This window comes from Salmo salar, chromosome ssa06 (genome assembly GCF_905237065.1).
Source record: "Salmo salar chromosome ssa06, Ssal_v3.1, whole genome shotgun sequence".
Lineage (NCBI taxonomy): Eukaryota > Metazoa > Chordata > Actinopteri > Salmoniformes > Salmonidae > Salmo > Salmo salar.
Genome location: NC_059447.1, coordinates 17225372 through 17297460, shown reverse-complemented (window position 1 = coordinate 17297460; position 72089 = coordinate 17225372).

The window sequence follows — 72089 nt, the reverse complement described above, 5'->3', positions numbered from 1 at the left end:
ATGTGTGTGTTTGTGTGATATGTGTGTGTGATATGTGTGTGTGTGTTTGTGATATGTGTGTCTGTGATATGTGTGTGGGTGATATGTGTGTGTGATAAGTGTGTGTGTGTGTGTGTGTGTGATATGTGTGTGTGTGATATGTGTGTCTGTGATATGTGTGTGTTTGTGATATTTGTGTGTGTATATGTGTGTGTGTGTGTGTGCATGTGTGTGTGTGTGTGTGTGTGTGTGTGTGTGTGTGTGTGTGTGTGTGTGTGTGTGTGTGTGTGTGTGTGTGTGTGTGTGTGTGTGTGATATGTGTGTGTGTGATATGTGTGTGTGTGATATGTGTGTCTGTGATATGTGTGTGTGTGATATGTGTGTGTGATATGTGTGTGTATGTGTGTGTGTGTGTGTGATATGTGTGTGTTTGTGTGATACGTGTGTGTGTGATAGTGTGTGTGTGTGTGTGTGTGTGTGATATGTGTGTGTGTGATATGTGTGTCTGTGATATGTGTGTGTTTGTGATATTTGTGTGTGTATATGTGTGTGTGTGTGTGTGTGTGCATGTGTGTGTGTGTGTGTGTGTGTGTGTGTGTGTGTGTGTGTGTGTGTGTGTGTGTGTGTGTGTGTATGTGTGTGTGTGTTATGTGTGTGTGTGATATGTGTGTGTGTGATATGTGTGTCTGTGATATGTGTGTGTGTGATATGTGTGTGTGATATGTGTGTGTATGTGTGTGTGTGTGTGTGATATGTGTGTGTTTGTGTGATACGTGTGTGTGTGATATGTGTGTGTGTGTGTGTGTGTGTGTGTGATATGTGTGTCTGTGTGATATGTGTGTGTGTGATATGTGTGTCTGGGTGATATGTGTGTGTGATAAGTGTGTGTGTGTGTGTGTGATATGTGTGTGTGTGATATGTGTGTCTGTGATATGTGTGTGTTTGTGATATTTGTGTGTGTGATATGTGTGTGTGTGTGATATGTGTGTGTGATATGTGTGTGTCTGTGATATGTGTGTGTGTGTGATATGTGTGTGTGTGTGTGTGATATGTGTGTGTGTGATATGTGTGTGTGTGCGTGTGATATGTGTGTGTGATATGTGTGTGTTTGTGTGATATGTGTGTGTGATATGTGTGTGTGTGTGATATGTGTGTCTGTGTGATATGTATGTGTGTCAGTGATATGTGTGTGTGATTTGTCTGTGTGTGTGTGTGTGTGATATGTGTATATGATATGTTTGTTTGTGTGCGATATGTGTGTGTGTGTGTGATATGTGTGTGTGTGTGATATGTGTGTGTATATGTGTGTTTGTGTGTGTGTATATGTGTGTGTGTGTGTGTGTGTGTGTGTGTGTGTGTGTGTGTGTGTGTGTGCTATGTGTGTCTGTGATATGTGTGTGTGTGATATGTGTGTGTGATATGTGTGTGTATATGTGTGTGTGTGTGTGTGATATGTGTGCGTGTGTGTGATATGTGTGTGTGTGATATGTTTGTGTGATATGTGTGTGTATATGTGTGTGTGTGTGTGTGCTATGTGTGTGTGTGTGTGTGATATGTGTGTGTGTGAGTGTGTAATGTGTGTGTGTGATATGTGTGTGTGTGTGATATGTGTGTGTGATATGTGTGTATGTGATATGTGTGTGTTTGTGTGATATGTGTGTGTGTGTGTGTGATATGTGTGTGTGTGTGTGTGATATGTGTGTGTGTGTGTGTAATGTGTGTGTGTGATATGTGTGTGTGTGTGATATGTGTGTGTGTGTGATATGTGTGTGTGTGTGATATGTGTGTGTGAAATGTGTGTCTGTGATATGTGTGTGTTTGTGTGATATGTGTGTGTGTGTGATATGTGTGTGTGTGATATGTGTGTGTGTGATATGTGTGTGTGTGTGTGTGATATGTGTGTGTGTGATATGTGTGTGTTTGTGTGATATGTGTGTGTGATATGTGTGTGTGTGATATGTGTGTCTGTGTGATATGTGTGTGTGTGATATGTGTGTCTGTGATATGTGTGTGGGTGATATGTGTGTGTGATAAGTGTGTGTGTGTGTGATATGTGTGTGTGTGATATGTGTGTCTGTGATATGTGTGTGTTTGTGATATTTGTGTGTGTGATATGTGTGTGTGTGTGATATGTGTGTGTGATATGTGTGTTATATGTGTGTGTGTGTGATATGTGTGTCTGTGTGATATGTATGTGTGTCAGTGATATGTGTGTGTGATATGTCTGTGTGTGTGTGTGAAATGTGTATATGATATGTTTGTGTGTGTGCGATATGTGTGTGTGTGTGTGTGTGTGATATGTGTGTGTGTCTGATATGTGTGTGTATATGTGTGTGTGTGTGTGATGTGTATGTGTGTGTGTGTGTGTGTGTAATATGTGTGTGTGATATGTGTGTGTGATATGTGTGTCTTTGATATGTGTGTGTGTGTGATATGTGTGTGTGTGATGTGTGTGTGTGTGATGTGTGTGTGTGTGATATGTTTGTGTGTGTGTGTGTGTGATAGGTGTGTGTGTTTCTGTGTGATATGTGTGTGTGTGTGTGTGTGTGTGTGTGATATGTGTGTGTGTGTGATATGTGTGTGTATATGTGTGTGTGTGTGTGTGTGATGTGTATGTGTGTGTGTGTGTGTGTGTGTAATATGTGTGTGTGATATGTGTGTGTGATATGTGTGTCTGTGATATGTGTGTGTGTGTGATATGTGTGTGTGTGATGTGTGTGTGTGATATGTGTGTGTGTGTGTGTGTGTGTGTGTGTGTGTGTGTGATAGGTGTGTGTGTTTCTGTGTGATATGTGTGTGTGTGTGTGTGTGATAGGTGTGTGTGTCTGTGAGATGTGTGTGTGTGATATGTTTGTGTGTGATATCTGTGTGTGTGTGTGTGATATTTCATTTGGTAAGCAAGGTCTTAAGCTTCAAGAAAAAGAGTGTGTGTGTGATATGTGTTTGTGTCTGTGATATTTGTGTGTCTGTGATATTTGTGTCTGTGATATGTGTGTGTGTGTGATATGTGTGTTTGTGTGTCTGTGATATGCGTGTGTGTGATATGTGTGTGTGTGTGATATGTGTGTGTGTGTGTGTGTCTGTGACATGTGTGTGTGTGTGTGTGTCTGTGACTTGTGTGTGTGTGATGTGTGTGTGTGTGTGTGTGTGTGTGTTTCTGTGATATGTGTGTGTGTAATGTGTGTCTGTGACATGTGTGTCTCTGATATGTGTGTGTGTGTGTATTTGTGTGTGCAGGTGCTCGTGTGTGTATGTGTGTGTCTGTGATAGGTGTGTGTGATATGTGTGTGTGTGTGTGTGTGTGTGATATCTGTTTGTGTGTGTGTGATTGTGTGTGTGTGTGTGTGTGTGTGTGTGTGTGTGTGTGTGTGTGTGTGTGTGTGTGTGTGTGTGTGTGTTTGATATCTGTGTGTGTGTGATATCTGTGTGTGTGTGGATATGTGTGTGTGTGTGTGTGTGTGTGTGTGTGTGTGTGTGTGTGTGTGTGTGTGTGTGTGTGTGTGTGTGTGTGTGTGTGTGTGTGTGTGTGTGTGTGTGTGTGTGTGATATCTGTTTGTGTGTGTGAGATATGTGTGTGTGATGTGTATGTGTGTGTGTGTGTGTGTGTGTGTGTGTGTGTGTGTGTGTGTGTGTGTGTGTGTGTGTGTGTGTGTGTGTGTGTGTGTGTGTGTGTGTGTGTATGTTTGATATCTGTGTGTGTGATATGTGTGTGTGTGTGTGTGTGTGTGTGTGTGTGTGTGTGTGTGTGTGTGTGTGTGTGTGTGTGTGTGTGTGTGTGTGTGTGTGCTCTACCATACCCAGACTCCTTCACTACTATAAGAGGAAGTATCAGTTTCCTATGGGGTCTGCCCCTCTCCTTCTACCTCTGGAAAGTCAGACCAGTGAAGGAGGGAAAATAAGAAAAAAGAACCCTGCAATGTGTTTCCATTCTACCCTGGTAACACTGGGAGTCTCATATTGGGGATCCAATTTTATTAAATCAGCTGCCATGCAGTTTCCACAACACGAGCAGGTAGACACACACCAAACCATTTAGTTAGTCACACACGCACACACACACACGCACACACGCACGCACGCACGCACGCACGCACACACACACACACACACACACACACACACACACACACACACACACACACACACACACACACACACACACACACACACACAGACAAAGCAGTCTTTGTATGGGCTGAAACACTCTGGGAGTCTTTATGGAGTTGTATGGGCTGAGAAATACTTACTATTACCATTATTGCAGTCAACACATGGTGGAGCTAGGCTCTGATAGCTGTGCTGAAGCTACCTGGAAGGCTGTGTGATAGTGTGTGTGTGACTAACTAAACGGTTTGGCTTCTGTCTGGTTCAATTGCTCTGCTGGCGAGCTGAGGCAGCAGACTCTGTCGGTGCAGAAATGTTCTGATACAACCTCACCACAGGGATTTCATTCTGAAGGGACCAGTCCATTTAATAAAGTTTAAAACATGAAACAGGCGTGTGTGTGTGTGTGTGTGTGTGTGTGTGTGTGTGTGTGTGTGTGTGTGTGTGTGTGTGTGTGTGTGTGTGTGTGTGTGTGTGTGTGTGCATGCGTGCGTGTGTGCGTGAGTGCGTGCGTGCGTGCGTGAGAGAGAGAGAGGGAATTAGTGAGTGTATAAATATGTAAACTAAGTGTGCGTGTGTGCGTGTGTTTGTGTGTGTGCAGGGTTGAGTAGTTCACTTTGTAAATGTAATCCGCTACACTTACTAGTTACCTGTCCAAAATTGTAATCAGTAACATAACCTTTGGATTACACAAACTCAATAACGTAATCTGATAACTTTCAGTAACTTGTAGATTATTTTCCCCATAAGAGGCATTAGTAGACGTGAAAATGAACAATACTTTCTACTTCAATACAGGTAATAATATATTAGGCTATATCTTTACATTAAAAACCAAAGTCTGTCAGATTTCCAGTCATTCCAATAAATTGAATACCCCTTGATCTTCAAAAATAGGACTTGGAAATAGAGATTAGCCAAATTGTTTTACATGAGCACAACCCAAAAACGAAGGACCTATTTACCTACTTTGTTGTTTCTGATTATGTTGTTGTGGAGAACTGATTGGGCTCATTGCTTCGCGTTGAAAAAGAAATGCTTCTTTCAGAATGGCATGCTTTGAGCACTACTGAAAACTGCTATTTGCTTGTGAGAAATGAATTCCATATGCTGCATTTGCTATAGGCCTATTGTTTACATTTTTGTTGGTGACACTTTGATATCTCGATAATTTGCAGCTGTGTGTGAGTTTGAGCATGTTAGGATTATGGGCATTTTTTTATTATCAGCACGCATTAGATTGAGGAATAAAAGCTCCACTCGTGCATGGTCTTCTTAAATTAAACTTATTTTTGAAAGTATGGCGCACAATACCACGGGGACCCATCTTAAGAAGGGAGGAACTCAAACTTTTACTCCATAGGCTAGGATCCGCTCTATGCAGCTGTTGCAAGAGTGCAATTTTCACTGGCTGTCCACTGACATGTAAACATTTCTTAAAACGGAAGCAAACGGAACGAAATGGGAAGGGACCTACAGTGGGGGAAAAAAGTATTTGATCCCCTGCTGATTTTGTACGTTTGCCCACTGACAACGAAATGATCAGTCTATAATTTTAATGGTAGGTTTATTTGAACAGTGAGAGACAGAATAACAACAAAAAAATCCAGAAAAACGCATGTCAAAAATGTTATAAATTGATTTGCATTTTAATGAGGGAAATAAGTATTTGACCCCTCTGCAAAACATGACTTAGTACTTGGTGGCAAAACCCTTGATGGCAATCACAGAGGTCAGATGTTTCTTGTAGTGGGCCACCAGGTTTGCACACATCTCAGGAGGGATTTTGTCCCACTCCTCTTTGTAGATCTTCTCCAAGTCATTAAGATTTCAAGGCTGACGTTTGGCAACTCGAACCTTCAGCTCCCTCCACAGATTTTCTATGGGATTAAGGTCTGGAGACTGGCTAGGCCACTCCTTGTGCTCCATGACCTTAATGTGCTTCTTCTTGAGCCACTCCTTTGTTGCCTTGGCGGTGTGTTTTGGGTCATTGTCATGCTGGAATACCCATCCATGACCCATTTTCAATGCCCTGGCTGAGGGAAGGAGGTTCTCACCCAAGATTTGACAGTACATGGCCCCGTCAAATGATGCGGTGAAGTTGTTCTGTCCCCTTAGCAGAAAAACACCCCGAAAACATAATGTTTCCACCTCACCAGTTGTCCTCTGAATCATTCAGATGTTCATTGGCAAACTTCAGATGGGCATGTATATGTATTCTTGAGCAGGGGGACCTTGCGGGCGCTGCAGGATTTCAGTCCTTCATGGCGTAGTGTGTTACCAATTGTTTTCTTGGTGACAATGGTCCCAGCTGCCTTGAGATCATTGACAAGATCCTCCCGTGTAGTTCTGGGCTGATTCCTCACCGTTCTCATGATCATTGCAACCCCACGAGGTGAGATCTTGCATGGAGCCCCAGGCCGAGGGAGATTGACAGTTCTTTTGTGTTTCTTCCATTTGCGAATAATCGCACCAAATGTTGTCATCTTCTCACCAAGCTGCTTGGCGATGGTCTTGTAGCCCATTCCAGCCTTGTGTATGTCTACAATCTTGTCCCTGACATCCTTGGAGAGCCCTTTGGTCTTGGCCATGGTGGAGAGTTTGGAATCTGATTGATTGATTGCTTCTGTGGACAGGTGTCTTTTTTACAGATAAGCTGCGGTTAGGAGCACTAGCTTTAAGAGTGTGCTCCTAATCTCAGCTCGTTACCTGTACAAAAGACACCTGGGAGCCAGAAATCTTTCTGATTGAGAGGGTGTCAAATACTTATTTCCCTCATTAAAATGCAAATCAATTTATAACATTTTTGACATGCGTTTTTCTGGATTTTTTTGTTGTTATTCTGTCTCTCACTGTTCAAATAAACCTACCATTAAAATTATAGACTGATCATTTCGTTGTCAGTGGGCAAACGTACAAAATCAGCAGGGGATCAAATACTTTTTCCCCCCACTGTAGTGAGAGAGAGAGAGAGAGAGAGAGAGAGAGAGAGAGAGAGAGAGAGAGAGAGAGAGAGAGAGAGAGAGAGAGACCAATAACTTCCAGACATCACACACGGTGACAAGGAGAAGAGTGATGAACTGGCTTTGGGATGTAGGGCATCACAATATATAAAAAAAGGGAGACATGGAAGAATGATAAACGGACAAAAGGCAGAATCTGGTGTCTAATCTTCTTCACACTCCCCTCGTCACGTTCACACACTCCTTCTATAAAACAGGAGGCCTGCCTGGGAGAGAATGAGAGAACTGCTCTTATTTTGTCGGGATTCCAATCTCCATCACCTCCTTCCCTTCAGACCTGGGTTCAGATAATATTTGAAACTGTTGAAATAGTTTGAGCATTTGTTTCAGCCTGTCTGGAGTGCCAGGTGGGGAAGTTTTGCACTTTTGGGACTTTCCCATTGTGCCTGGAAATATCAAGCACAGCTAAAGTATTTAACATATTTAAAATACCAGTCGAACCCAGGTCTGTTGCCTTCTCATTCTGCTGTCCGTCTGCCAGCTCAACTGAACGGTGGATGGGATGGGTGTCAATGTCCGTGTATATGAGTTGAGAAATAGAGTCAGTCGCAGGACACCAAACTGAGTAAAACATACGTTATTTTACTCTATGAAAAGTTCATAATACAAAATCCACGCAGGGATAAAACAATAACTATACATACAAGGAACACGACCAACAGAAAAACAATAACGCACAAAACATACTGAATATCAGAGGGTTTAAATAGGGAAGTAATCATAACGAAATGGGAACCAGGTGTGAACAATCAAGACATAACAAATGGACAAAGAAACATGGATCGGTGGCAGCTAGAAAGCCGGTGACGATGACCGCCGAACGCCGCCCGAACAAGGAGAGGCACCAACTTCGGCGGAAGTCGTGACAATGGGATGGGATGGCGGCCATCTTGGAAGCAGCTGTCTTTTTCCTTACATACTTATTAACGGCTGATTTTCCCTCGACTCGGGTCACCAGAAACAAGGTGTGCTCGCTCTCTCACTCTCACTGGGGCGGCCCCGCGCAATCTGGTGCCAATTTGAGGATGGAATCGGGAATAACGGTTGTCAAACTGTAAAATACAAATACATTAAAAAAGAAGTGCTGGCTGGAATACACTGTCATGTCACAGACAGATATCATTATGATAATCTGTATTAATGTGACTGCAAGTACATAAATATAGATTAAGACTAACCCTTTTTGGCACATGTAGGCCTACGTACATTAGGCTGTGGAACAAGCATCTGGAGTTACCTACAGATAACAGCAATGTAATGATATGGTTTAAGTGGAAGACAATAGGAGAACAAATGGGTCTATATCTACTCATCATGCTGCCGTGGTGTCAGTCTTATCACATTTACAACCACAACAACATAAACAAGAGTAGTTGCCATGACCATATTTAAGTGTATGTACACACTCAGACATGAACGCACATACGCACGCATGCACGTACGCCCATGCGCACACACACACACGCACGCAAACACGCTGTGAAGTTACAGTGGGGCTTCAGTGTAGCCAGGAAGTTCATGTGCCCCCAGGGAGACAGCAGCCCACTCCCCAGAGGCACAACAATAGGTCTCATTCTGTTTCATCCTCACTCTCCCCCTTCTCCTCCCGCGTCTCCCCGTCCTCCTCCCCCTGACCATGACTAATGACTAGAGAAGACACCAACACAACAACACCACAGGACCCATCAGAAACATCCCACAAAAGGACAACTCATTCAGACTTAACAAATATCCACAGTCCTACGTCACAATATTGAATTTCCTTCATTCCATATGTAAACAGACAGACACTGATGACTGAAACTCAGAGTGTATTGAGGTGTACTGTTGCCTCTTGTTTTTCACAGTGCACTTTCTCAGCCCAGGGTGATCTTTAAAGGGGCATATCACTCTAAAATATAAGTTTGGCAGCTGTTTTCAGATCTCAGAAGTATAATAACGTTATAGATTCAGACCTTCAAAGTGGTCATCTGCTGAGATAAATCCTTGTCCAGATTTGCGGTGCTTATCGCCTCCATTCGTTTGAGGTTGAGGCATAGAGCTGGACCTACACAACTGATGTTGTAGAATGACTTAGGCTACCTTTAAAGGGACAGTCTGTGATTGGTACATAGATTTTTGGGATTATTCAATTAATGTTAGATACCCATTTATTCTTGGAGAATGTAACTTGTAAAAGCTTCATGAGTTAGTGCAACTGTCGTACCCCATCAGAACCCCAAATATAAGCTGGTTTTGCTCCATTGTTTGTAAACAATGTAATTGTAAAAAAACACTGTATAGCCTCAAAATATGGTTAAATCAATCATTTGGATCTCATAGATGGTCAGTCCTTGCATCCGCAGCTCTGGTTAGGAATTTGAGAGTGGTTACATCTCTCCAGCCCCATCCCCTGAGCTGTTGACCAAAACAGTGGCAAGGTGTCCACTTTGTTGTTAATCGAACTGCAGATTGGTTTTTGGTGTAATGTCCCTTTAATTGAAGACTAAGACTGTCCCAGGCCTAGCTTATGGAAGCTCTTAGGCCTAGACGAAGCTGAAAATGTGCAGTGTTCCTATAGAAAAGAAAGACGGACAGAACTTTTAACATGTTCAATAGGAACTTGAGCTACAGAACAGAACACATTCCTATTTCCAACAAATGTCCTGTAATCCACGGGACTGCACTTGGCTGCTTCCTGTGGCCTACTGTACGTGGCCAAAAACACATCTGTAACATTTGTCCCCATGAAACGTCTTTCGGCGATACGGCCATTAGAGTAAGCCAGCCATGTCTCACTCTGGCAGAAAAACAAGATGTATCATATCATATTGCATTGCCTCAGTATACTACATATAGCAGTAGATATTGACTGGATACACTAAAGGAAATGGAACTCCATGACTTTAGGTTTATACTGTATAACAGTGTTCAGCTGGAGGACTGGGCAGTCAGGGGAGCGAGGTGTGATGCTATAAGCCCAGCTGAAGAGGAAGTGTGTGGGGTGAGGGGACCAGAGCAGAAGCCTTGGCAGGAGCTGACAGATGTGGAGGCACTGACAGATGTGTCAGCGACAGATGCCTGCTTGGCCCAGGCTTAAGCAGCTGTGTGTGTGTGTGTGTGTGTGTGTGTGTGTGTGTGTGTGTGTGTGTGTGTGTGTGTGTGTGTGTGTGTGTGTGTGTGTGTGTGTGTGTGTGTGTGTGTGTGTGTGTGTGTGTGTGTGTGTGTGTGTGTATATTCACATGTGCTATGGAGTGGGACAGGTCGCCTGTGTATTGCAGTCATTTCCTCCATTATAACCCTATCAGAAGTGGATATGATGTCACCACCTGTATGCATGACTGGGACTTCACATGGACATTAAACAGTAGCTGATGAGAATGGGACACGAGCATGTACATCTAGCACTGTGTGTGTGTCAGTGTGTGTGTCAGTGTGTGTGTCAGTGTGTGTGTGTTTGTGCGTGTGTGTCAGTGTGTGTGCTTGTGTGTGTATGTGTGTCAATGTGTGTGTCCATTGTTGGCCCAGTTACAGATGGGAGTCAAGTCACAGAGAGTCTCAGTATCAATGCTTTGGCACCAAGAAGAGTGTTGTTGTTGTCAGGGGGAAGGATGACATGGTGCAGAGGGACCAGAAGGTCTGAGAGTGTTGTTGTTGTCAGGGGGCAGGTTGACATAGTGCAGAGAAACTATAAGATCTGAGAGCGTTGTTGTCAGTGGTTCAGGTTTACATGGTGCAGAGAGACTATAAGATCTGAGAGGGCTGTTGTCAGGGGGCAGGTTTATGTGGTGCAGAGGGACTATAAGGTCTGAGTGTTGTTGTCAGTGGGCAGGTTTACCTGGTGCAGAGGGACTATAAGGTCTGAGTGTTGTTGCAGGTTTACATGGTGCAGAGAGACTATAAGGTCTGAGTGTTGTTGTCAGTGGGCAGGTTTACATGGTGCAGAGAGACTATAAGGTCTGAGTGTTGTTGTTAGTGGGCAGGTTTACATGGTGCAGAGGGACTATAAGGTCTGAGTGTTGTTGTCAGTGGGCAGGTTTACATGGTGCAGAGGGACTATAAGGTCTGAGTGTTGTTGCAGGTTTACATGGTGCAGAGAGACTATAAGGTCTGAGTGTTGTTGTCAGTGGGCAGGTTTACATGGTGCAGAGAGACTATAAGGTCTGAGTGTTGTTGTTAGTGGGCAGGTTTACATGGTGCAGAGGGACTATAAGGTCTGAGTGTTGTTGTCAGTGGGCAGGTTTACATGGTGCAGAGGGACTATAAGGTCTGAGAGTGTTGTTGTCAGTGGGCAGGTTTACATGGTGCAGAGAGACTATAAGGTCTGAGAGTGTTGTTGTCAGGGGGCAGGTTTACATGGTGCAGAGAGACTATAAGGTCTGAGAGTGTTGTTGTCAGGGGGCAGGTTTACATGGTGCAGAGAGACTATAAGGTCTGAGAGTGTTGTTGTCAGTGGGCAGGTTTACATGGTGCAGAGAGACTATAAGGTCTGAGAGTGTTGTTGTCAGGGGGCAGGTTTACATGGTGCAGAGAGACTATAAGGTCTGAGAGTGTTGTTGTCAGGGGGCAGGTTTACATGGTGCAGAGGGACTATAAGGTCTGAGAGTGTTGTTGTCAGGGGGCAGGTTTACATGGTGCAGAGGGACTATAAGGTCTGAGAGTGTTGTTGGGGGGCAGGTTTACATGGTGCAGAGGGACTATAAGGTCTGAGAGTGTTGTTGTCAGGGGGCAGGTTTACATGGTGCAGAGGGACTATAAGGTCTGAGAGTGTTGTTGTCAGGGGGCAGGTTTACATGGTGCAGAGGGACTATAAGGTCTGAGTGTTGTTGTCAGGGGGCAGGTTTACATGGTGCAGAGGGACTATAAGGTCTGAGTGTTGTTGTCAGGGGGCAGGTTTACATGGTGCAGAGAGACTATAAGGTCTGAGGCTGGATCTGATTTATCTCTAGAGAAACTGTGCAATGTGCACATTGAGCTCACAGAATAAAAAAAAATTGAATTCAAATAATTGAACCAACATGGGTCAATTAGTTGTTTAAAAAAATGAAAAATAACCAACATGTCAACACTACTGCCCATGTATGGTGGTAGGTAAATTCCTCTCACCTTTCTCGGTAGAAGCTGGTGCACTGCTCTGCTGGCTCCTAATTGGCCTGCACAGCTCAGCTGCCTGATTGCAAACAGACCCAGGTGTGTGTGAGAGTGTGACAGCAACCCTCCTTTCCTCTCTCTCTCCCCTCCTCCCTCTGTTTAAGGAGAGCAGTGCCCAGCTCAGTATAGTTAATGACTGTTAAACCTCTGTTCCGTACACACACAAACCCGCACGGACACGCACATACACACACACACACGCACACGCACACACACACACACACAGCGCTAATGATTACACTTTGCTGGTCAGCCTGATTAAGGAAGTGGATATTAGAGCTGTAGAGCTGAGCAGCAGAGCAGCAGAACCCACACTAACACTCCCCCATTGGCCCTGTCTCATTAGCCTCCTTCACAAAGACCTTTAGAAGCCCACAAGGTAGAGAGTCACAGGGGAATAGCCTGTGTTTCATAATGCCTTTAATGGTCATTCATAATATATGGAGGCGTGTGTGCATGTGCGTGTCTGTGCGTGAGTGTGTGTGTGTGTGTATGGACTTTACAACAGTGCTGGTAACAGAGAACCACAATTCCATGTAATATCACTCACTGGGTGTAGTAAAAAAAACACGTTGTGGAGCTTGGAGACTTTTGGAGGCTTTTCCTATGTCAGACAGGAAACTAAGCTGGTTGGTTTTTACAGGGCAGGGGCACCCACAATTAATGACCTAGCATCAGTTGAAGTCTGTAGTAATGCATAAAACAGGATTACACAAGCAAAGTGGGCTCATAAACACAATGGTAACACACTACACCTGAGTTTTCACCATGACTGCCTTGCCGGGGCCTATGGAGTTACCTCATAGATGAACAATCCAATATGATTCAGTTACACAGACAGAGACATGACTGCCACAGGGAAACATCAGCCTGTGGGTCTTCTCAAGCAATCTCACGCGTCGTTTTCAACAAACTAAAGAGATCTGAGGACATGATAAGGAGGAAGATCTGAGGACATGATAAGGAGGACGATATGGTGAGAGACAGAAAGAGAGAGAGAGAGAGAGAGAGAGAGAGAGAGAGAGAGAGAGAAAGAGAGAGGGGGGGACAGAAATAGAAAGAGGGGGGAGAAGCACAGATAGAGAGAGAGGATGGGGTGGGAGAGAGAGAAAGAGAGAGAGAGTAGAGAAAGGGAAAGAAAGCAAGAGCGAGACTGATAGACAGAAAGATATATAGAGAAAGAACGCTAGAGAGCAGGAATAAACAGGAGGAGGGAGGTGGGAGGGAGGCCATGTGGTGGTGGGGCCCTGTGCTGTGCTGAGAGGTTCCCTTCAGCCAACACAAATGTTCCCTTCCTTGGCCCCCCAGGGTTAGGGTTAGGCCCCCCCAGGGCCAATAAAACAAACAGTGTGTTGACTCCACAACACACTGCCTGAGCCCCCTGATAATCCCCACAGCATCTTCAGGACATGTTCTGTTCTCTGCTCTCCCTTTTCCTCCCCCTCCTCCCCTCCCCCCTCTCCGTCCCTCCTCTGGAAACAATAAATATAAATAGAGAGTCATAAGAAAGAAAAGAAAAAGCAGAAGAGAGGATGACTTTCCACTCGCTAAGAAAACATCATCGCAACACCTCTCTATCCCAGCATTCCTCTTTTTTCTCTCTTCCTTTTCTACTCCCTCCTTCCATCTCTGGCCAGGTTCCCAGCTCCTGTCATGTAGGCGTATGGCTGGAACACAGCAGTCCACTCTGCACCTCTAGTTACCAGGCCCATGCAGCCCCAACTGCAGCCCCATTCCCAGCCTCCAGCCCCAGCTTCCCAACCCCAGCCCCAGCCCCAGCTCTCCTTAGCCCCAGCCCCAGCCCCAGCCCCAACCCCTGTCCCCCACCCCATCCACAGCACTGAGATTAACAAAAACCTGACTCATTACTCTCGTGTCCAAACCAAGCACTTTTACAGCACATGTAACACACCAGCTAATCTCACTGACACCTCTGGCCAAATAAACACTCTTAATGCCACTCTAAACATACACCACTTCTCAGCGTGTCCCAATGGACCAACACATGGCTCTACACACCAGGCACAGGGCACCAGACACCAGACACCAGGCAGCAATCCCTGACTGGTGGTGTGCTCAGGGTTCTTACAGGAGGGAAATACACTGCCTGCACAATTATTAGGCAAATTGTATTCCTCGGGATTCATTTTATTGTTGAACAAACACAATGCTCTCAGTCAATCCAAAATGTTATTGAACCTCAAACCTGAATGTTTAACAAAGGAACAGTGAGTTTTGTCTTTCTCAGGGAAATATATAAGTGTGCACAATTATTAGGCAACTAAATTACAAAAATTATTTCTCTCAACTCACTTGTTTATTCTCAATTTTTAGAGTAAGTGTAACAGATAAGTAACACAAAATGACAATTATATAACATTTTTGGGCTTTCAAAAATATTCAGTGACCAATATAGCCACCCTTATTTTCAATAACTGCCATGAGCCTTCTATCCATGGAGTCTGTCAGTTTCTTGATCTGGTCACGATCAATTTTCGCTGAAGCAGCAACCACAGCCTTCCAAATGCTGTTCAAAAAGGTGTATTGTCTTCCATCACTGTAAATCTCACGTTTGAGAAGGGCCCACAAGTTCTCAATAGGATTTAAGTCAGGTGAGGAACCCCTTCCTCACTTAAAGCCAGGTCATTATTCAGGCATCTTTGAGGCCCTTGCTGGCTAGCCAAGCAGTGGAGTACTTGGATGCATGTGATGGAGCATTGTCCTGCATAAAGATCATGGCCTTCTAGAATGCTGAGGACTTCTTCCTGTACCACTGTTTGACGAAAGAATCTTCCAGAAACTGGCAGTAGGTTTGGGAGTTGAGTTTCAGTCCATCTTCAACCCGAAAAGGTCCATCTACCTCATCCTCAATGATAGCAGCCCATACCAGTACCCCTCCTTCACCTTGCTGGCACCTGACTCAAAGTGGTGCCCTGTGTCCATTACTGATCCAGCCACGGGCCCATCCATTTGCTCCATCAAGAGTCACTTTCATTTCATCTGTCCATAAAACCTTTGAAAAATCTGTCTTCAGGTATTTCTTTGCCCAATCTTGATGCTTCAACTTGTGAATCTTTTTCAGTGGTGGTCTTGTTTCAGTCTTCTTGACGTTGGCCATGTCTCTGAGCACTTGACACCTTGTACTTCTGAACACTCCAGGTAGGTTGCAGTTCTGGAATACGGTGGCACTGGAGGATAATGGGTTCCTGGTAGTTTGATGTTTAATTCTTCTCAAGTCTTTTGCAGTTAATTTGCGCCTTTTCTTCCCCATGCATTTTTTTGCGCCCTAGTTGACTATTCGCAACAAAACGTTTGATTGTCCGGTGGTCACGCCTCAATAGTTTAGCTATTTAAAGAGTGTCGCATCCGTCTGGAAGGCATTTTACATTTTGTCTTTTCAGTGTCAGTTACATTTCTTTTTTGGCCCATTTTACCTGAGGTAATGAGGCTGCCTAATAATTATGCACACCTTGATATAAGGTGTTATTCACTTTCGCCACACCCTCCCTCATTACACAAATACATATCACCTGAAAATGATTAAATCCAATAAGCATTCAAGTTTATATGGTTTGGAGTTCGAAAATGTGAATAGAAACAATGATAAGATCAGAATACTCACTTGCCTAATAATTGTGCACGCAGTGTATAATAGAGTTGATAGACTACAGTCTAAACAAGGCAAATACGTAGGTAACACTTTTGCAAGTAAACTTGCAGCTGGAGTCACCTTGCAAGAGAGTTTGTCACATTACAGGGATCGTTCATTACAAAAGGACTTATTCGTTTCCTTACCTTGCTGCCTTGCCTTGTCCATAAACCACTTACATGGTAAGGAAACCAATATGTCAATACGTAATTTGGATGAACTATCTCTTTAATCCCTTAGAGTCGATTGACGCACCTGTGCGTATAGGACAGAAACTTCGAAACAGTTTCTGAATCAAAGTTTGTGTGTTGACCTCAGCTATCTAAAAGGTTGTATTTTTAATGGTAGTGGAAGATGTTTACATGATTACAGGCTAGAACTGAAACTGAATGGAAGCTGAAGCAGGAAAGAAAGTAGGATAGATAAGAAAGTGATGTTTGGTCTCTCTGCTCTTATACATCAGGCCTGCAGCTGTTTAATAATAATAATAATAATAATAAAAGTAATCATTTATTACATTTCTATAGTGGTTTTCTGTTCTTCTCAAAGCTCTTTAAGAGCAAAGAAATTAAAGAAGCAATATACAATGACATGGTTAACCAAAAGAGGTTCAGAAGAAAAGAGATGAGAAGATATGTAACTGGTCACCACCAGGTCATCACCAGGTCATCACCAGGACGTCACCTGGTCACCACTAGGTCATCACCAAGACATCACCTGGTCACGACTAGGTCATCACCAGGACATCACCTGGTCACCACCTGGTCACCACCAGGTCATCACCAGGTCATCACCAGGTCACCACCAGGACATCACCAGGTCATCACCAGGACATCATCTGGTCACCACCAGGTCATCACCAGGTCACCACCAGGTCATCACCAGGTCATCACCAGGTCACCACCAGGATATCACCAGGTCATCACCAGGTCATCACCAGGACATCACCTGGTCACCACCAGGTCATCACCAGGACATCACCTGGTCACCACCAGGACATCACCTGGTCACCACCAGGTCATCACCAGGACATCATCTGGTCACCACCAGGTCACCACCAGGTCATCACCAGGTCATCACCAGGTCACCACCAGGATATCACCAGATCATCACCAGGTGACATCACCAGGTCACCACCAGGTCATCACCAGGACATCACCTGGTCATCACCTGGTCACCACCTGGTCACCACCAGGTCACCACCAGGTCATCACCAGGACATCACCAGGTCACCACCAGGACATCACCAGGTCACCACCAGGACATCACCAGGTCACCACCAGGTCATCACCAGGTCACCACCAGGTCATCACCAGGTCATCACCAGGTCATCACCAGGACATCACCTGGTCACCACTAGGTCATCATCAGGACATCACCTGGTCACCACCAGGTCATCACCAGGTCATCACCAGGACATCACCTGGTCACCACTAGGTCATCACCAGGACATCACCTGGTCACCACCAGGTCACCACCAGGTCATCACCAGGTCACCACCAGGTCACCACCAGGTCACCAGCATAACACCATCGAGGTGTAAGATAAGTAAGAGTGAACCGATATAAAGGCAGTGGCTTGAATGTATCACAACTACAGTACCACTGAAGCAGAGACAAAGTGTGTGGAACCAATGAACAGATACCCTCTAACAGAATTGATTGGGTCACAATGCTGAGCATTCTACTGGCTGTTCTCATCAGAACCAACCATGCAGACAAGGAATCAGAAGTAATTAAAGAAGGAGGTGAAGCGTACTCTTTTTATCCAAGAGGAGCTGAATACGGGTTGATCTTCAGATCGGAAGCTGAAGAGAGCCTGCTGCTGTGGGACAGAGAAGTCCACACTAGAGGCAGATTTAAGGAATTGACTAAAAGTAGAGTTGAATTTGAGTTGACTACGGATCTACAATGTTACTCAGTCAGAGTCAGGGCAGTGCTTTGAAGAGTGCTGGGCAGCTGGCAGGGTTTAATACCAGTCAAAAGCTGACCTCTCAGTCCTCCGTACTGTAAAGGACGGTTAATCACAGCTACAGTCTAGTCGTTCAGGAAAGACCGAACGGGGTCGTGACAACGTAACAGTCAAATGGCTTCAGATGGACAATGGCTATATTCCTTTCACGAAGGACTTGGGCATCTACAGTTGCCTGGTACGGGACGGACAACGTTGTGTTTACAGTGAGTCCGTACGGGTGAGAAATTGGACAAAGAATATTCAGCTCTCAGTGGGAGAGGAGGCTGTACTGCCCTAGATTCAGAATCTCTAAACCCGGCTGAGGTTGAGGTGACCCTCACTAACCAGGTGGAGCAGGTGTATGTGACAGATGGAGGAATATCAGGGAATTACTCTGATTACTCCCTGGTCATCCCATCACGTACACCGAACCACACAGGGTCTTGTGATTGTGACAACCCTCCCACTCTGTCTGCCATATTCTCTCTCTTTGCTCTTGTTTCCTTATTAGGATGCTGGTGGGCGGAGCCGGGAGGGTCGTCAGCTACATGGGAAACACCTGGGCCCGGCTGTGTCCCTGGATAAATAGACCTCTTCCACAGTCATTGAGGAGACTCTCTCCATGTAGACACACTATTGTTTATTTGTATATAGGTTATCTTAGTTAATAAATATATTTTGTTATTCCTTATCTCCACATTGTTTCCCTTTTTGCTACGGGCTTCGAGCCGGTTCGTAACAAGTGGGGGCTCATCCGGGATAATAAGGTTGGTTGCTAGACATTTTGGCGTGTAGCACTTTGTTACATTGTGAAGGACTAATGCTCGTGTCGTTTGGCTTACTAGTATGTGTTGTGTTTGGGGGAAACCGTGGAGTTAATGTTAAACTCTGTAGGTGCTTTGTTTGCATCTTTTTTACAGTTTGAGTTTGGTGCCCAGTATTGGTTGCCTTTTTGTTTGGTAAACTTGCCACTGCGGTGGATAGTTGGTGCTGCGTTGGAGAGAGTACATTGGTTAGTTTCCAGGCCCTGCCCAGCCTTGAAACTCTTGTTCTACTCGCTGTTGGGACATCGGTCTGAGGAGGTGAGTACAATCAAATATATATAGCCCTTCGTACATCAGCTGATATCTCAAAGTGCTGTACAGAAACCCAGCCTAAAACCCCAAACAGCAAGCAATGCATGTGAAAGAAGCACGGTGGCTAGGAAAAACTCCCTAGGAAAAACTCCCTAGAAAGGCCAAAAACCTAGGAAGAAACCTAGAGAGGAACCAGGCTGAGGGGTGGCCAGTCCTCTTCTGGCTGTGCCGGGTGGATATTATAACAGAACATGGTCAAGATGTTAAAATGTTCATAAATGACCAGCATGGTCAAATAATAATAATCATAGTAGTTGTCGAGGGTGCAACAAGCACGTCTGGTGAACAGGTCAGGGTTCCATAGCCGCAGGCAGAACAGTTGAAACTGGAGCAGCAGCACGGCCAGGTGGACTGGGAACAGCAAGGAGTCATCATGCCAGGTAGTCCTGAGGCATGGTCCTAGGGCTCAGGTCCTCCGAGAGAATTAGAGAGAGCATATTTAAATTCACACAGGACACCGGATAAGACAAGAGAAATACTCCAGATATAACAGACTGACCCTAGCCCCCCGACACATAAACTACTGCAGCATAAATACTGGAGGCTGAGACAGGAGGGATCAGAAGACACTGTGGCCCCATCCGATGATACCCCCGGACAGGGCCAAACAGGCAGGATATAACCCCACCCACTTTGCCAAAGCACAGCCCCCACACCACTAGAGGGATGTCTCCAACCACCAACTTACCGTCCTAAGACAAGGCCGAGTATAGCCCACAAAGATGTCCGCCACGGCACAACCCAAGGGGGGTGGGCCAACCCAGACAGGAAGACCACGTCAGTGACTCAAACCACTCAAGTGACGCACCCCTCCCATGGACGGCATGGAAGAACACCAGTAAGCCAGTGACTCAGCCCCTGTAAAAGGGTTAGAGGCAGAGAATCAGCTGTGTACCTCGGTGGGAGATTTGGGTAGGGTAGTGAAACTTACTACCCAGAGCTATAGCCTTTCTTTTTGCCCTGTTAGGCTTAGCGACGCGTTTCATTTTGGAATATGTTGGGCATGGTTAATGTTTGTTATTTTTGTGTGGTGTCTGTGGACTGAGCAGTTGTCTCGGGGGCTCATCCATGTCTTGGGGGAATCTGCCAGCGTGCTGGGGGGTTACTTCCTTGCCAGTGGGCTACAGTGCATAATTACCCACCACGAATCCACACGAAGACTAGGGTTGAGTTATTGTAGGTTTTGGGGAAGCTCCATATCTCATCTCTTTTCTGTGGTACCCAGTGTGATTGTCATTTCTCTTGTTGTGGTCTGGTGTGCTCAGCAGAGGGGTTGAGTGAGAATATTTTTTGTATTTACTTCTGACTATGGCGTCTAATGTAAATGTGCTCGTACGCTTTCCAGAGGAACTGTAAGAATGATGTACTGAAGAACAGCTGTTGATCGTGAGACATTATGATTGATATTAGTGAAATTCTGTTACGTTGATGTTGCAAAAATTAAATGAGTAGGAAGGACCCTGAGATGTTCTTTTCGTGGGAGCTTGTAGTTGACGGTCTCTTGTGTGCCCTGTTCCTGAATGTTTACGTGACTGACCATTGTTTAGTATTGTCAGGTTCTATCTCTCCTCTGTTCCCTCCTGGTCTCGTTTTCTTCTTTCCTCTTAAACGTTGCTTCCTGTGCGCAAATGTTGCTGAGGTCTGGGGAGGTTGGCTGCGGTAAGTGGAGGTGTGAACATGTAACCCCTCATCAATTTGGGACGCAGAGGCTGTGCCAATTTGGGACGCAGAGGCAGTGCCAATTTGGGACGCAGAGGCTGGTACGTTGTTCCGGGGTCCTTGTTGGTCCCCGGTTTTATGGGGGGTGTGACGACCCTCCCACTCTGTCTGCCGTATTCTCTCTCTTTGCTCTTGTTTCCTTATTAGGATGCCGGTGGGCGGAGTTGGGAGGGTCGTCAGCTACATGGGAAACACCTGGGCCCGGGTGTGTCCCTGGATAAATAGACCTCTTCCACAGTCATTGGGAGACTCTCTCCACGTAGACACACTATTGTTTATTCGTATATAGGTTACCTTAGTTAATAAATATATTTTGTTATTCCTTGTCTCCACGTTGTCTCCCTCTTTGTTACGGGCTTTGAGCCAGTTCGTGATAATTGTTATGAGGGCATGTTGAGATACAAATCCTGTCAAATTTTAGTGTGCCCCAGGTCTGAGCTGCTCACACAGTTCTACTCAAAGGGAAAGGAGGTTGATCTCAGCTGGGACTCTGATTTCACTGGGTCTGACAGGGTGGTATGATACAGACGGACTGTCCAAGTGGACAATGCTATTTGGGACTCATTTAATGGCCGTATGTCGGTTTGAATACCTGCGGGTTTGGCTGGGCGACTCAATGTGTCTCGCCCTCACTCCTCTCTGGTCCTATCTAACCTCTCAATACAGGACAGTGGGGAGTACAGGTGTGCTGTCCTACACGCTACAACATACCCTACAGGTGTGTCTCAGTAACTAAGACATTCTTGCTGGAGTAGGACCCCTTTGGCATCGACTCCACATTCTAGAGGGTACTCTTCACTGATGGGCTGTGCTCTGCTGGGGATGGTCTGTGCTGTGATCACTTACTCTTGAGGTGCTGACTTGTTGCACCCTCGACAACTACTGTGATTATTATTTCACCATGCTGGTCATTTATGAACATTTGAACATCTTGGCCATGTTCTGTTATCTCCACCTGGCACAGCCAGAAGAGGACTGGCCACCCCTCATAGCCTGGTTCCTCTCTAGGTTTCTTCCTAGGTTTTGTCCTTTCTAGGGAGTTTTTCCTAGCCACCGTGCTTCTACACCTGCATTGCTTGCTGTTTGGGGTTTTAGGCTGGGTTTCTGTACAGCACTTTGAGATCAGCTGATGTAAGAAGGGCTATATAAATAAATGTGATTTGATCACTGTGAACCAGGAGAAGAGACCAGGCTTCCCTGAAGACCCAGAGGACTGCAGCCCAGGGACAGCGGCGCAGCAGAGTGGAAGAGTGAAGAGGGACTAAGTGAAGCAAATCTATCCGTCTCTGCTCCCAGCTATATTTACCTGTCAACAGAGATTCTCTACATACAGTAGCGTTGTATATTTTATATTGTCCAATTGGATTCCAAAACCACTTCTCCACACTCTATCTAGAACCTCAAAGGGTTATGCGGAACACTTTGGAGAAACCTTTTTGGTTCCAGGTAGAACCTTTTTGGTTCCAGGTAGAACCAAAAAGTGTTCTCCTATGGGAACAGCTGAAGAACCCTTTTGGAACTCTTTTTTTCTAAGAGTGCAGGGCTCTGAAAGTGAACTGAAAAGTAGAGGTTGAGTGTATTTTAGTTGGTTAGTTTTATATTTTAGAATTCAGGCTGTAACACAAGATATGGAATAAGACTAGGGGAGTCAATACTTTATGGTATGATCAGACAGTATGTTTTTCTTGTGCGTTTTCATATGAAGAAATCAAACTTTAAAAAAATATGAATGTGTTCATATGATGTAAAACATGAATGAGTTACATACTAAAAATAACTAGTTGTAAAGAATACTCAGGGAGAAAAGGGTGTAGATTCACGAGCAGAGTGCGGCAGGTGTTTATTTCGCCTTCGCAGAAGGCAGGAATCATGGTCACAGGCAGACAAGTCATACACAGGTAGGGAAACAGGCAGGTGAATCAAAACTAGGACTGAAGGCTATAACTGGTTCTCACAAATGAGCTAGGAAACGGCTTAGTAGAGTCAAAACGAACAACACCTCACAAAGGCACAAACAGAATGAACTGAACTAAATTAGGAGCTGATGAGACCAGGTGAGTAACTAACACAGGTGAAATCAATGAACAAAAATGAGACAGGGCTACGTTCAAGAACACAAAGAAACAGGGCTACGTTCAAGAACACAAAGAAACAGGGCTACGTTCAAGAACACAAAGAAACAGGGCTACGTTCAAGAACACAAAGAAACAGGGCTACGTTCAAGAACACAAAGAAACAGGGCTACGTTCAAGAACACAAAGAAACAGGGCTTCGTTCAAGAACACAAAGAAACATAACACAAGGTTGAATAAGAAAATAAATACAGAACCTTATACTAGTATATTCTGGTTCCTTTTTATTTCCATTTGCTCTGATAATGGCTTCAACATGTTGATGACACATTGGCTATTTCATACAGTACATATCCTTATAAGCTTTCGCTCTCTTCTGAGAACCAACGCTACATAATTTTCTCACAAAGAGTTACTTTGATTATGACATTTGTACTGACATAAAGGTCAAATGAAGTGTTAGCGGCAGGTGAAAGGTAAAAGAGATTGGGAGTCAGAAGGTAAGTAGCCAAGACAATACATTTGTCCCGGGGTCAACAGCACTATCCACTAGACCCCACAGGCCACTGGACAAACAAAGTTAATACACAGAGATATCTGTATGTTACATTTGCATGACCACAATCAACTGGATGTGGATATGAAGACTAACCTTGGACTTTCCAAGGGGATACAGAAGAATAACCTTTGACATTCAAAGGGGATACAGAACAGTAACCTTTGACCTTCCAAGGAGATACAAAATAATAACCTTGAAAGGGATACAGAATAATAACCTTTGACCTTCCAAGGGGATAAAGAAGACAGGATATACATGTAAGGGCCAATAGTCTCCCTCTAACACACACACACACACACACACACACACACACACACACACACACACACACACACACACACACACACACACACACACACACACACACACACACACACACACACACACACACACAAAGAAGCCAGTATGTGTATTGGCAGAGTGTGCAACCCTTCCAATATTCCACTTCCTGTAATTAAGAAAAGGGGCCTCCTGCATTTTGGGTTATTGGATTTATTTTGACTCATTGTCCCTGGCATTGACCGATGGATAGTATAGATGTGTGTGTGGGGGGGGGGGTCTGGACACACTGCTAGGACTAATTGCAGTGACTGTGATTAAACTGTATTTAACTGTATTAGTAGAATAGCATGGAAACGTCTGGGACAGGGAGTAGCTGTACTGATGCTGGAGGAGATATAGGTAGTGTTCCAAATAGCCCAGTATTCTCCTAGGGGAAATGGTAAAAATGTAATGCACTACATAGGGAATAGGGTGCCATTTGGGACTGAACCATATTTAATTGAATAATTTGTGATTAAGCAGAAGGGAGGAAGAGGGTCGGTGAAACCAAGGAACTAAACCTCGGCACATTTCTCAACAATTCTTTCCCATCATCTTCTCATTACTGCTTATCAATGAGAGCTTTCTCATTCCTCCGTATGGGGCCGACCAGGGCCCTGGTGCCGCTGACTAGAACGAGAGGACAGTAACGATGCGTTTCCTAGGGAAAACAGAGGGGAAAAGGTCACATTGGAGGCAGGGAAGTCCCTTTGTGTGAGAGCTAGTGCGTGTGTGTGTGTGTTTGTGTCTGTGTCTGTGTGTGTGTGCATGTGTGTGTGTGTGTGTTTGTCTGTGTCTGTGTGTGTGTGTGTGATCACCACCTTATGTATCTATCTCCATTAGCAATGGAACAGATGTTACTGAACATGAACAGTGAGTAGTAATTGACTCTGTACCGGTACCCCCTGTATATAGCCTCCACATTGACTCGGTACCGGTACGCCCTGTATATAGCCTCCACATTGACTCGGTACCGGTACCCCCTGTATATAGCCTCCACATTGACTCGGTACCGGTACGCCCTGTATATAGCCTCCACATTGACTCGGTACCGGTACCCCCTATATATAGCCTCCACATTGACTCTGTACCGGTACCCCCTGTATATAGCCTCCACATTGACTCTGTACCGGTACCCCCTGTATATAGCCTCCACATTGACTCTGTTCCGGTACCCCTGTATATAGCCTCCACATTGACTCTGTACCGGTACCCCTGTATATAGCCTCCACATTGACTCTGTACCGGTACCCCCTGTAAATAGCCTCCACATTGACTCTGTACCGGTACCCCCTGTATATAGCCTCCACATTGACTCGGTACCGGTACCCCCTGTATATAGCCTCCATATTGACTCTGTACCAGTACCCCCTGTATATAGCCTCCACATTGACTCTGTACCGGTACCCCCTGTATATAGCCTCCACATTGACTCGGTAGCGTTACCCCCTGTATATAGCCTCCACATTGATTCTGTACCGGTACCCCCTGTATATAGCCTCGTTACTGCTTTATTGTGTTACTTTTTATTTCATTTTTTATTATTTAGTAAATATTTTCTTAACTCTATTTATTGAACAGCATTGTTGGTTAAAGGGCTTGTAAGTAAGCATTTCACAGAAAGGTCTACACCTGTTGTATTTGGTGCATGTGACACATACAATTAAAATGTTTTGATAATTCATAATGGTAGATGCCTTTGTTTGTGAGAGCTAGGCTTTCCCCAGATTTTAATTTGAGGTTTATACAGGTTAGTCAATATTTTACAAGAGAGACCTGTTCTGAAGATGAGAAAAGGGGCTTGGGAAAATTAGACAGTAAAGTAACCAAGACCCTATTATGTAAAATAACCCCTAACATGGGTCACCCATTCAAAATGCAGAGGCAACTGTGAGGTTATAACCCTAAAACCCAGCATAAAAGAGTGATGGTCAACCTCAGGGAATCTAAAAAGGATTTCATTTCAGCTTCAGCTGTATATGATGAAAAAACTTGACTTAAAGCATTCAGGTATAATGCATTGTTAGTTGTTATAAGCATGTAAGAGCGGGCTCTCTTAGTTGAACCACTTGGGGTCAACAACCCTGGAGCACTTTGAGTATCTTTACAGCTGTCTGTCTCCCTCTCAGCTCCTCTCTCCTTGTGTTCATCTCCATGGAGATCTAATGAAGCCAATATCTAAGGAAAGAAAATAAACTTAGTCTCATTAGGAAAACAAAACCATATTTTCATTCATGTTCCTAGGTAAAATGAATGTATAAAATTGTGGTGTTTTCTTAGGTCTTTATAGTGAGATATAAGTAATATGTCAGTTTAGGCGCCATGTTTAACTACAATGGGTAAATGTCACTATATTAACCTATTTTAATGTTGTTCCTAGAGTCTTTCTCAGACCCCCCAAAACCCCTCATCTCTCCTTCACATCACTGTATCTGTAGTAGTCCTCTGACACTGATCATGAGCAGCAGCCCCATATCCTACAACCAACAGCAGAGAGCCAGAGACAGACAGCCTGCAGCCTCTATCCTCCTCTCTTCTGCCCCAGTGATCACTTCCACCATCTTCTTCCACACAAGCTCCCTCACTTCCTCTCTCTCCCTACTCCTGAACTCAGCTACTCGGGTGGGAAGTGTTCTGAGGCTGTCCGTAGAATCACCGGTTGTCTGGTGCAAATCACTAGCATCTCTGTATTTCTGGTGAATATTGTTTCTGGTGTGTGTGTGTGTGTGTGTGTGTGTGTGTGTGTGTGTGTGTGTGTGTGTGTGTGTGTGTGTGTGTGTGTGTGTGTGTGTGTGTGTGTGTGTGTGTGTGTGTGTGTGTGTGTGTGTGTGTGTGTGTGTGGCGTCACCCCTGTATGTATTCATCTCCAGTAGAAAAGGATCAGCTGGTACAGATCAGGAGTAGTAATTCAGAATGCCAGATCATCATAATACAGAGTATGGTGTTACTGATTACCACGATAATATACTCTGTCACTGTCATCCAAAATAAAAGGCTGGAAATGATTGTTAATGCTGATGTTAACAGCGTTGATGATGATGATGGTGATGATTGCGATGCTGATGATACTGATGATGATGAATATAGTGATGGTGATTGTGATGATGATAGTGATGATGATGATGATGATAGTGATGATAGTGATAACAACAACAACCCTGGTAACCACTACCAGATAGAGGATTTCTCAGTGGTCGAGCCTGAGGCCCAGGGGGCGGAAGTGAGGAGGATCATCTAGCAGAGCAGGACATGTGGCCAGGGTCAGGGGTCAGCTAGCTTCAACTGCTGCTCCCCCGCACTGCAGCACACAGGAAGTCAGAACACACACACACACACACACACACACACACACACACACACACACACACACACACACACACACACACACACACACACACACCATACGCCAAGAAACACTCGCTGTCACTGCCCCGGCAACAAGACAACATTCCCCCAGAAACAGCAGTGTCCTCTGCACACTGATGACCCAAAGCACTAGAACTGGTAAACACAGCCCACCCAGAGAGAGAGAGAGAGAGAGAGAGTGTGCGTGTGGTTCTGGGCTACAGTCTGCTGTTCTATAGCTAAGGGTCATCTCCTGCTGCTTGACCTCCATGATCTTAGACTGGAACAACATGCATACATAGGCTAGTAGTCACACACCACGTGGGTTGGGAATATGAGTGGTGGCCTAGAGTTATACTGTATCCTGCAACTGATATCAAAACATACGTTGAAGAACATTTCTAAGTGTCAAAATTAAGATAACAAAACATAACAAAACAGAAGATAGTACTTCATTCATCCCACAGTTTGGTTCCACTGGTTTCTATCTGTATTGGCAGGAAAACAAAACATATGTCGAAGACCACGGTGTTCTATAAGTGTTGAAATACTACTGGTTTCTACTTGTCGCCAGAGGGAAAACAAACAGTAAAGTATCTTAATTTCCCTTGCAACAGACAGGAGAATGCTGTAGCTTCAAGTCGAAAAGAAAGATTAATGAAATACAGTGCATTCGGAAAGTATTCAGATCCCTTGAATTGTTCCACATTTTGTTAGGTTACAAATTCTAAAATTGATTAAATTATTATTTCCCCTCATCAATCTACATACAATACCCCATAATGACAGAGCAAAAAAGGGGATTTTCGAAAGGTTCGCAAATGTATTAAAATAAAAAAGGAAATAATACATTTTCATAAGTATTCAGACCCTTTACTCAGTACTTTGTTTAAGCACCTTTGGCAGCGATTACAGCCTTGAGTCCTATTGGGTATGACGCTACATGCTTGGCACACCTGTATTTGGGGAGTTTCTCTCATTCTTCTCTGCAGATCCTTTCAAGATCTGTCAGGTTGGATTGGGAGCGTCGCTGCACAGCTATTTTCAAATCTCTCTAGACATGTTCGATCAGGTTCAAGTCCAGGCTCTGACTGGACGTTCAGAGACTTGTCCCGAAGCCACTCCTGCATTGTCTTGGTTGTGTGCTTAGGGTCATTGTCTTGTTGGAAGGATCTCTCTGTACTTTGCTCCATTCATCTTTCCCTCGATCCTGTCTAGTCTCCCAGTCCCTGTTGCTGAAAAACATCCCTACACATGATGCTGCCACAACCATGCTTCCCCATAGGGATGGTGCCAAGCTTCCTCCAGACATGATGCTTGGAATTCAGGGAAAAGAGTTCAATCTTGGTTTCATAAGATGAGAAAATCTTGTTTCTCATGGTCTGAGAGTCTTTTAGGTGCCCTTTGGCAAACTCCAAGCGGGCTGTCATGTACCTTTTACTGAGGAGTGGCTTCTATCTGGCCTGATAGGTGGAGTGCTGCAGAGATGGTTGTCCCTCTGGAAAGTTCTCCCATCTCCACAGAGGAACTCTGGAGCTCTGTCAGAGTGACCTCCCCGACCAAGGCCCTTCTCCCCAGATTGCTCAGTTTGGCTTGGTGGCCAGCTTAAGGAAGAGTCTTGGTGGTTCCAAACTTCTTCCATTTAAGAATGATGGAGTCAAAATAAAACACAATAAAAAGTCAGTTTGAATGACACTGAGGGGCTAATGTCGGTTTGCCTGAGGCTGATGTCATGCAGGTGTTTGTACACATGCATATACACACACTCTCATTCAAATAAATGCATACAAGAACACACACATACATGTAATAGTGCATGCACACAAACATATACAGTTGGCATTGCTGTTATGATTTTAGTTGTCCTTGATGTCGTTTGTTTTAAATGTATTATTATTTCTATACTTTTTTTGCATTGTTGTTTGCTCTTTTCTTCTTTCTGTTTATTTTTTCTCTTAAGTTCATTCTCTTGGTTGTTGGTGCATTGGGGGGTTCTTGGGGGTGGGGAATGGAATTAATTGTATTTCTCTTTTTAAAGATATTCTGGGGGGGCTGTGGGAGGGGTCTCGAATGGTTTATTTTTTTAAAATATATTTTCTATAATATCTATAAACCTGTTTCTGCTTTGTCATTGTGGGGTATTGTGTGTAGATTTGTCCGTTGATCGTGTTAGCTTTACTTCAGATGATATGCAAATAAGGCAGCTACTGTAGGCCAGGCAGTTAGAGAGGGAAGTAATTAGGGTGCCAGTAAACCTGCCCTTCCTAGTGTCTCACTCCACATCACACCTGGGTTCAAATTGTACTTGTTTTCTTTCAAATACTTTTAAGGCAGATTTCCTGGACACAGACTTGGTTGAAGATGACAGGGGTTAAGACAAGAGGATTCTAATATCCCACAACTCTTTGCATGAGTGCGGAAGAATTCTAAACAATGAGACCAGCAATGCGAGCGTAAATGACTGGGAAGGAATGTTAGCAGTACAGAAAACATGCGATCAAAGTGTAAAATAAACACAATCGTAGTGAATTTCAGCCTACTACTCAGCAAACACAAAGTATAACTGCTTTACTGTCATTCTATTAATTCAAACGTTTTTAAAATAATCTACAGACACTTTATTCGTTGATTTCCCGACCGCTAGTCACGTTTTCAATGCTAATCCTGTAGAATCCAGTAAAGGCGCTGGTCCCATTCATTTGTTAATTTTCGAATGCTTCTGCATGGAAATATTATGTAGGCCAAGACAAGGCTTAAAGGGGAAGTTCAGGATTTTACAACTTGATGTTAGATGGTTCCTCACCCTGAAGGTAGTCTACGGGCCAGCAGAAACTGAAATCCATGGTGAAATTTTCTTTAAACAGCCACTGCAAACTTCAGCTAAATTTAGCCAGCAAAAGCTAGCAATCAAAGGAGGTAATAGTGAGCATGTATTTTAAATGGCCAAATCACCTGAAATGAACTAAATTCAACTCCATATTTGGTTTGATGTTATTCTGAACTATTTGAATACTATTTGAACCCAGCTCACCAGGGTACCGACTGGACGATGGCAGTGGATCCAGAGTGGTGATCTTACAGCATGGTCACATGCCAGAGGCCTAATGTTATCTGAGCTATGAGATGATTCACTTACATACAGCAGACTGGGAGGCTCCTGAAAGGTTGTTTTCCATGCCCAGTGTTTGTCTTCTTTATAGGGCCCTGAGTTTTTTCATGACCATGCAGCATGCCCATGGAAAACTCTGGATCCCACACAGCAAGAATGGATCCCTTGGTGTTCTGGGAGTGTTGGTTTTAGGTTTTCTGGAAGGTTCTGTGAAAATGTCACTCATTGTTCTGGGAATTTTAGTTTTAGGCTACACATAGCGCCCATAGATATTCTTGGTAATTTCACCTGGTCAGGAAAAACTCCTGTCCCCAGACTGTGTCCATACGGCAAGCGGTACCGGAGCGCCAAGCGCCAAGTCTAGGTCCAAATAGCTACCCAGACTATTTGCATTCCCCCCCTTTACGCTGCTGCTACTCTCTGTTATTATCTATGCATAAGTCACTTTAATAACTCTACCTACATGTATATATTACCTCAATTGACTCTGTACCGGTACCCCCTGTATATAGCCTCACTATTGTTATTTTACTGCTGCTCTTGAATTATTTGTTACGTTTAGTTCTTATTTTTCTTTAGGTATTTTTCTTAAAACTGCATTGTTGGTTAAGGGCTTGTATTTGGCACTTGTGACAAATAATATTTGATTTGATTTAATTACTGCATTCACCAGCAAGCTGAACATCTGAAGTAAAGACAACCGCCAGCCGTCGAGATTGAACCTCTGCATTGTGTGAATCCTCATATGAATCACAAATGTTCTTTTAGCTTATGAATATGTCTCTCAATGCTTCCTTTCAAACAAACCCAAACGCTCATCCAGAATTAGCTTGAAGAAGCCATAAAGGAACAGAGCATTGATTATTATCGGAGATGAGTCTTCGATCTGAATAACGGCCTCAGCCTGCAGTGTTAAATAATAATAACAGTGAGATGACTGTTCTGTTCTGACACGCGGGCACACACACACACACACACACACACACACACACACACACACACACACACACACACACACACACACACACACACACACACACACACACACACACACACACACACAGTATACACAGACACACAGACACACACACACACACACACACACACACACACACACACACACACACACACACACACACACACACACACACACACACACACACACACACACACACACACACACACACACACACACACACACACACACACACACACACACAGTTCCATTAACACAGACACACAGACACACACACACACACACACACACACACACACACACACACACACACACACACACACACACACACACACACACACACACACACACACACACAGTTCCATTAACACAGACACACAGACACACACACACACACACACACACACACACACACACACACACAGTTCCATTAACACACACACACACACACACACACACACACAGTTCCATTAACACAGATACACAGACACACACACACACACAGTTCCATTAACACAGACACACACACACACACAGTTCCATTAACACAAACACACAATTCCATTAACACACACACACACACACACACACACACACACACACACACACACACACACACACACACACACACACACACACACACACACACACACACACACACACACACACACACACACACACACACACAGTTCCATTAACGACCACTACTCTGCTCTCCCAGTCTGGTGCAGAAAAAAACGATGATCCTCTGAAGAACCCTGTGGTGGAACTATTTACACGTTGACATTGAACTGGGCTGGTCATGCTGTCACGCGTCTGTACCCTGGGGAGGAACTATTTACATGTTCATTTGCAAGGAAAATCTGCAGCCTTTTCTCTGTGTGCCCTCCGCACTCCAAAAAAGCACAACTTTTCCCACGACATGCTGAAGATTCAGCCAGACATGAATTTACACCACTTAAAAAAAAGTGTGACTTACAAAATATATCCACTACTTTATGTTGCTTTCACTGATACAAAAGACAACAATTTTTATCAGGACTATAGTCAAGTGACGCCAAATTGAAGACAGATGAATGGCTAGTTCAGACAGATAAATTGAAGACGGATGAATGGCTAGTTCAGACAGATAAATTGAAGACGGATGAATGGCTAGTTCAGACAGATAAATTGAAGACGGATGAATGGCTAGTTCAGACAGATAAATTGAAGACGGATGAATGGCTAGTTCAGACAGATAAATTGAAGACGGATGAATGGCTAGTTCAGACAGATAAATTGAAGACGGATGAATGGCTAGTTCAGACAGATAAATTGAAGACGGATGAATGGCTAGTTCAGACAGATAAATTGAAGACGGATGAATGGCTAGTTCAGACAGATCAATTGGAAATCAAATGAACAGAAATAGATGGACGTCTTTCCTCTCAACTACCACCAGATAGAGAGACAGTGTGCCAAGGGGGAAAATATAACTGGAAATAAAACTCGATGGGATCTGCTAGGAAGAAGCCTTGCAGCTGCTCTGGCGAACAGCATCCCAAGCCACATCACATAACTCAATTTATATCAATACCCAGAAGCGAAGAAAAAGGAAGCTATTTTCTTTCCCCTAGCTGATAGATGGATATATTTTCAGCGAGACCCCATATAATCACACTGACCTCCTAGGACCTGCTGGAAATGTCTAGGGTGAAGTGACCCGTAGACGCTGACCTGGGGCCAGTTTTGCAAATCCCACACTCATGGTTAGGGTTAGGATTGGTGGTGGGGAAGCCGATCCTAGATCTGTACCTAGGGGAAACTTCAGCCCGTAGCAGGTAGCAGAAACAACCATTTAAGCAAAGAAGTGGAGTGGGGGGGTCAAAGAAGAACAGAAAAGAAGACAAAAGATATGTGATGAATAAATATCTCTGAACTCCGACAGAGAAAAGATGAATGAATAGGGGTTAATACAGGATGGTAGAGGAGGATGAATGAATAGAGGTTAATACAGGATGGAAGAGGAGGATAAATGAATAGGGGTTAATACAGGATGGAAGAGGAGGATAAATGAATAGGGGTTAATACAGGATGGTGGAGGAGGATGAATGAATAGGGGTTAATACAGGATGGAAGAGGAGGATGAATGAATAGGGGTTAATACAGGATGGTAGAGGAGGATGAATGAATAGGGGTTAATACAGGATGGAAGAGGAGGATGAATGAATAGGGGTTAATACAGGATGGAAGAGGAGGATAAATGAATAGGGGTTAATACAGGATGGAAGAGGAGGATGAATGAATAGGGGTTAATACAGGATGGTAGAGGAGGATGAATGAATAGGGGTTAATACAGGATGGTGGAGGAGGATGAATGAATAGGGGTTAATACAGGATGGTGGAGGAGGATGAATGAATAGGGGTTAATACAGGATGGTGGAGGAGGATGAATGAATAGGGGTTAATACAGGATGGTGGAGGAGGATGAATGAATAGGGGTTAATACAGGATGGAAGAGGAGGATGAATGAATAGGGGTTAATACAGGATGGTGGAGGAGGATGAATGAATAGGGGTTAATACAGGATGGTGGAGGAGGATGAATGAATAGGGGTTAATACAGGATGGTGGAGGAGGATGAATGAATAGGGGTTAATACAGGATGGAAGAGGAGGATGAATGAATAGGGGTTAATACAGGATGGAAGAGGAGGATGAATTAATAGGGGGAAGTGGTCAGGAGAAATGGTGTCATCGTGATTACAATTGATTCTGATCCTGAATTCTTGGAAATACACAGAGGGAAGGCGGATACCAGTTATGATAATCACCTTCCTACAGTATGTCAAGGTCTCGTTTTAAAATGCAGATGACAGATTATATTCACCTCCTCTCCCCCGTCCCTTATTTTTCCTCTTTTATTTATTTGTTCATTCATTTTTTATGTTGGCGAGCTGGACACACAATGGTGTCATTCATGCCTCTGATTCTGCCTACCCAAGAGCCCCAGACCCTCCGAGCCACCGAGGGCCTCTCATCCACCCACACCAACCTCAGCCCAGCACCCAGGGGAGGCCAGCCAGGCCAGGGATGTTGCCTGGGGGGAAGAGACATGAACAGTTTGTCCTGGGAAAGAATGCACCAGACTACCTATTAACAGACATACATGAGACAGGCCTGTACTATAGGATGTGAACAGGCAGGGAGGGACAGCAATACAACGTTCACCGAGACCCACATACTCCACAGACACAATCCCATGGATATGGCCATCTGATACGTGTGTTTCTTAAACAGTTCTTGAACAGTCGTGAGTGTGATGGAATCGATGCTCTGACCATTACTCATCCCTACATGATAACTTGAGTTATAAAGTGACACTTTTGATTAACAATAACATATCTGCTAGAATTGAACCAGTATATAGAGTTGAAAGCTATCCAAAAGTACATAGCCAGATTGCAGTCTAAATGTGAGAGCAGGTGCAGGAGTGTGGGAGTGTTAGCAGCAGCTGAGCATTATCTCCCTATTGTCATATAAACATGTATAAGACCAGAAATGAGCATTTTCATCCAAATACTGTATATCAGAATAATGAAGAAGTTAAGTAAAGTTACTAACAATAAACCCAATCCAAGGTTAGGTGAAAGTGTTTGCCCTATTCGTGGAAGAATAACACTTTTGCTGGTTTCAAACTCCTTTTGGTCAACATTATTCAACAGATATGTGTTGAGATGAAGAAACATCTCCAGACCTCACTGCGTAGTTGGGCATCCTAGCTCAGAAAGAAAGCTTTATTTTTTGCCAGACCTTCACTAATGCAATATAACAAATGAGTATAATTATGCTCCATATTGGAGATTGACGAAACAATGTGGCCCGTGGGGCAGGTGGAGGCAGGGTAGGAAGCAGGCAGTGTGGGTATTTGCTGACGGGAATAACTAATTCATTGGCTACTTTCGCTATTTCTCAGAGGACATTCTTGTATCTATGACATTACGGCTAATCAAATAAGCCCACTGGAATGCCAGTTTTTCCTCTCAAAATGTGATTCTCCTCCTAATGTGAAAATTATCCACCATCACCAACCATCACCCACCCACCAACCTCCACTGGGTCATGTTCATTAGGGCACGCAACGGAATACTTTTTAAAACCTTTTGCAATGGAATGAAAATGAAAATGAAATGTCTTAGTCCAGGTAGTCCCTTCCTGTTTCAGTACTTTTCTTTCCGTTTGGTGCCTAATGAACATGACCCAGTAAACTGGAATCCCTCCACTTCTCCCCTTGTCTTTGCTGGAGCACAGTGGAGCTCCTTCCTCCTCCTCTTCCTCACCTCGTCCGGACCTCACCTTGTGGAGAACAGAGGTGAGTGGTGGAGGGGAGAGGCGTTGGGTGGAGAATACCATTTGATCTCTAGCTTGGGCCAACGACAAAAGAATTTGGCCCAGATCCGATTGAGTTGTCTGGCTGTGCCATCGGGCTGAATGCTAATGCTAATTTAGCGCTATTGTTTTCACTGAACACAACAGGCTCCAGCTGTAGATACACTGAAACACATGGAGTGCACTGGGGAGGACAGATCCATCACCCAGTCCACACTGAGACAGATGTCCTCCATTTTGACACATTTATGGAGGAAATATGTTAAAAAGGAACAGCACAAAACAAATCCATGTCAATAATATATTTCCGCGCTTGACGTTTTGGCTTTGGAACATCTGAGAAAAACTAGAAGAAGCAGAAAAGGGGGGTTCTTTCCAAGCCCCAAACCACGACTATGCATTTTTGACCGCAGTTTGCCTGAACATGTTTTCAGGGCTGTGATCCACTATTATATATGCGATGGTGACAGTAATGAAAGAGTTCTGTACTACTGGGGTCAAAACGAGGTGCGGAGTGATAAAGAGAAATAAAAAATGGCTGTGGACAAGAGAGCCATAATTCTATCGACAAATCAGCAAAACAAGGAGAGGAAACATACAAAGAGGATACATTCAAGGTGAGTTTGAGCAACATGTAACACTAACATGACGTAACAGTATCCATGTGAGTCAGAGAAGGACTCACACCGCAGGTGTGAATATATTAACTGGGTCATGTTCATTAGGGCACGCTGCGGAATACTTTTTAAAACCTTTTGGAATGGAATGAAAATGAAAATGAGATTTTTTTAGTCCAAGTAGTCCCTTCCTGTTTCAATACTTTTCTTTCCGTTTGGTGCCTAATGAACATGACCCAGTAAACTGGAATCCCCCCACGTCTCCCCTTGTCTCAGAGGTTTGCTGGAGCACAGTGGAGCTCCTTCCTCCTCCTCCTTCCTCCTCCTCCTCCTCTTCCTCACCTCGTCCGGACCCCACCCCGTGGAGAGCAGAGGGAGCGGTGGAGGGAAGCAGCGGGAGGTGGAAGAGGACCATTTGATCTGTAGCTCCTCCAGGGAGCACCAGGGCCTACTCATCATCTATATCCTGTTTGGGAAGGCTGACGTTTGAAACCCATCTGTTGCCGGGTCCCAGTAGTACAATCACATCAGAGAGATGGAAAGAGAGTTAGAGAAATGGAGGGGGAGGAAGGGGGAGAGAGAAAAGGAGAGGGACGGATGGAGGGAGAGAGAGATAGAATCACTCAGGACACCACCAATACTTTCTAATTCTCTCTATGACTATTAACAGGCAGAAAAGTATTTTAACATGGAAACCGTGACTGTTTAGTTATAACATGTGCGGTGATCGTCGAAAATAAATGCAATTTTCCTGAACATGTACGAGTGCAGCCAAAGAGAATTTGGACATATGAACACATGCTTAAGATCTCAAACACTTCCAACACGTGTCTTTCCACCCACACACAGTCTGATAGCATGTTCATGTTGTAGAGGAGAATCTGGTCCATCTCTTTTCACTAAAAGCAATGCCAGGAGTCACTTTATAAATCAAAACAATTGTGTAGCATTTATAAGATGACAGGCAAGTATGAGGAAGTTTTAAGTGAAGGAAAAATGATTGCTGCAAATTCAATTACGGCAATAACGTACTAAATTCCTTATACTGATAACAGTGGAGGCTGATAAGGGGAGAACTGCTCATAATAATGGCCGGAACAGAGACAATGGAATGGCATCAAACACCTGGTGTTTGATGTATTTGATACCACTCCACTGATTCCGGTCCAGTCATTACCCCGAGCCTGTTTTCCCCAATGAGGTGCCACCAACCTCCTGTGATTGATAATAAATCATGTTTTTTTTGGCAGAGACAGATGTTTCAAAACCAAAATAAAACAACTTTATGGTCATTGGATCTCAAGGAGGGATCACATCAACTAACAGCAATGACGCAAAATAAAAATCCCCAAAACCTAAATCTGTTTGACCATTTTTATTTTTAGCACAAACCAGATTAGGCGTAAATTGAGTTGACATACCTGTGGTCCGCATTGGCCTGTGTCGTGGCTGCAATACGCGACACCAGGACGTCAATATTCTGCCATCTGTTAGTCAGAGCTAGAGGAATGTGAGATCAGTATGTTAGGTTGGTAGGCTGGATTCTGTTTATTGGTAGTAAAGTGGTGACAATGTCCTTCTCCCAGCTGCCAAGGCTGGAAAAAAACCATCACAAATCATACCATCTATGAAGAGGGAGAAAAAGGTGAAAAGGGCTCTAATGGCCTGATGTAATGTCATACTCTGATAATGGTCTGATCTGATGTCTTACTCTGATAATGGCCTGATGTGATGTCTTACTCTGATAATGGCCTGATGTAATGTCTTACTCTGATAATGGCCTGATGTACTGTCTTACTCTGAAAATGGCCTGCTGTAATGTCTTACTGTGATAATGGTCTGCTGTAATGTCCTACTCTGATAATGGCCTGATGTAATGTCCTACTCTGATAATGGCCTGATGTAATGTCGTACTCTGATAATGGCCTGCTGTAATGTCCTACTCTGATAATGGCATGCTGTAATGTCCTACTCTGATAATGGCCTGATGTAGTCCTACTCTGATAATGGCCTGACGTAATGTCCTACTCTGATAATGGCCTGCTGTAATGTCCTAGTCTGATAATGGCCTGATGTAATGTCGTACTCTGATAATGGCCTGATGTAATGTCCTACTCTGATAATGGCCTGCTGTAATGTCCTACTCTGATAATGGCCTGCTGTAATGTTGTACTCTGATATTGGCCTGATGTAATGTCCTACTCTGATAATGGCCTGATGTAATGTCCTACTCTGATAATGGCCTGATGTAATGTCGTACTCTGATAATGGCCTGCTGTAATGTCCTACTCTGATAATGGCATGCTGTAATGTCCTACTCTGATAATGGCCTGATGTAAAGTCCTACTCTGATAATGGCCTGACGTAATGTCCTACTCTGATAATGGCCTGCTGTAATGTCCTAGTCTGATAATGGCCTGATGTAATGTCGTACTCTGATAATGGCCTGATGTAATGTCCTACTCTGATAATGGCCTGCTGTAATGCCCTACTCTGATAATGGCCTGCTGTAATGTCCTACTCTGATAATGGCCTGCTGTAATGTCCTACTCTGATAATGGCCTGATGTAATGTCGTACTCTGATAATGGCCTGATGTAATGTCTTACTCTGATAATGGCCTGCTGTAATGTCCTACTCTGATAATGGCCTGATGTGATGTCTTACTCTGATAATGGCCTGATGTAATGTCCTACTCTGATAATGGCCTGCTGTAATGTCCTAGTCTGATAATGGCCTGATGTAATGTCGTACTCTGATAATGGCCTGATGTAATGTCCTACTCTGATAATGGCCTGCTGTAATGTCCTACTCTGATAATGGCCTGCTGTAATGTCCTACTCTGATAATGGCCTGATGTAATGTCGTACTCTGATAATGGCCTGATGTAATGTCTTACTCTGATAATGGCCTGCTGTAATGACCTACTCTGATAATGGCCTGATGTGATGTCTTACTCTGATAATGGCCTGATGTAATGTCCTACTCTGATAATGGCCTGCTGTAATGTCCTAGTCTGATAATGGCCTGATGTAATGTCGTACTCTGATAATGGCCTGATGTAATGTCCTACTCTGATAATGGCCTGCTGTAATGTCCTACTCTGATAATGGCCTGCTGTAATGTCGTACTCTGATAATGGCCTGATGTAATGTCCTACTCTGATAATGGCCTGATGTAATGTCCTACTCTGATAATGGCCTGATGTAATGTCCTACTCTGATAATGGCCTGATGAAATGTCCTACTCTGATAATGGCCTGCTGTAATGTCCTACTCTGATAATGGCCTGATGTAATGTCCTACTCTGATAATGGCCTGCTGTAATGTCCTACTCTGATAATGGCCTGATGTAATGTCCTTCTCTGATAATGGCCTGATGTAATGTCCTACTCTGATAATGGCCTGCTGTAATGTCTTACTCTGATAATGGCCTGATGTACTGTCCTACTCTGATAATGGCCTGCTGTAATGTCCTACTCTGATAATGGCCTGCTGTAATGTCCTACTCTGATAATGACCTGCTGTAATGTCCTACTCTGATAATGGCCTGATGTGATGTCTTACTCTGATAATGTCCTGATGTAATGTCCTACTCTGATAATGGCCTGATGTAATGTCCTACTCTGATAATGGCCTGATGAAATGTCCTACTCTGATAATGGCCTGCTGTAATGTCCTACTCTGATAATGGCCTGATGTAATGTCCTACTCTGATAATGGCCTGATGTGATGTCCTAATCTGATAATGGCCTAATGTAATGTCCTACTCTGATAATGTCCTGCTGTAATGTCCTACTCTGATAATGGCCTGCTGTAATGTCCTACTCTGATAATGGCCTGATGTAATGTCCTACTCTGATAATGGCCTGATGTGATGTCCTAATCTGATAATGGCCTGAAGTAATGTCCTACTCTGATAATGTCCTGCTTTAATGTCCTACTCTGATAATGGCCTGCTGTAATGTCCTACTCTGATAATGGCCTGATGTAATGTCCTACTCTGATAATGTCCTGATGTAATGTCCTACTCTGATAATGGCCTGATGTAATGTCTTACTCTGATAATGGCCTGCTGTAATGTCCTACTCTGATAATGGCCTGATGTGATGTCTTACTCTGATAATGGCCTGATGTAATGTCCTACTCTGATAATGGCCTGCTGTAATGTCCTAGTCTGATAATGGCCTGATGTAATGTCGTACTCTGATAATGGCCTGATGTAATGTCCTACTCTGATAATGGCCTGCTGTAATGTCCTACTCTGATAATGGCCTGCTGTAATGTCCTACTCTGATAATGGCCTGATGTAATGTCGTACTCTGATAATGGCCTGATGTAATGTCTTACTCTGATAATGGCCTGCTGTAATGACCTACTCTGATAATGGCCTGATGTGATGTCTTACTCTGATAATGGCCTGATGTAATGTCCTACTCTGATAATGGCCTGCTGTAATGTCCTAGTCTGATAATGGCCTGATGTAATGTCGTACTCTGATAATGGCCTGATGTAATGTCCTACTCTGATAATGGCCTGCTGTAATGTCCTACTCTGATAATGGCCTGCTGTAATGTTGTACTCTGATATTGGCCTGATGTAATGTCCTACTCTGATAATGGCCTGATGTAATGTCCTACTCTGATAATGGCCTGATGTAATGTCCTACTCTGATTATGGCCTGATGAAATGTCCTACTCTGATAATGGCCTGCTGTAATGTCCTACTCTGATAATGGCCTGATGTAATGTCCTACTCTGATAATGGCCTGCTGTAATGTCCTACTCTGATAATGGCCTGATGTAATGTCCTTCTCTGATAATGGCCTGATGTAATGTCCTACTCTGATAATGGCCTGCTGTAATGTCTTACTCTGATAATGGCCTGATGTACTGTCCTACTCTGATAATGGCCTGCTGTAATGTCCTACTCTGATAATGGCCTGCTGTAATGTCCTACTCTGATAATGACCTGCTGTAATGTCCTACTCTGATAATGGCCTGATGTGATGTCTTACTCTGATAATGTCCTGATGTAATGTCCTACTCTGATAATGGCCTGATGTAATGTCCTACTCTGATAATGGCCTGATGAAATGTCCTACTCTGATAATGGCCTGCTGTAATGTCCTACTCTGATAATGGCCTGATGTAATGTCCTACTCTGATAATGGCCTGATGTGATGTCCTAATCTGATAATGGCCTAATGTAATGTCCTACTCTGATAATGTCCTGCTGTAATGTCCTACTCTGATAATGGCCTGCTGTAATGTCCTACTCTGATAATGGCCTGATGTAATGTCCTACTCTGATAATGGCCTGATGTGATGTCCTAATCTGATAATGGCCTGAAGTAATGTCCTACTCTGATAATGTCCTGCTTTAATGTCCTACTCTGATAATGGCCTGCTGTAATGTCCTACTCTGATAATGGCCTGATGTAATGTCCTACTCTGATAATGTCCTGATGTAATGTCCTACTCTGATAATGGCCTGATGTAATGTCCTACTCTGATAATGGCCTGATGTAATGTCCTACTCTGATAATGGCCTGATGAAATGTCCTACTCTGATAATGGCCTGCTGTAATGTCCTACTCTGATAATGGCCTGATGTAATGTCCTACTCTGATAATGGCCTGATGTAATGTCCTTTTCTGATAATGGCCTGATGTAATGTTTTACTCTTATAATGGCCTGATGTAATGTCCTACTCTGATAATGGCCTGCTGTAATGTCCTACTCTGATAATGGCATGCTGTAATGTCCTACTCTGATAATGGCCTGATGTAATGTCCTACTCTGATAATGGCCTGATGTAAAGTCCTACTCTGATAATGGCCTGATGTAATGTCCTACTCTGATAATGGCCTGATGTAATGTCTTACTGTGATAATGGCATGATGTACTGTTGTACTCTGATAATGGCCTGCTGTAATGTCCTACTATGATAATGGCCTGATGTAATGTCCTACTCTGATAATGGCCTGCTGTAATGTCCTACTCTGATAATGGCCTGATGTGATGTCTTACTCTGATAATGGCCTGATGTAATGTCCTACTCTGATAATGGCCTGCTGTAATGTCCTACTCTGATAATGGCCTGATGAAATGTCCTACTCTGATAATGGCCTGCTGTAATGTCCTACTCTGATAATGGCCTGATGTAATGTCCTACTCTGATAATGGCCTGATGTAATGTCCTACTCTGATAATGGCCTGCTGTAATGTCCTACTCTGATAATGGCATGCTGTAATGTCCTACTCTGATAATGGCCTGATGTAATGTCCTACTCTGATAATGGCCTGATGTAATGTCGTACTCTGATAATGGCCTGCTGTAATGTCCTACTCTGATAATGGCATGCTCTAATGTCCTACTCTGATAATGGCCTGATGTAAAGTCCTACTCTGATAATGGCCTGACGTAATGTCCTACTCTGATAATGGCCTGCTGTAATGTCCTAGTCTGATAATGGCCTGATGTAATGTCGTACTCTGATAATGGCCTGATGTAATGTCCTACTCTGATAATGGCCTGCTGTAATGCCCTACTCTGATAATGGCCTGCTGTAATGTCCTACTCTGATAATGGCCTGCTGTAATGTCCTACTCTGATAATGGCCTGATGTAATGTCGTACTCTGATAATGGCCTGATGTAATGTCTTACTCTGATAATGGCCTGCTGTAATGTCCTACTCTGATAATGGCCTGATGTGATGTCTTACTCTGATAATGGCCTGATGTAATGTCCTACTCTGATAATGGCCTGCTGTAATGTCCTAGTCTGATAATGGCCTGATGTAATGTCGTACTCTGATAATGGCCTGATGTAATGTCCTACTCTGATAATGGCCTGCTGTAATGTCCTACTCTGATAATGGCCTGCTGTAATGTCCTAGTCTGATAATGGCCTGATGTAATGTCGTACTCTGATAATGGCCTGATGTAATGTCCTACTCTGATAATGGCCTGCTGTAATGCCCTACTCTGATAATGGCCTGCTGTAATGTCCTACTCTGATAATGGCCTGATGTAATGTCCTACTCTGATAATGGCCTGATGTAATGTACTACTCTGATAATGGCCTGATGTGATGTCTTACTATGATAATGGCCTGATGTAATGTCCTACTCTGATAATGGCCTGATGTAATGTCCTACTCTGATAATGGCCTGATGAAATGTCCTACTCTGATAATGGCCTGCTGTAATGTCCTACTCTGATAATGGCCTGATGTAATGTCCTACTCTGATAATGGCCTGCTGTAATGTTCTACTCTGATATTGGCCTGATGTAATGTCCTACTCTGATAATGGCCTGATGTAATGTCCTACTCTGATAATGGCCTGATGTAATGTCTTACTCTGATAATGGCATGATGTACTGTCCTACTCTGATAATGGCCTGCTGTAATGTCCTACTATGATAATGGCCTGCTGTAATGTCCTACTCTGATAATGGCCTGCTGTAATGTCCTACTCTGATAATGGCCTGATGTGATGTCTTACTCTGATAATGGCCTGATGTAATGTCCTACTCTGATAATGGCCTGCTGTAATGTCCTACTCTGATAATGGCCTGATGTAATGTCCTACTCTGATAATGGCCTGATGTAATGTCCTACTCTGATAATGGCCTGATGTAATGTCCTACTCTGATAATGGCCTGCTGTAATGTCCTAGTCTGATAATGGCCTGATGTAATGTCGTACTCTGATAATGGCCTGACGTAATGTCCTACTCTGATAATGATCTGCTGTAATGCTCTACTCTGATAATGGCCTGCTGTAATGTCCTACTCTGATAATGGCCTGCTGTAATGTCCTACTCTGATAATGGCCTGATGTAATGTCGTACTCTGATAATGGCCTGATGTAATGTCTTACTCTGATAATGGCCTGCTGTAATGTCCTACTCTGATAATGGCCTGATGTAATGTCCTACTCTGATAATGGCCTGATGAAATGTCCTACTCTGATAATGGCCTGCTGTAATGTCCTACTCTGATAATGACCTGCTGTAATGTCCTACTCTGATAATGGCCTGATGTGATGTCTTACTCTGATAATGTCCTGATGTAATGTCCTACTCTGATAATGGCCTGATGTAATGTCCTACTCTGATAATGGCCTGATGAAATGTCCTACTCTGATAATGGCCTGCTGTAATGTCCTACTCTGATAATGGCCTGATGTAATGTCCTACTCTGATAATGGCCTGATGTGATGTCCTAATCTGATAATGGCCTAATGTAATGTCCTACTCTGATAATGTCCTGCTGTAATGTCCTACTCTGATAATGGCCTGCTGTAATGTCCTACTCTGATAATGGCCTGATGTAATGTCCTACTCTGATAATGGCCTGATGTGATCTCCTACTCTGATAATGTCCTGCTGTAATGTCCTACTCTGATAATGGCCTGCTGTAATGTCCTACTCTGATAATGGCCTGATGTAATGTCCTACTCTGATAATGTCCTGATGTAATGTCCTACTCTGATAATGGCCTGATGTAATGTCCTACTCTGATAATGGCCTGATGTAATGTCCTACTCTGATAATGGCCTGATGAAATGTCCTACTCTGATAATGGCCTGCTGTAATGTCCTACTCTGATAATGGCCTGATGTAATGTCCTACTCTGATAATGGCCTGATGTAATGTCCTTTTCTGATAATGGCCTGATGTAATGTCGTACTCTTATAATGGCCTGATGTAATGTCCTACTCTGATAATGGCCTGCTGTAATGTCCTACTCTGATAATGGCATGCTGTAATGTCCTACTCTGATAATGGCCTGATGTAATGTCCTACTCTGATAATGGCCTGATGTAAAGTCCTACTCTGATAATGGCCTGATGTAATGTCCTACTCTGATAATGGCCTGATGTAATGTCTTACTGTGATAATGGCATGATGTACTGTTGTACTCTGATAATGGCCTGCTGTAATGTCCTACTATGATAATGGCCTGATGTAATGTCCTACTCTGATAATGGCCTGCTGTAATGTCCTACTCTGATAATGGCCTGATGTGATGTCTTACTCTGATAATGGCCTGATGTAATGCTCTACTCTGATAATGGCCTGCTGTAATGTCCTACTCTGATAATGGCCTGCTGTAATGTCCTACTCTGATAATGGCCTGATGTAATGTCGTACTCTGATAATGGCCTGATGTAATGTCTTACTCTGATAATGGCCTGCTGTAATGTCCTACTCTGATAATGGCCTGATGTAATGTCCTACTCTGATAATGGCCTGATGAAATGTCCTACTCTGATAATGGCCTGCTGTAATGTCCTACTCTGATAATGACCTGCTGTAATGTCCTACTCTGATAATGGCCTGATGTGATGTCTTCCTCTGATAATGTCCTGATGTAATGTCCTACTCTGATAATGGCCTGATGTAATGTCCTACTCTGATAATGGCCTGATGAAATGTCCTACTCTGATAATGGCCTGCTGTAATGTCCTACTCTGATAATGGCCTGATGTAATGTCCTACTCTGATAATGGCCTGATGTGATGTCCTAATCTGATAATGTCCTGCTGTAATGTCCTACTCTGATAATGGCCTGCTGTAATGTCCTACTCTGATAATGGCCTGATGTAATGTCCTACTCTGATAATGGCCTGATGTGATGTCCTACTCTGATAATGTCCTGCTGTAATGTCCTACTCTGATAATGGCCTGCTGTAATGTCCTACTCTGATAATGGCCTGATGTAATGTCCTACTCTGATAATGTCCTGATGTAATGTCCTACTCTGATAATGGCCTGATGTAATGTCCTACTCTGATAATGGCCTGATGTAATGTCCTACTCTGATGATGGCCTGATGAAATGTCCTACTCTGATAATGGCCTGCTGTAATGTCCTACTCTGATAATGGCCTGATGTAATGTCCTACTCTGATAATGGCCTGATGTAATGTCGTACTCTGATAATGGCCTGATGTAATGTCTTACTCTGATAATGGCCTGCTGTAATGTCCTACTCTGATAATGGCCTGATGTGATGTCTTACTCTGATAATGGCCTGATGTAATGTCCTACTCTGATAATGGCCTGCTGTAATGTCCTAGTCTGATAATGGCCTGATGTAATGTCGTACTCTGATAATGGCCTGATGTAATGTCCTACTCTGATAATGGCCTGCTGTAATGTCCTACTCTGATAATGGCCTGCTGTAATGTCCTACTCTGATAATGGCCTGATGTAATGTCGTACTCTGATAATGGCCTGATGTAATGTCTGACTCTGATAATGGCCTGCTGTAATGTCTTACTCTGATAATGGCCTGCTGTAATGTCCTACTCTGATAATGGCCTGATGTAATGTCCTACTCTGATAATGGCCTGATGAAATGTCCTACTCTGATAATGGCCTGCTGTAATGTCCTACTCTGATAATGACCTGCTGTAATGTCCTACTCTGATAATGGCCTGATGTGATGTCTTACTCTGATAATGTCCTGATGTAATGTCCTACTCTGATAATGGCCTGATGTAATGTCCTACTCTGATAATGGCCTGATGAAATGTCCTACTCTGATAATGGCCTGCTGTAATGTCCTACTCTGATAATGGCCTGATGTAATGTCCTACTCTGATAATGGCCTGATGTGATGTCCTAATCTGATAATGGCCTAATGTAATGTCCTACTCTGATAATGTCCTGCTGTAATGTCCTACTCTGATAATGGCCTGCTGTAATGTCCTACTCTGATAATGGCCTGATGTAATGTCCTACTCTGATAATGGCCTGATGTGATCTCCTACTCTGATAATGTCCTGCTGTAATGTCCTACTCTGATAATGGCCTGCTGTAATGTCCTACTCTGATAATGGCCTGATGTAATGTCCTACTCTGATAATGTCCTGATGTAATGTCCTACTCTGATAATGGCCTGATGTAATGTCCTACTCTGATAATGGCCTGATGTAATGTCCTACTCTGATAATGGCCTGATGAAATGTCCTACTCTGATAATGGCCTGCTGTAATGTCCTACTCTGATAATGGCCTGATGTAATGTCCTACTCTGATAATGGCCTGATGTAATGTCCTTTTCTGATAATGGCCTGATGTAATGTCGTACTCTTATAATGGCCTGATGTAATGTCCTACTCTGATAATGGCCTGCTGTAATGTCCTACTCTGATAATGGCATGCTGTAATGTCCTACTCTGATAATGGCCTGATGTAATGTCCTACTCTGATAATGGCCTGATGTAAAGTCCTACTCTGATAATGGCCTGATGTAATGTCCTACTCTGATAATGGCCTGATGTAATGTCTTACTGTGATAATGGCATGATGTACTGTTGTACTCTGATAATGGCCTGCTGTAATGTCCTACTATGATAATGGCCTGATGTAATGTCCTACTCTGATAATGGCCTGCTGTAATGTCCTACTCTGATAATGGCCTGCTGTAATGTCCTACTCTGATAATGGCATGCTGTAATGTCCTACTCTGATAATGGCCTGATGTAATGTCCTACTCTGATAATGGCCTGATGTAAAGTCCTACTCTGATAATGGCCTGATGTAATGTCCTACTCTGATAATGGCCTGATGTAATGTCTTACTGTGATAATGGCATGATGTACTGTTGTACTCTGATAATGGCCTGCTGTAATGTCCTACTATGATAATGGCCTGATGTAATGTCCTACTCTGATAATGGCCTGCTGTAATGTCCTACTCTGATAATGGCCTGATGAAATGTCCTACTCTGATAATGGCCTGCTGTAATGTCCTACTCTGATAATGGCCTGATGTAATGTCCTACTCTGATAATGGCCTGATGTAATGTCCTTTTCTGATAATGGCCTGATGTAATGTCGTACTCTTATAATGGCCTGATGTAATGTCCTACTCTGATAATGGCCTGCTGTAATGTCCTACTCTGATAATGGCATGCTGTAATGTCCTACTCTGATAATGGCCTGATGTAATGTCCTACTCTGATAATGGCCTGATGTAAAGTCCTACTCTGATAATGGCCTGATGTAATGTCCTACTCTGATAATGGCCTGATGTAATGTCTTACTGTGATAATGGCATGATGTACTGTTGTACTCTGATAATGGCCTGCTGTAATGTCCTACTATGATAATGGCCTGATGTAATGTCCTACTCTGATAATGGCCTGCTGTAATGTCCTACTCTGATAATGGCCTGATGTGATGTCTTACTCTGATAATGGCCTGATGTAATGCTCTACTCTGATAATGGCCTGCTGTAATGTCCTACTCTGATAATGGCCTGCTGTAATGTCCTACTCTGATAATGGCCTGATGTAATGTCGCTACTCTGATAATGGCCTGATGTAATGTCTTACTCTGATAATGGCCTGCTGTAATGTCCTACTCTGATAATGGCCTGATGTAATGTCCTACTCTGATAATGGCCTGATGAAATGTCCTACTCTGATAATGGCCTGCTGTAATGTCCTACTCTGATAATGACCTGCTGTAATGTCCTACTCTGATAATGGCCTGATGTGATGTCTTACTCTGATAATGTCCTGATGTAATGTCCTACTCTGATAATGGCCTGATGTAATGTCCTACTCTGATAATGGCCTGATGAAATGTCCTACTCTGATAATGGCCTGCTGTAATGTCCTACTCTGATAATGGCCTGATGTAATGTCCTACTCTGATAATGGCCTGATGTGATGTCCTAATCTGATAATGTCCTGCTGTAATGTCCTACTCTGATAATGGCCTGCTGTAATGTCCTACTCTGATAATGGCCTGATGTAATGTCCTACTCTGATAATGGCCTGATGTGATGTCCTACTCTGATAATGTCCTGCTGTAATGTCCTACTCTGATAATGGCCTGCTGTAATGTCCTACTCTGATAATGGCCTGATGTAATGTCCTACTCTGATAATGTCCTGATGTAATGTCCTACTCTGATAATGGCCTGATGTAATGTCCTACTCTGATAATGGCCTGATGTAATGTCCTACTCTGATGATGGCCTGATGAAATGTCCTACTCTGATAATGGCCTGCTGTAATGTCCTACTCTGATAATGGCCTGATGTAATGTCCTACTCTGATAATGGCCTGATGTAATGTCGTACTCTGATAATGGCCTGATGTAATGTCTTACTCTGATAATGGCCTGCTGTAATGTCCTACTCTGATAATGGCCTGATGTGATGTCTTACTCTGATAATGGCCTGATGTAATGTCCTACTCTGATAATGGCCTGCTGTAATGTCCTAGTCTGATAATGGCCTGATGTAATGTCGTACTCTGATAATGGCCTGATGTAATGTCCTACTCTGATAATGGCCTGCTGTAATGTCCTACTCTGATAATGGCCTGCTGTAATGTCCTACTCTGATAATGGCCTGATGTAATGTCGTACTCTGATAATGGCCTGATGTAATGTCTGACTCTGATAATGGCCTGCTGTAATGTCTTACTCTGATAATGGCCTGCTGTAATGTCCTACTCTGATAATGGCCTGATGTAATGTCCTACTCTGATAATGGCCTGATGAAATGTCCTACTCTGATAATGGCCTGCTGTAATGTCCTACTCTGATAATGACCTGCTGTAATGTCCTACTCTGATAATGGCCTGATGTGATGTCTTACTCTGATAATGTCCTGATGTAATGTCCTACTCTGATAATGGCCTGATGTAATGTCCTACTCTGATAATGGCCTGATGAAATGTCCTACTCTGATAATGGCCTGCTGTAATGTCCTACTCTGATAATGGCCTGATGTAATGTCCTACTCTGATAATGGCCTGATGTGATGTCCTAATCTGATAATGGCCTAATGTAATGTCCTACTCTGATAATGTCCTGCTGTAATGTCCTACTCTGATAATGGCCTGCTGTAATGTCCTACTCTGATAATGGCCTGATGTAATGTCCTACTCTGATAATGGCCTGATGTGATCTCCTACTCTGATAATGTCCTGCTGTAATGTCCTACTCTGATAATGGCCTGCTGTAATGTCCTACTCTGATAATGGCCTGATGTAATGTCCTACTCTGATAATGTCCTGATGTAATGTCCTACTCTGATAATGGCCTGATGTAATGTCCTACTCTGATAATGGCCTGATGTAATGTCCTACTCTGATAATGGCCTGATGAAATGTCCTACTCTGATAATGGCCTGCTGTAATGTCCTACTCTGATAATGGCCTGATGTAATGTCCTACTCTGATAATGGCCTGATGTAATGTCCTTTTCTGATAATGGCCTGATGTAATGTCGTACTCTTATAATGGCCTGATGTAATGTCCTACTCTGATAATGGCCTGCTGTAATGTCCTACTCTGATAATGGCATGCTGTAATGTCCTACTCTGATAATGGCCTGATGTAATGTCCTACTCTGATAATGGCCTGATGTAAAGTCCTACTCTGATAATGGCCTGATGTAATGTCCTACTCTGATAATGGCCTGATGTAATGTCTTACTGTGATAATGGCATGATGTACTGTTGTACTCTGATAATGGCCTGCTGTAATGTCCTACTATGATAATGGCCTGATGTAATGTCCTACTCTGATAATGGCCTGCTGTAATGTCCTACTCTGATAATGGCCTGATGTGATGTCTTACTCTGATAATGGCCTGATGTAATGCTCTACTCTGATAATGGCCTGCTGTAATGTCCTACTCTGATAATGGCCTGCTGTAATGTCCTACTCTGATAATGGCCTGATGTAATGTCGTACTCTGATAATGGCCTGATGTAATGTCTTACTCTGATAATGGCCTGCTGTAATGTCCTACTCTGATAATGGCCTGATGTAATGTCCTACTCTGATAATGGCCTGATGAAATGTCCTACTCTGATAATGGCCTGCTGTAATGTCCTACTCTGATAATGACCTGCTGTAATGTCCTACTCTGATAATGGCCTGATGTGATGTCTTACTCTGATAATGTCCTGATGTAATGTCCTACTCTGATAATGGCCTGATGTAATGTCCTACTCTGATAATGGCCTGATGAAATGTCCTACTCTGATAATGGCCTGCTGTAATGTCCTACTCTGATAATGGCCTGATGTAATGTCCTACTCTGATAATGGCCTGATGTGATGTCCTAATCTGATAATGTCCTGCTGTAATGTCCTACTCTGATAATGGCCTGCTGTAATGTCCTACTCTGATAATGGCCTGATGTAATGTCCTACTCTGATAATGGCCTGATGTGATGTCCTACTCTGATAATGTCCTGCTGTAATGTCCTACTCTGATAATGGCCTGCTGTAATGTCCTACTCTGATAATGGCCTGATGTAATGTCCTACTCTGATAATGTCCTGATGTAATGTCCTACTCTGATAATGGCCTGATGTAATGTCCTACTCTGATAATGGCCTGATGTAATGTCCTACTCTGATGATGGCCTGATGAAATGTCCTACTCTGATAATGGCCTGCTGTAATGTCCTACTCTGATAATGGCCTGATGTAATGTCCTACTCTGATAATGGCCTGATGTAATGTCGTACTCTGATAATGGCCTGATGTAATGTCTTACTCTGATAATGGCCTGCTGTAATGTCCTACTCTGATAATGGCCTGATGTGATGTCTTACTCTGATAATGGCCTGATGTAATGTCCTACTCTGATAATGGCCTGCTGTAATGTCCTAGTCTGATAATGGCCTGATGTAATGTCGTACTCTGATAATGGCCTGATGTAATGTCCTACTCTGATAATGGCCTGCTGTAATGTCCTACTCTGATAATGGCCTGCTGTAATGTCCTACTCTGATAATGGCCTGATGTAATGTCGTACTCTGATAATGGCCTGATGTAATGTCTGACTCTGATAATGGCCTGCTGTAATGTCCTACTCTGATAATGGCCTGATGTGATGTCTTACTCTGATAATGGCCTGATGTAATGTCCTACTCTGATAATGGCCTGCTGTAATGTCCTAGTCTGATAATGGCCTGATGTAATGTCGTACTCTGATAATGGCCTGATGTAATGTCCTACTCTGATAATGGCCTGCTGTAATGCCCTACTCTGATAATGGCCTGCTGTAATGTCCTACTCTGATAATGGCCTGATGTAATGTCCTACTCTGATAATGGCCTGATGTAATGTACTACTCTGATAATGGCCTGATGTGATGTCTTACTATGATAATGGCCTGATGTAATGTCCTACTCTGATAATGGCCTGATGTAATGTCCTACTCTGATAATGGCCTGATGAAATGTCCTACTCTGATAATGGCCTGATGAAATGTCCTACTCTGATAATGGCCTGCTGTAATGTCCTACTCTGATAATGGCCTGATGTAATGTCCTACTCTGATAATGGCCTGATGTAATGTCGTACTCTGATAATGGCCTGATGTAATGTCTTACTCTGATAATGGCCTGCTGTAATGTCCTACTCTGATAATGGCCTGATGTGATGTCTTACTCTGATAATGGCCTGATGTAATGTCTTACTATGATAATGGCCTGATGTAATGTCCTACTCTGATAATGGCCTGATGTAATGTCCTACTCTGATAATGGCCTGATGAAATGTCCTACTCTGATAATGGCCTGCTGTAATGTCCTACTCTGATAATGGCCTGATGTAATGTCCTACTCTGATAATGGCCTGCTGTAATGTTCTACTCTGATATTGGCCTGATGTAATGTCCTACTCTGATAATGGCCTGATGTAATGTCCTACTCTGATAATGGCCTGATGTAATGTCTTACTCTGATAATGGCATGATGTACTGTCCTACTCTGATAATGGCCTGCTGTAATGTCCTACTATGATAATGGCCTGCTGTAATGTCCTACTCTGATAATGGCCTGCTGTAATGTCCTACTCTGATAATGGCCTGATGTGATGTCTTACTCTGATAATGGCCTGATGTAATGTCCTACTCTGATAATGGCCTGCTGTAATGTCCTACTCTGATAATGGCCTGCTGTAATGTCCTAGTCTGATAATGGCCTGATGTAATGTCGTACTCTGATAATGGCCTGACGTAATGTCCTACTCTGATAATGATCTGCTGTAATGCTCTACTCTGATAATGGCCTGCTGTAATGTCCTAGTCTGATAATGGCCTGCTGTAATGTCCTACTCTGATAATGGCCTGATGTAATGTCGTACTCTGATAATGGCATGATGTACTGTCCTACTCTGATAATGGCCTGCTGTAATGTCCTACTATGATAATGGCCTGCTGTAATGTCCTACTCTGATAATGGCCTGCTGTAATGTCCTACTCTGATAATGGCCTGATGTGATGTCTTACTCTGATAATGGCCTGATGTAATGTCCTACTCTGATAATGGCCTGCTGTAATGTCCTACTCTGATAATGGCCTGCTGTAATGTCCTAGTCTGATAATGGCCTGATGTAATGTCGTACTCTGATAATGGCCTGACGTAATGTCCTACTCTGATAATGATCTGCTGTAATGCTCTACTCTGATAATGGCCTGCTGTAATGTCCTACTCTGATAATGGCCTGCTGTAATGTCCTACTCTGATAATGGCCTGATGTAATGTCGTACTCTGATAATGGCCTGATGTAATGTCTTACTCTGATAATGGCCTGCTGTAATGTCCTACTCTGATAATGGCCTGATGTGATGTCTTACTCTGATAATGGCCTGATGTAATGTCCTACTCTGATAATGGCCTGATGTAATGTCCTACTCTGATAATGGCCTGATGAAATGTCCTACTCTGATAATGGCCTGCTGTAATGTCCTACTCTGATAATGGCCTGATGTAATGTCCTACTCTGATAATGGCCTGATGTAATGTCCTACTCTGATAATGGCCTGTTGTAATGTCTTACTCTGATAATGGCCTGATGTACTGTCCTACTCTGATAATGGCCTGCTGTAATGTCCTACTCTGATAATGGCCTGCTGTAATGTCCTACTCTGATAATGGCCTGATGTAATGTCCTACTCTGATAATGGCCTGATGTAATGTCCTACTCTGATAATGGCCTGCTGTAATGTCCTACTCTGATAATGGCCTGTTGTAATGTCCTACTCTGATAATGGCCTGATGTAAAGTCCTACTCTGATAATGGCCTGACGTAATGTCCTACTCTGATAATGGCCTGCTGTAATGTCCTAGTCTGATAATACCTGATGTAATGTCGTACTCTGATAATGGCCTGATGTAATGTCCTACTCTGATAATGGCCTGCTGTAATGCCCTACTCTGATAATGGCCTGATGTAATATCCTACTCTGATAATGGCCTGATGTAATGTCCTACTCTGATAATGGCCAGCTGTAAAGTCCTAATCTGATAATGGCCTGATGTAATGTCCTACTCTGATAATGGCTTGATGTAATGTCCTACTCTGATAACGGCCTGATGTAATGTCCTACTCTGATAATGGCCTGCTGTAATGTCCTAGTCTGATAATGGCCTGATGTAATGTCGTACTCTGATAATGGCCTGACGTAATGTCCTACTCTGATAATGATCTGCTGTAATGCTCTACTCTGATAATGGCCTGCTGTAATGTCCTACTCTGATAATGGCCTGCTGTAATGTCCTAGTCTGATAATGGCCTGATGTAATGCCGTACTCTGATAATGGCCTGACGTAATGTCCTACTCTGATAATGATCTGCTGTAATGCTCTACTCTGATAATGGCCTGCTGTAATGTCCTACTCTGATAATGGCCTGCTGTAATGTCCTACTCTGATAATGGCCTGATGTAATGTCGTACTCTGATAATGGCCTGATGTAATGTCTTACTCTGATAATGGCCTGCTGTAATGTCCTACTCTGATAATGGCCTGATGTGATGTCTTACTCTGATAATGGCCTGATGTAATGTCCTACTCTGATAATGGCCTGATGTAATGTCCTACTCTGATAATGGCCTGATGAAATGTCCTACTCTGATAATGGCCTGCTGTAATGTCCTACTCTGATAATGGCCTGATGTAATGTCCTACTCTGATAATGGCCTGATGTAATGTCCTACTCTGATAATGGCCTGTTGTAATGTCTTACTCTGATAATGGCCTGATGTACTGTCCTACTCTGATAATGGCCTGCTGTAATGTCCTACTCTGATAATGGCCTGCTGTAATGTCCTACTCTGATAATGGCCTGATGTAATGTCCTACTCTGATAATGGCCTGATGTAATGTCCTACTCTGATAATGGCCTGCTGTAATGTCCTACTCTGATAATGGCCTGTTGTAATGTCCTACTCTGATAATGGCCTGATGTAAAGTCCTACTCTGATAATGGCCTGACGTAATGTCCTACTCTGATAATGGCCTGCTGTAATGTCCTAGTCTGATAATACCTGATGTAATGTCGTACTCTGATAATGGCCTGATGTAATGTCCTACTCTGATAATGGCCTGCTGTAATGCCCTACTCTGATAATGGCCTGATGTAATGTCCTACTCTGATAATGGCCTGATGTAATGTCCTACTCTGATAATGGCCAGCTGTAATGTCCTAATCTGATAATGGCCTGATGTAATGTCCTACTCTGATAATGGCTTGATGTAATGTCCTACTCTGATAACGGCCTGATGTAATGTCCTACTCTGATAATGGCCTGCTGTAATGTCCTACTCTGATAATGGCCAGCTGTAAAGTCCTAATCTGATAATGGCCTGATGTAATGTCCTACTCTGATAATGGCCTGATGTAATGTCCTACTCTGATAATGGCCTGATGTAATGTCCTACTCTGATAATGGCCTGATGTAATGTCCTACTCTGATAATGGCCTGCTGTAATGTCCTAGTCTGATAATGGCCTGATGTAATGTCGTACTCTGATAATGGCCTGACGTAATGTCCTACTCTGATAATGATCTGCTGTAATGCTCTACTCTGATAATGGCCTGCTGTAATGTCCTACTCTGATAATGGCCTGCTGTAATGTCCTACTCTGATAATGGCCTGATGTAATGTCGTACTCTGATAATGGCCTGATGTAATGTCCTACTCTGATAATGGCCTGCTGTAATGTCCTACTCTGATAATGGCCTGATGTGATGTCTTACTCTGATAATGGCCTGATGTAATGTCCTACTCTGATAATGGCCTGATGTAATGTCCTACTCTGATAATGGCCTGATGAAATGTCCTACTCTGATAATGGCCTGCTGTAATGTCCTACTCTGATAATGGCCTGATGTAATGTCCTACTCTGATAATGGCCTGATGTAATGTCCTACTCTGATAATGGCCTGTTGTAATGTCCTACTCTGATAATGGCCTGATGTAATGTCCTACTCTGATAATGGCCTGCTGTAATGTCCTACTCTGATAATGGCCTGCTTTAATGTCCTACTCTGATAATGGCCTGATGTAATGTCCTACTCTGATAATGGCCTGATGTAATGTCCTACTCTGATAATGGCCTGCTGTAATGTCCTACTCTGATAATGGCCTGTTGTAATGTCCTACTCTGATAATGGCCTGATGTAAAGTCCTACTCTGATAATGGCCTGACGTAATGTCCTACTCTGATAATGGCCTGCTGTAATGTCCTAGTCTGATAATACCTGATGTAATGTCGTACTCTGATAATGGCCTGATGTAATGTCCTACTCTGATAATGGCCTGCTGTAATGCCCTACTCTGATAATGGCCTGATGTAATATCCTACTCTGATAATGGCCTGATGTAATGTCCTACTCTGATAATGGCCAGCTGTAAAGTCCTAATCTGATAATGGCCAGCTGTAAAGTCCTAATCTGATAATGGCTTGATGTAATGTCCTACTCTGATAACGGCCTGATGTAATGTCCTACTCTGATAATGGCCTGATGTAATGTCTTACTCTGATAATGGCCTGCTGTAATGTCCTACTCTGATAATGGCCTGATGTGATGTCTTACTCTGATAATGGCCTGATGTAATGTCCTACTCTGATAATGGCCTGATGTAATGTCCTACTCTGATAATGGCCTGATGAAATGTCCTACTCTGATAATGGCCTGCTGTAATGTCCTACTCTGATAATGGCCTGATGTAATGTCCTACTCTGATAATGGCCTGATGTAATGTCCTACTCTGATAATGGCCTGTTGTAATGTCTTACTCTGATAATGGCCTGATGTAATGTCCTACTCTGATAATGGCCTGCTGTAATGTCCTACTCTGATAATGGCCTGCTGTAATGTCCTACTCTGATAATGGCCTGATGTAATGTCCTACTCTGATAATGGCCTGATGTAATGTCCTACTCTGATAATGGCCTGCTGTAATGTCCTACTCTGATAATGGCCTGTTGTAATGTCCTACTCTGATAATGGCCTGATGTAAAGTCCTACTCTGATAATGGCCTGACGTAATGTCCTACTCTGATAATGGCCTGCTGTAATGTCCTAGTCTGATAATGCCTGATGTAATGTCGTACTCTGATAATGGCCTGATGTAATGTCCTACTCTGATAATGGCCTGCTGTAATGCCCTACTCTGATAATGGCCTGATGTAATGTCCTACTCTGATAATGGCCTGATGTAATGTCCTACTCTGATAATGGCCAGCTGTAAAGTCCTACTCTGATAATGGCCTGATGTAATGTCCTACTCTGATAATGGCCTGATGTAATGTCCTACTCTGATAACGGCCTGATGTAATGTCCTACTCTGATAATGGCCTGCTGTAATGTCCTAGTCTGATAATGGCCTGATGTAATGTCGTACTCTGATAATGGCCTGACGTAATGTCCTACTCTGATAATGGTCTGCTGTAATGCTCTACTCTGATAATGGCCTGCTGTAATGTCCTACTCTGATAATGGCCTGCTGTAATGTCCTAGTCTGATAATGGCCTGATGTAATGTCGTACTCTGATAATGGCCTGACGTAATGTCCTACTCTGATAATGATCTGCTGTAATGCTCTACTCTGATAATGGCCTGCTGTAATGTCCTACTCTGATAATGGCCTGCTGTAATGTCCTACTCTGATAATGGCCTGATGTAATGTCGTACTCTGATAATGGCCTGATGTAATGTCTTACTCTGATAATGGCCTGCTGTAATGTCCTACTCTGATAATGGCCTGATGTGATGTCTTTCTCTGATAATGGCCTGATGTAATGTCCTACTCTGATAATGGCCTGATGTAATGTCCTACTCTGATAATGGCCTGATGTAATGTCCTACTCTGATAATGGCCTGCTGTAATGTCCTACTCTGATAATGGCCTGATGTAATGTCCTACTCTGATAATGGCCTGATGTAATGTCCTACTCTGATAATGGCCTGTTGTAATGTCTTACTCTGATAATGGCCTGATGTAATGTCCTACTCTGATAATGGCCTGCTGTAATGTCCTACTCTGATAATGGCCTGCTGTAATGTCCTACTCTGATAATGGCCTGATGTAATGTCCTACTCTGATAATGGCCTGATGTAATGTCCTACTCTGATAATGGCCTGCTGTAATGTCCTACTCTGATAATGGCCTGTTGTAATGTCCTACTCTGATAATGGCCTGATGTAAAGTCCTACTCTGATAATGGCCTGACGTAATGTCCTACTCTGATAATGGCCTGCTGTAATGTCCTAGTCTGATAATACCTGATGTAATGTCCTACTCTGATAATGGCCTGATGTAATGTCCTACTCTGATAATGGCCTGATGTAATGCCCTACTCTGATAATGGCCTGATGTAATGTCCTACTCTGATAATGGCCTGATGTAATGTCCTACTCTGATAATGGCCAGCTGTAAAGTCCTAATCTGATAATGGCCTGATGTAATGTCCTACTCTGATAATGGCCTGATGTAATGTCCTACTCTGATAACGGCCTGATGTAATGTCCTACTCTGATAATGGCCTGATGTAATGTCCTACTCTGATAATGGCCAGCTGTAAAGTCCTAATCTGATAATGGCCTGATGTAATGTCCTACTCTGATAATGGCTTGATGTAATGTCCTACTCTGATAATGGCCTGATGTAATGTCCTACTCTGATAATGGCCTGATGTAATGTCCTACTCTGATAATGGCCTGCTGTAATGTCCTAGTCTGATAATGGCCTGATGTAATGTCGTACTCTGATAATGGCCTGACGTAATGTCCTACTCTGATAATGATCTGCTGTAATGCTCTACTCTGATAATGGCCTGCTGTAATGTCCTACTCTGATAATGGCCTGCTGTAATGTCCTACTCTGATAATGGCCTGATGTAATGTCGTACTCTGATAATGGCCTGATGTAATGTCTTACTCTGATAATGGCCTGCTGTAATGTCCTACTCTGATAATGGCCTGATGTGATGTCTTACTCTGATAATGGCCTGATGTAATGTCCTACTCTGATAATGGCCTGATGTAATGTCCTACTCTGATAATGGCCTGATGAAATGTCCTACTCTGATAATGGCCTGCTGTAATGTCCTACTCTGATAATGGCCTGATGTGATGTCCTACTCTGATAATGGCCTGATGTAATGTCCTACTCTGATAATGGCCTGTTGTAATGTCTTACTCTGATAATGGCCTGATGTAATGTCCTACTCTGATAATGGCCTGCTGTAATGTCCTACTCTGATAATGGCCTGCTTTAATGTCCTACTCTGATAATGGCCTGATGTAATGTCCTACTCTGATAATGGCCTGATGTAATGTCCTACTCTGATAATGGCCTGCTGTAATGTCCTACTCTGATAATGGCCTGTTGTAATGTCCTACTCTGATAATGGCCTGATGTAAAGTCCTACTCTGATAATGGCCTGACGTAATGTCCTACTCTGATAATGGCCTGCTGTAATGTCCTAGTCTGATAATACCTGATGTAATGTCGTACTCTGATAATGGCCTGATGTAATGTCCTACTCTGATAATGGCCTGCTGTAATGCCCTACTCTGATAATGGCCTGATGTAATATCCTACTCTGATAATGGCCTGATGTAATGTCCTACTCTGATAATGGCCAGCTGTAAAGTCCTAATCTGATAATGGCCTGATGTAATGTCCTACTCTGATAATGGCTTGATGTAATGTCCTACTCTGATAACGGCCTGATGTAATGTCCTACTCTGATAATGGCCTGCTGTAATGTCCTACTCTGATAATGGCCAGCTGTAAAGTCCTAATCTGATAATGGCCTGATGTAATGTCCTACTCTGATAATGGCTTGATGTAATGTCCTACTCTGATAATGGCCTGATGTAATGTCCTACTCTGATAATGGCCTGATGTAATGTCCTACTCTAAAGTATAGAAACAATGGGTGGTCGCCTCCACTCTTTTATAGTCTTTAATACCAAATGATGTTGGTCACAGGTGCGTAGGTTTCAAGAAGTAGGATCATGGAAAGAAGAGGACTGACACAAATGTGGAAAAATCCAAAACAGAGGCTCACATGCAAAAATAGAGATGATGTATTATGTAATGATATCCATAAAGTGCAGGGTGCAGTAAAGTGCATAAATAAAATATTGAAAATTCACAACCTGAAACTTTTTGTCTGTGGGTATGTATCCTCTCCATGATGATACTCTACAGTGTACCACCAACTAACCTTTCCACTGATGACATGTAATGGAACATACAGTATGTATCCTCTCCATGATGATACTCTACAGTGTACCACCAACTAACCTTTCCACTGATGACATGTAATGGAACATACAGTATGTATCCTCTCCATGATGATACTCTACAGTGTACCACCAACTAACCTTTCCACTGATGACATGTAATGGAACATACAGTATGTATCCTCTCCATGATGATACTCTACAGTGTACCACCAACTAACCTTTCCACTGATGACATGTAATGGAACATACAGTATGTATCCTCTCCATGATGATACTCTACAGTGTACCACCAACTAACCTTTCCACTGATGACATGTAATGGAACATACAGTATGTATCCTCTCCATGATGATACTCTACAGTGTACCACCAACTAACCTTTGCACTGATGACATGTAATGGAACATATTGTACATGTTAAGCTTTTCTCATTCATCTAAATTAAAATATGGAATCTTCAGGGAATGCATGACTATGTAACATACATTCAGTAAAGATTCCATATTGAATTTGGGAAGAACATGTAAGAAAAGCTTCAGAATTTAAGCACTACAGAATTCTATAACATATCTGTACAAGTGTTAGTGCATCAACCAGGGGTATTTCCTATGGTACTCTCTTATCAAAAGTATTGGCCAAACGGTGCCACAATCACAGATAAACACTCAACCACAAGCCCAGTCTTGGCCATCCAAGGTATAAGTCTTTCCTTCACAGAAAATTAAACCTAAAGACAGAATCAATCAATATAAAACTATTTACCTCACTCTCTCTTTCTGCCTAACATTATGAAAATGGGGTAGAGCGGGAACAGATTTATGCCAGTCTCTTGGAATAAAAAGTTTTTGCCAAAGAGAGTAGGACATTTTCAAGACCAATTTTCTGGGCCGTAGAGTAGGGTGTGTGTGTGTGTGTGTGTGTGTGTGTGTGTGTGTGTGTGTGTGTGTGTGTGTGTGTGTGTGTGTGTGTGTGTGTGTGTGTGTGTGTGTGTGTGTGTGTGTGTGTGTGAAGGGAGGGTCCCTAAGGAAGTAATTAGTGCTGTGTTAGACGAGTGGCTAATAAAACATACTACTGGGCTACATGTTAGCTACCTTGAGCCTGGAGAGTGGCGAGGCCAGGGGACCTGGAGTAATGAATATATGAGAATGAGGAGGTGAGGTGAGGTGAGGTGTGTGTGTGTGTGTGCGTGCGTGCGTGTGAGTGTACGTAAGAGTGGAGGGTTGGGGTAGTGTGAGGCCAAACAGGGTCGGGGCAAAGCAGAGACACAGTAGCAGCAGCTGAACCAGAGGCAGCACGCTAAAGGTGTCAACTTCACTAAGGCCTAAGCACTGTTCAATCTCAACTTTGACCTCTTGCTTACTATAAGCCTCCACCTTCTTCCAGACTTCATCAGATGTGATCTGTGCTCATAGAACACAGACACACTGTAAAATGACCAATAACTGGACTAACATAGGTCACAAAGTGAAGGTTTCAAAGGACACATAGGGTTGACGTCCATTGTTTCCTGTGTATGCAAAAAGCCTCAGAAAATGACAGGGCCTTATTAGTACATGTTAAATATAGTGACATTTAACCATTGTAGTTATATGTCACCTAAGCTGATATATCATCATGTTTCTGAGATGTCTGCTTAAAAAGTATTCTTCTCACTCTGACCTTGTTCACTTCTGTCTCAGACACCAAAGGTAAAGATTAGGGCGATTCCAGTAGACACATGGTACTAAAAAGAGTGGGAACTCTATGCCCCAACCAGGGAGCCCACTCCACCCTCGCCCTGGTCCCTTGCCCCAAGCAGGGAGCCCACTCCATCCTCACCCCGGTCCCTTGCCCCAACCAGGGAGCCCAGTCCCCCCTCGTCCCAGTCCCTTGCCCCAACCAGGGAGCCCAGTCCGCCCTCGCCCCGGTCCCTTGCCCCAACCAGGGAGCCCAGTCCGCCCTCGCCCCGGTCCCTTGCCCCAGCCAGGGAGCCCAGTCCGCCCTTGCCCCGGTCCCTTGCCCCAACCAGGGAGCCCAGTCCGCCCTCGTCCCGGTCCCTTGCCCCAACCAGGGAGCCCACTCCGCACTCGCCCCGGTCCCATGCCCAACCAGGGAGCCCACTCCGCCCTCTCCCTGATCTCTGAAAAAAAATTCTACAACACTGCAGCCACAGAGGATCAGAGAAACCACCTCCTCTTGCGGTGAGGATAGAAACCACCACCTCTTGCTGTGAGGAGAGAAACCACCTCCTCATGCGGTGAGGAGAGAGCAGCGTTAGATTAGGTTTCAACCCAGCGTACAGCTCTGCCAAAGACCAGCCATGCAGACACAACAAACCCATGCTGTTTAGGGAACAAAGTCCAGGGAACACCACTTCAAACCCCACTAAGTGAGAGGGGGGTAAAGAATAGAGAGAGGGGGAGAAGGGCGTGGAGGTGGAAGAGAGAGAGAGAGGAGAGAGAGGAGAGAGAGAGCTAGCAGAGAAAAGAAGATGTGATGGATAAATGAAGAGAGAGAGATAGAGGGGGAGAGAGAGGGGGTTAGAAAGAGAATGCGAGGGAGTTAGAGAGAGAGAGATAGAGAGAGAGAGAGAGAGAGAGAGGAGAGAGAGAGGAGAGAGGGGGTGGTTATAGATAAGTGGAAGCATATTGACTAGCTGCAGACAGGAGGCACTTCTGTACATTTCACTGCCCAATTCATCCCCCATGCACTGCAATAATCTGTTGAAAGGCTTGGTCTCCCCACACATTGTCTGATTATGCCTATAGGATTGGGACCCTCCATACAATGGCCTAACGCATGGTTACATTTCCCCAAAATGGCAAGCTTTGTACGTCAGTTTCCTAGACCCAGAATGTCCTTCACTAAACAGCACTTTCACTTCTCAAAGGATTTCCCATTGATCATGATTTTAAATCCAGGACTATGAATCATTTGAGTCCAGGAAACTGTCCCTAAGAGTTTGCCTGAGGGTGTTAAGCAGTGAGCATTGTAAGTAAGAACCTGGCTTGTAAGCTTGTTTGCAGCGCAGCTGTCTAAGGCATAGCATCTCAGTGCTCGAGGCGTCACTATAGACCCTGGTTCGATCCCGGGCTGTTTCATGATCGGGAGTCCCATAGGGGTGTGCACTATTGGCCCAGCGCTGTCCGGGTTATGGGAGGGTTTGGCCGGAGTAGGCCGTCATTGTAAAATACGATTTTGTTCTTAACTGACTTGCCTGGTTAAATAAAGGTTACATAAATAAAAAATTAAAATTATGCAGGTCAATAACTAGCTCTAACGAAACTACTGTATGTGGTGAATGAATGAAAACATCCTGATAGATGGTTTCCCTGTAAACGTAGCTCATATAACACATACTTTAAACTCATTATCAGGAAACCATGTTCCCAATGAAAACAGTTTGATTTCACATTTCACTAGAGAGAGGAAAAAAACACCATAGCTTGGACAAGTTAACAAGACTGGGAAATCTGTGACAGGAGGTCGAGGGCCCAACCTGGACGCTAATTGCTATCACATTGACTGCTTCCCAAATGGAATTCACTCCCTACATAGTGCACTACTTTCAACCAGAGCCCCTCCCTGGTCAAAAGTTGTGCACTATGTAGGGCATAGGGTGCCATTTGGGATGCATCCATTGAATCATGGGGAGTTAATTTGAGGCCTGATTTTATTTCAAAGCGTAAAAACGGGCCAGACACTGGCGTTGTGTATCCAGCCCTATTACAGAGTTGGCTTTTTAGTTTACCTTAAGACGGCTTAAGTGGCTAACGTAGCTATTGATGCCATACTAGCTTGAATGAATCGTCTTTCAAAGCTCCCTTTAGGCCACTTTGAGAGAAACGACAGAGAGAAAAGGAAAAGTGGTTTTTGAAGGACTGCATCTAAACATGGAAGGGCTTGACATTTCCAGGAAGGCCATAGTGGTCACAAACTAAAAGGGGAGAAAACCCTAACAAACATGATGGGCTTAGATGTGCTGGCCAAATACAATTCACCCCACCAGGCACACAAACACAAAGGATAGCTTGGTTCCACTAGACAAAATCCTACAACAGATCCTAATATCTACTTGCAGGCTTGCGTTCGCAAACTTTAATTCGTGTTTGTTTTTGTTAGTTTTTCTCGTTCTAAATTAAGGGGGAAAAACAACTGAAACTAAACTCGAATTTAAAACAAATAAGGAAAGTCAAGACAGAGAAAATAAGGTTTTGCAACATCTTAGGCCCATTTTCAGCTCTTCCCTTTGATGATTATCCCCAGTTAGGGGCCTCAACAACAAGCTTACAGTGGTGAACCACAGACAGATCCTCAGATCCCCTCCAAGCCTCAAATCTGCCATTATAAAAGGAACACAGAGCTGCTTTTAAGCCCACAATAGGTTATCCAAAGTCTCTGGCCCTCACCAGCCTGGATTGAAACAGCCAGCATGACGCACAGAAATAAAGCGAAGAACCTGGATGAAGAACCTGGCTGTCACTTTAAGCCCTTATTTCCTTGTTCGAGAGAGTGGATAGTTAAAGGGACATTACACTCCCAAATCTACATTTGTCAGATGTTTTCAGATCTCAAAAGTGGTGTTTTATGTTTCTAGCCCATCAGTTGTGTAGATACAGCTGCATACCTCAACCTCAAATGAATTCAGAAGATAAGCACTAGAAACAAAGTGGAGAACCTAACAGTCACCTAGAGCCTCATTTTCTGGTTTGACACGGTGGATATTTCTGCTGATCTCCCAGCTGACCTCTCTGGTGTGTGTGTGTGTGTGTGTGTGTGTGTGTGTGTGTGTGTGTGTGTGTGTGTGTGTGTGTGTGTGTGTGTGTGTGTGTGTGTGTGTGTGTGTGTGTGTGTGTGTGTGTGTGTGTGCGTGTGTGTGTGTGTGTGTGCGTGGCAGTAGTAGTTGAGGGAATAACACACCCGCGTGCTATCAGTGAGACACACTACAGCCACACCAGAGGTGTGTCCGCCTCAGCAGCTCGGCAGGCCAGGTTTTCACACGCTGTGTGGTCCTAGGCCTCAGGAGGAGTGGAGGAGCTAGATAAAACCTCACCCTTCGTCAACAGAACAAGAAGAGTAGGCTATGTTCCGTGGAATCTCGACGGAAAGCTCTCTGTGTTCTTTCCCAGTGTATGAGTCACGTTCCGACTCTCCTAAAGCCCTGGAGCTGCAGCAGAGAAAGGCTCCTCCGCTCCTACACCAGCTGAAGGGCTGAGGGAATACACCAGCCAATGACAAAGCTGGTAAGTGCTTCCACAAAGCAAAGACCTGGGTTCCTTGAAAGATGAAGCGATGAGTCAGCTGAAATGAGAGAGTACAGTACATCACCTCAAGCAAGTCTGATGATGATGCAACAAAGTGAAATAGAAGCTTCAGAGAGTAGTTATTTGAGCTCAGATGGAACTAGAGAATTAAATATCTTTAAATCTACTGAAGAAATGTGAAGTGCCTTCCCCGCTCCCCTCTGAGACCAGAGGGGAGAGGGGAGGGGGAGGGGAGAGGGGAGGGTGAGGGGAGAGTGGAGAGGGGAGGGGAGGGGAGGGGGAGGGGGAGAGGGGAGGGGAGAGGGTAGGGGGAGAGGGAGAGGGGAGGGGGGGGAGGGAGAGGGTGGGGGGGAGGGAGAGGGTAGGGGGAGAGGGAGAGGGGAGGGGTAGGGGGAGAGGGGAGGGGAGAGGGTAGGGGAGGGAGTGGGTAGGGGGAGAGGAGAGGGGGAGAGGGGAGGGGGAGGGGAGGGGAGGGGGAGAGGGGAGGGGAGGGGAGGGGGAGGGGAGGGGAGGAGGGAGGGGAGGGAGGAGGGGAGGGGAGGGGAGGGGGAGGGGAGGGGAGAGTGGGAGGGGGAGGGGGAGAGGAGTGGAGGGGAGGGGGGAGAGGAGGGGAGGGGAGGGGGAGGGGTTAATACACATCCTCTATCTTCATTGAAATGATTTGGGACGGGTCTCTGACCGCCAACCGTCCCTCCCCCCTTCATCCTCCTCTTGGCCCGAGCGTCTCCCCTCACCCGCCCCGTGCAACACTGCACACCCTGGCCCTCGCACATGGCCCACTCTCCGTCCAGCTTAGAGCGATTAGCCAGGCCTTCCTCTACTGACAGGTGCATGGTCACACTCAGACATGACTGGCAGACCCACATCTAACCCTGCAGCAGCAGGAGAGGACAGACACCCTCTCCCTTCGCTCTGTCAGTCCATCTCCCTCCACAGAAGACAGACAGACAGACAGACGGATGGAAAGGAGGGCTTGCGGGGGCAGACAGGCAGGCACACAGGGACGCAGGCAGACAGACAGGCAGGCAAGTAGGCATGGAGAAAGGTACACAGGCAAGCAGACAGGCAGGTAGTCAGGCAGAAAGACAGACAGACAGAGAAAGACAGACAGACAGCATTAGAACCCTCATACCACTGAGCAAATGGCTAGGTGTGACCGAGCATAGATAAAACTGTCCATTTAACTCCAAATTATGTTTTTCCATATCGGTTTTGATACTGAAATCCAAGATGTCTTTCATGGTTTATAGTCTATGAGCTAAGCACAAGCAAGTTGGCATTTTTTCGAGAAGAATTGCATATGGCCAACATAAATGACCAACTTGAAAATTAAAACATTCGAATAAAACAAGTATTAAATAGACCACATAAATGACCTGGGTTCTGTGAGTAATAACAGTCCCACTAAGTCTTTTAAGTTGATTTTAAACGCGTTGTAATTACTTTGAGTCTCAGGGAATCAACTTTGGTTTTTACAGTTGTAAGCACTTAAGGAAAATTATATTCTTGGCACCTGAATTTAAATATGGCACAGCTCTGCTTTTTCCCTGGTGCACACCATGCAGCCTGATGGGAAAAACACCAGCTAGGACTGAGCCAACCAATGCACCGGCCCTAGAAACCATAAAAAAGCCAGACAAGAAGTCTGACTTGGCTTTTATATTTGCATTTTAGATGTATATCATGTTATTTCTTTGGGGGGAGGTGGGTGTAAAAGAGACGTTTTATGTTTAAGGCCTTAAACCAAAGAGAACAAATATATGAGTGATTGCCACCAGCCTGACAAGGGGAGAGAACAGAAAGCAGTGATACCGTCCAATGCTGGAGTGTGTGGTGGGCATTGGGCACTGGGCACTGGGCAGGATAGAATAGCTAGGCAAGGCATCCACAATGCAGTGGCCGCTCTACAATAAGACCTGTATGGAAGACAGACATCTTTGTTGAAGACCTTACCCACTAGTTTCATATGTTGACAGACAAGAATGTGATTCTTGGCCAGTTGCTGGGGTACGGTGTCCATATTAGGACAGTCACACATCCATGAAAGTTGGTATCAGAGTAATTTGGTACTATGGCCCACGTGTGTAACAGGGGGGGACCTGCCTTGATTGGGTAACTGATTAATAAAAATGAAAGTCTGCATAATAAATAAATGTAATTGGTCAATTGTGTGAGTCAGGGACTGGGCCCAAGAGGCAAACAAAAAAATAATTCTGAATGATTATTATTATTATTATTATTTTTTATTCAACCACAGGAGCCCGCTGTCAATGTTCAAAATACACTAGAGATCATAATTCAGCCACAGAGGATCAATAGTTTGGAAAGCAAATGCATATCGCTGAAAAGAAAAGACTAATCTGTCTATGAAAAATAAAATAACAAAACTCCCGAATTCTTGGTTATTGCCAAGAGGAGCACATCGGCATCACAGTGAGTAGTACCCTATGGCTTCATCTTCATCAGTAGGTGAGTCAGTGTGCCACTGGAAATTGTTATTAGTAGCCTATAGTGTAGCCTATAAAGAACCCAAAGCCCCGGGGCCTATGATTTCTTAATCCGGCCCTGGTTGTGGACAGTTTCAAAGCCTAACACAAGGAAATGGGCAGTTTCAAAGCCTAACACAAGGAAATGGACAGTGCTTTCTAAGGCGACGATTCATTTAGAACATCCATATGCACATTAGAGGTTATGCATATGTATGGGCCTGTACTGTATATGAGCCCAAGCACCAAAAAGAAACATGAATTCAAATAATGATTGTGCCGTTATACAATACAAAGCCTAGCACATATTACACATGACAGAAAAAGCACAAAAAAATACTGCTTTAAGATATCTTTGGTACATAATTGGTCTAGCCTAAATTAAAGAAATGCAATGTTATTATGCAATTATAGTGAATTTGTATTTGATTTGGAGTAGGCGAGTAACAGGGCATATTCATATTTAATAGGCTGACACATTAGCTACAGATTATTTCACCACCGTGCATTTCCATCTACTCCACTCTCTTCTTTATTCTTCTCTCCAGCACACAGAGAGAGGGGCTGGCAACAATGCATGGCAATTCTAAAGTAGTTTCTCTGTAATGTCTTTTTCGTTATATGTCAGACCACAGTAAGACTAGCTGTTGCCATGGGGATCCTAGTAAATCAAACCAAAATCAAATCAACAGTTTATTGACATATGTTTTGTTGTGAAAACATGTTAATATAATTTTCCCGAAAAGATTTCACTTGGTTGCCCAAATTAAGCACTGGGTAGCTGCAAGAAGAGGGTTGGAGTGCCCATGGCATACAGAGGGTTGGAGAGCCCATGGCATACAGAGGGTTGGAGAGCCCATGGCATACAGAGGGTTGGAGAGCCCATGGCATACAGAGGGTTGGAGAGCCCATGGCATTCGCTGTCATGCAGTGAAATAACCAGAGCAGCCTACCCAACATGATTGAAAAACGTGCAAGCAGGAAAGTGGCCTCCATTCGCTATTGGAGTGCATACGGATGGCATGTATTTTTGTCTTACCCCTGTTCCTGCCCATTTGGCAATGGGTCATTCTAAATAGAAACTAATTTTACATATTAGTAAAGACAAGATTAAATTGAGAATAGTCTAATGGGTGAAAAAAAATGATCACTTGATGAGAGAACAGCTAGTGCAGCCTGAGGAAAGGAACAGAGAGCAAGCTTTTTTTCTCTCGACTTTCTCAAATCATCAATAGCCTGTAGTTGCATCATGAAGTCCATACATATCACAATCTCTAAGGCATTCTAAGATTTGTATCATCCAAATAACTCTAAATCTAGTGTATAGGACCTGTTTCAAATGATCCCTTTGACACGTACTATAGTCACTTCATATGCACACTCTCACTCCGGAATGGGAAAAATATCCTTTCTATTTTATTCAGCTAGGCTACTGCCTATATACATAGACTTGAAATCACTGGCCACTTGAATAAATGGAACACTAGTCACTTTAATAATGTTTACATATCTTGCATTACTCATCTCATATGTACAGTATATACTGTATTCTATACTATTCTACTGTATCTTAGTCTATGCCCTTCTGACATTGCTCGGCCATTTATTTACATATTCTTAATTCCCTTCCTTTACTTAGATTTGTGTGTATTCGGTATATTTTGTGAAATTGTTAGATATTACTTGTTAGATATTACTGTACTGTCACAGCTAGAAACACAAGCATTTCGCCACACCCGCAATAACATCTGCTAAACACGAGTATGTGACCAATAACATTTGATTTGATTTGCGCTGAGTGTAATTATATTCTTCTTACTATAAAATCATATAATATAAAATAATGACATGGGACTTATGAACATATCTTGTCAGCTAAACGAACAAGCCTACAGCCGCCTAGTGGTTAGAGTAGTACCCTATGGCCAGTAACCGAAAGACGTGGATGTCGATTAAGGCAGACCCTCTGATTCAGAGCGGTTGGGTTAAATGCAGAAGACACATTTCAGTTAAAGGCATTAAGTTGTACAACTGACTTGGTATCCCCCTTTCCATATGGCATGCCAGATAACATTAAGGCCAACTCACAATTTGTTCTTCTGAAATACATTTTCATACAAATGTTTCTTTAGACCTGCCTAAAATCGATAATGGATTTATTGTGATGGTGTATATTCAATTGATTTATTACACTTTTTGAAATGTAAATGTTCCAATGGCCCGCATCGGCGGCTTGTATGTGGATGGTATGCGTGGAGATAAATTACCGTGAGACCAGCATACTTGCATGACAATACCCAGCTGACAAAACATCATGACCGTCACAGCCCTATTTGCTAGCGGAGGTTTACTATTTAACTTGACACCTGAAGAACTAGGTTTACATAACATAGTGGTATACTCAGCCAAGCATGGTACCTCATACAGTTACTGTGTGCAGAGAGAACACACTGTCTTAGTTGAAACATAGCCAAAGCTAAATATCCTAGCAAAGTCAAACAATACGTTACATTAGTACAACCCAAATTACCCTAATTATCGAAACCACCGCCCATGACTAACTGCTGAGTTTTGAACCCGAAATGAGACTCAATGTGCAAATATTCCCTTTTGCATGTTATTTTGCATTCAAAACATCCTGGTTTGCTGTGACTGCTATCTAGCTAGAGAACGCTAGCTGCACGGTCCGAGAGCGGGTGTATAAGCTTTGAATAACCAAATGAGACTGATCACCTGTGCTCATCTCACAGCATGGTCGGACATTTCTCAATGCAAAGTGGGGTTGCTAGGGCGATCCTTATCACTACAGATGTTGTATACCGCTAGAGAATAGGGAAATGAGCTGGGTTCAGCTGGCATGACAGTTATTTCACCGTGGAGTGGGCCTCTACTTCCTTTTAATCTTGATTCTAGAAATACAGGGTCTTTTATGTTTGATGAGTGGCACATACACACTAAGCATATAGATCCACCAACATGAATCCACACAGGAAGGAGAAACACTTAGATGCTGTACTGTGCAAACGTAAACAGGTCACAGTCATGAAGACGCATACATACAAAGTAGATGATGCTAGTGCTGTTGATGTAAAACACGTGCACACGCACGCACACACACAATTCACACACACAATTCCACACACACAATTCCACACACACAATCCCACACACACAATTCCACACTCCCACATGAAAAGGGACGCCATCGTGTTGGTTCTGTTGTTAAAACACAAAGCTCTCCACCTCCTCCTCTCCTCCCCCGTCCCCCAGATGTGACCCAACGGGCGAAACCCAAACCAGAGCAGAGAGCTCTCTCAACTCCTCAACCTCTCAACACATCCTCAGCGCTGGCCTTTGAAAACAAACCACGCCGGCCAGCCCTCCGCCTCTCCCCGTCTCCTCTGAGTCCTAATATGTGAGCACACATGCCCCACACTCCACTGGGAGAGACTCTCCGACGCTTCGCTCTGCTCTGGTTCCGGGAAGCAGATGTGTGAATATAAATATGGTGGAGCTACACACAGACAGTCAGTGGTTGATGTTAGGAGACGTACAGGAGTAGATAGGGGTTCGGTCGTGAGGTCATAATGTCATGAACAACTCCTGGACCATGACTCCAAGGTTCAAGGACGCTTAAAGGTCTGATGCAGCCATTTTATATCTCAAAATCAAATCATTTCTGGGTAACAATTTATTAACTTACTGTGATCATTTTCAGTTAAAATGGTCAAATAAGGAACCAAAATAGCTTCATAACAAA